Raw genomic sequence first — 54,019 nt, 5'->3', positions numbered from 1 at the left:
TTGTGTGGGAAGGCTTTAGATTTAAAAGGTCTCCTTTGCACTAGAACTCAAAGGTTCACCAAGTAGAACCAAGTGCAAGAAAGTGAAACCTAGAGTTACAGAGCAAAGTGAATCTGATCATATTCTTGATTCAATATAATATGTGGAGTTTCTACACAAATCTTCCTATTTCCCTTCCCCAAAACACTAACTGAATTGGCCTTTTGCTGATCCTGCTATAGTTAAAATTGTTCCCAACAGAAATAGGTGTTAAAGTTTGAAACCCTGGTTGATCTGTTGCAAAACGTTGAGGTCTACAAGATCCCAAGGGTTTGCTGCAGATTAAGAGAATGGCTGGTAAGAGGAACTAATAATAATAATAATAATAATAATAATAATAATAATACTTTATTTATATACCGCTCCATTTCCCCGAGGGCACTCACAGCGGTTCCCAAGAAATATCACAAAACATACAGAGTAAAAACAACATAACCATAAGATTAACAAACAAAATATAAACATAAAAATTGTCGCCATAACACACATATATTAAAAATAATCCTGCCTGTTCAAGGCAATTAAAATTTTAAAAGGCCGGGCCAAGATTTGTGCAAGCCCAAAAATTCTAGGGGCGCGGGAATTAAGCGCAATGCTATGGTCTGTGGCTGTCCATTCCAGGGCCGATTAGAGGAAAGAATCTGGGTAACTGGTAAGAAGAATAAGGCCATATTAAACAATGTGTGGGGCTGAGTTAGAACTGGTCATTTTCAAAGGCTTGTTGAAACCACCAGGTCTTCAAGCTGTTACGAAAGGAGGAGAGGGATGGGGCCCGTCTCATTTCCTTTGGACGGGCGTTCCAGAGACGGGGGGCCACCACTGAGAATGCCCTCTATCTCGTCCCCACCAACCGCACTTGAGACGGTAGTGGGACTGAGAGGAGGGCATCCCCAGAAGAACTTAGAGCTCGCGCCGGTTCATAGAAGGAGATGCGATCGCGGAGATAGGTGGGGCCCAAACCGTTTAGAGCTTTATAGGTCATGACCTGCACCTTGAATTTGGCTTGGCAACTTATCGGCAGCCAATGAACTACTCTGTTTGGACTGCCTGTATGGTCTTGTTTCTTGTTGTATTATGATTCAATTCAAATATTTGTCGGTATTTATGATTTATGAGCATTTCTTTAAAGGATAAATCAGCGTAACTTAAAAACCATTACAACATGTGGTCAAGCAAAAATAGTCTTTATTCAAATTTAATGGAAACAGGAGCCACTGTACTCTTCAATGTGGGAGAAAATTAAAAAATATATAAAACAAGGATATTGTCACAATACCAGAGTGGAACTCTACTTTCCCCCTTTCCTTCCTTATTATTTACTGCAGATACCTATGACTTACTTACTGTGCTATTCATAAACTCTACAAGTCCAAAGTATTAAAATGAAAAAGGAATATGAAATTTAAGACTTTTGCACTTCTCACTAAATGACATACATCAAAGGGGGAATTGTTGAAGTTATCATACCTACCTAGAAGTCATCACTCCTGTCTTAGAAGCCCATGAAACTGTAGTGCTCATTCTCTATGGCTATACTGGAAACCAACTGTGTGTGGTGTCCAGATGAGGTTGGTAAACCTCAAGAACCAGAAAGGGCAACAGAGAGGGAGCACCAGACCGAACAGGTACAGACACACAGGGTGCGGGAGGGGGAGGTATTAAAATGTACAGCAGTGATGTGTTCTACTCCAATCACCTCTGCTACAACTACCAAACATGTACAAAAGACTTTTCATAGAGCTCTAAGTGTGGCTGCAGCAGGTTTAAGATCTGGAACGAGACCGCGACCTAGACCGGGAATGTGATCTAGATGCAGACCTAGATCTAGACTTGGACTGGGATCTTGTTTTGGAAACTGATTTGGATCTGGAGCGGGATTCTGATTTGACATTTTGTTTAGACTTGGAATTTGATCTTGACCGGGATTTACAACTGGTGTCCATTTCCTCACCCTCGCCTTTTGATTCCTTTGCAGTGGGTTCTGCTTTTACATCCTCCTTTTCCTTGGATTGAGACCTGGACCTGGACCTAGACCTGGAACGCTCTTGATCTTCTCTCTTTTTCTTCTTACTGCTGGACTTGCTGTCCCCTTTACTTCGCCTCTTGCTTCGCTCGCTTCTGCTCTGACTCCTGCTTCTGCTCCTACTGGCATCCCTGCTTCTCTTCCTACTTTTCCTTTTATCCTTACTCTTGCTACGGCTACGGCTTCTGCTCCTGTTCCCTTCCTTGCTCCGACTCCTAACCTTGCTGGGACTCTTTTCTCTCTCTTTACTCCTACTGCGCCTTACATCCCCCCTCTTCTCCTCCTCCTCCTCTTCTCCTTTCTCTTTACTACCACTCCTACTCCTGCTTTTACTCTTACTCTTTTCCTTGCTGGGACTTCTGCTCTTTGCTTGGTCATCGTCATCATCATTGTGAACCACATCCTCTGGTTTGTCTTTACTTTTACTTCGGGATTTCTCCACACTTCGACTGCGGCTCCTGCTTTTATCATCTTTACTTGGGCTCCTGCTTTTTTCTTTTTGTCCTCTGCTATGACTTTTGCTTCGACTGCGGCTCTTGCTTCTGGAATGGGATCCAGACCTGACAAGCATAAACAAACAGAAGAATGGTCTAAATCTTCTTGCAATGCTTAGCAGTATTAAAATCCTACCTAAAATTCAACAGTCTGCCTTGTGCCACTCAAACATAATGCCAAATGTGCAACATTTTGGGGTTTGGCATATCTTCTCTACAAGAAATACAGTAACTTTCCACATTTCAAAAACTCTTTCTTAACTGCTCTAACCAAAACCTTTCTAATGTGTACAGCACCACCTGCAGAAGCCAAAACAACCAGCAGCTGGCAATTCCAATCCTTCAAGCAAGCGGTGGGCAAGTGGAAGGGACGGGACGGGGTATTTTCTAAAGGCTTTCCTCTCCTTACCCAGGGCTGTGGGAACAAATTTTACTTTTAAAAACATTAACCTTAAGTATTGTCGAAGGCTTTCATGGCCGGAATCCCTGGGTTGTTGTAGGTTTTTTTCGGGCTATATGGCCATGTTCTAGAGCAGGGGTCCCCAAACTAAGGCCTGCGGGCCGGATACGGCCCGCCAAGGGCATTTATCCGGCCCGCGTGGCCAGGGGCGGTTCAATAATTACGCAAAGTAAGCCATTTGGCCAGGGGCGCTGCGAGCGAGGGACGCGGGAAGCTAGCAGAGACCAGAGGGACCCTGCTGGTGGTGGTATCGAAGCCTGCTGCTCCTCCTCCTCCCATCCTCCTCCTCCTCCACCTCCACTACCACCACCAGCAGGGTCCCTCTTCCTCCCCGCCCCCGCCTGCAGCTCCCCAATCCTCCCTCCTCTCCAGACGTGGGAGAATATGGGGTCTGGAGGGTGCAAACGGGTGGCGGAGGGACACGGGGGTTGGTGGCTGGGAGTGGAGTGAGGAGGTCGGTGGGAGAGGTCGCCTCCGGATGCTCTCGCCCCGCCCGCATGGATGGCCCCTCCCACTGCCGACGCCCCCTGTCACTCCAGGCTTGAGAGGGAGACAGGGGCGGGGACAGCTCAGCTGGCCACCACCCCCGCCAGTCTCTCTGGTAATGGGGCCTTCCACTCCTCCTCCTCCCCATCCTCCGTCCCTTTCTCCTCCTCCTCCTCAGGCCAGGGATGCCAAGGGCGAGGGGGGAGGAAGAGGAGGAGTAGCAGGCCCCGTTATCAGGGAGACTGGCGGGGGTGGTGGGCAGCTGAGCTGTCCCCGCCCCCAGCTCCCTCTCAAGCTTGGGGTGACTGGGCGGCAGCGGCAGGAGGCCCATCCATGGGGGCGGGGCGAGAGCATCCGGAGGCGACCTCTCCCGCCGACCTCCTCACTCCACTCCCACCCGTGTCCCTCCGCCACCCGTTTGCACCCTCCAGGCCCCATATTCTCCCACGTCTGGAGAGGAGGGAGGATTGGGGAGCTGCAGAAGGCTGGAGGGCCTCAGGTGGATGGCCAACTGTTAGGAGAGCTTACATTGTTTCTTTCTGCCTGGGAAAAGTGAGTGGGGTTCCATTATTATTATTATTATTATTAACCAGAGCTGGATGGCCACCAGCTCTGGGCTTGGATTGTGTCTTCCTGCCTAGCAGGAGGGGGGGGGGGGGTCGACTGGATGGCCTTCAGGGTTCCCTTCCAAATATCTTAGTCTTACAGTAGTAGTAGTAGTAGTAATAATAATAATAATAATAATAATAATAATAATAAATTTCTATCTTCCTGTCTGGCAGAAAGAAGGGGGTTGGACTAGATGGCTTTTGGGGTTCCCTTTCAACTGCTTTAGTCTAATAATAATAATAATAATAATAATAATAATAAATCTATAATAATGATGATGATGATGATGTATAATAGAATAGCAATTCTATCTTCCTGCCTGGCAGAAAGATGGGGGCCTTTGGGGTTTCCTTCCAACTGAATTTTATAATAATAATAATAATAATAATAATAATAGTTTTCTGGAGTGACTGTAGGAGCAAAAAAAACACACCTCTTCCAGTATTTTCTGTTGGTCATGGGAGTTTTCTGTGCCAAGTTTGGTTCAATTCCATCATTGGAGTTCAGAATGCTCTGACTGTAGGTGAACTATAAATTCAAGCACTACAACTCCCAAATGTCAAGGTCTATTTGCTCCCAAACTCCACCAGTGTTCAAATTTGGGCATATTGAGTATTCTTGCCAAAGTTGGTCAAGATCCATCATTCTTTGAGTCCACAGTGCTTTCTGGATGTAAGTGAACTACAACTCCAAAAAACAAGGTTAATGCCTATCAAACCCTTCCAATATTTTCTGTTAGTCATGGGAGTTCTGTGTGCCAAGTTTGGTTCAATTTCATCACTGGTGGAATTCCGAATGCTCTGATTGTAGGTGAACTATAAATCCAAACACTACAACTCACAAATGCCAAGGTCTGTTTCTCCCAAACTCCACCACTGTTCAAATTTGGGCATACTGAGTATTTGTGCCAAGTTTAGTCCAGATCCATGGTTTGGGTTCACAGTGCTCTCCGGATGTAGGTGAACTACATCTCCCTAAATCACTGCCAATTCCTCCCAACCCCCTCCAGTATTTTCTGTTGATCATGTGGGTTCTTTGTGCCAAGTTTGGCCCAGTTGTGTAATTTGTGGGGGTCTCAGTGGTCTGTGGTAGTCAGAGCTGATTTTTTTTGCAGGTACTGCAAATCCCATAATCCGTTGTCTATACTCCCCCAAACATATTGTTTTTGTGATTAATCACTATGCTTTAATTAGATTCAATTTGTAACAATAAAAATATATCCTGCATGTCAGACATTTACATTACGATTCATAACAGTATTTATTTATTTAAGACATTTATATCCTGTCCTTCTTGCCCCTGGAGGGGAACTCAGGACAAATTATAACAATTAGATGCCAACAACAATAATAAAAAACCGATAAACATTAACTAAAACATCATCAGTAGCAAAATGTCAGTTACGAATTAACAACAAAAATAATTTTATGGTTGGGGGTCACCACCACGACATGAGGAACTGTATGTACGTGTCCTGGCATTAGAAAGGTTGAGAACCCCTGATCTAAAGGGAGGGAGTCAAGCCCTACAATAATAACTATTATTTAATACCTTATAAATGATTTATTATTATATTATACGTTATTTATTATGTTTTTTATTATTAGACCTCATTGGGAAATTATTTATATTATATTAATTATGTTATTTATATTATATTATGTATTATGATTAGGCCTCATTGGGAAGCCAGCCAGAGCAGGAAAGTGTCCAGTGGTTTTTTATTTCTGTTAATCCCACAAATGAACATTACATTTTTATTTATATAGATTTATTTCCTATATTTATACCCTGCCCTTCTCCCCCTGAAAGGGGACTCATGCTTACATATTCCAAAAAACCACTTTCAAAATGACAGAAAATATATATTTTTTCCTCATTTTCATTGGAACTATTTTATTTTCAGAAATGCTAAAGCTATCTTTTTCTATGTATTCCTATATTGCTTTCAGCAGCCTATGGTTGGGTGTGTGTAGAGTTCTCCATTTATTTATGGCGGCCCCATGAATTTAATAGGGTTTTCTTTGAGAGGAAATACTCAAAAATAGTTTTGTCAGTTTCTTCTCTGAAATAGAGCACCTGCTATTCATTTGTGGCTTCCCATCCAAATACTAACCAGAACTGGCCCTGCTTAGCATTCCAGGTCAGAGACATTTAATCTTTCATTGACTTTGCCAGGTATTATTCTTCTGTACAGTCGTCTCTGTGACCCCTGTGACCCAACCTGGACAGGCAGTCCCCAAGTTACAAACACATTATGTAGTTTTGTCCTCACTGAGGGTTGAACAGTAAACATATTCATGGATTCCCTGCTGTTATATTAAGACCTGCTGTGACATGCTTGAAATCAAAATTTCATTTATTTGTAATTAGAAATAAATATTTCACAACGTATATTACATATTGTTTTTGTGATTAATCACTATGCTTTATGTTCAGATTGTAACAATAAAAATACATCCTGCATATCAGATATTTACATTACGATTCATAACAGTAGCGAAATAAGACATGTGCAGTGTGCATAGGAATTTGGTCATTTAAAAAAAAAAAAAACTATAGTCCGGCCCTCCAACCGTCTGAGGGACAGTAATCCGGCCCCCTGTTTAAAAAGTTTGGGGACCCCTGTTCTAGAGGCATTCTCTCCTGAGGTTTCGCCTCCATCTATGGCAAGCGTCCTCAGAGGTAGTGAGGTCTGTTGGAACTAGGAAAATGGGTTTATATATCTGTGGAATGACCAGGGTGGGTCATTCCAAGATGAACTGAACCACCTAAACTGGGCTTTACAGGCCAATGGATACTCCAACCCAGACATCAAAAGAGCTGCAAGACCAAGAACAAGCCACGAGAGTCAAGACAAAGATCCACCCAGAGGAAAAGTGTTCTTGCCATACCACATAGGGAAGCATAGGGAAGCTGATAAGGATACACAACATACAAACATACAGACCCGCCAAGAAAATCCAACAAATACTACGTTCAGCAAAGGACAAGAGGGATCCTCTCACTTCTGCAGGAGTCTACCATATACCATGCAGCTGTGGACAAGTCTACATAGGGACCACCAAATGCAGCATTGCCCAAACACGAATCAAGGAACATGAAAGGCACTGCAGACTACTTCAACCAGAGAAGTCAGCCATAGCAGAGCACCTGATGAACCAACCTGGACACAGCATATTATTAGTGAACACAGAAATGCTGGACCACTCTAACAACCACCATGTCAGACTACACAGAGAAGCCACTGAATCATAGAATCAAAGAGTTAGAAGAGACCTCATGGGCCATCCAGTCCAACCCCCTGCCAAGAAGCAGGAATATTGCATTTAAATAACCCCTGACAGATGGCCATCCAGCCTCTGTTTAAAAGCTTCCAAAGAAGGAGCCTCCACCACACTCCGGGGCAGAGAGTTCCACTTCCGAACGACTCTCACAGTCAGGAAGTTCTTCCTAATGTTCAGATGGAATCTCCTTGCTTGTAGTTTGAAGCCATTGTTCCGCGTCCTAGTCTCCAGGGAAGCTGAAAAAAAAGCTTGCTCGCTCCTACCTGTGGCTTCCTCTCACATATTTATACATGGCTATCATATCTCCTCTCATCCTTCTCTTCTTCAGGCTAAACATGCCCAGCTCCTTAAGCCGCTCCTCATAGGGCTTGTTCTCCAGACCCTTAATCATTTTAGTCGCCCTCCTCTGGACACATTCCAGCTTGTCAATATCTCTCTTGGATTGTGGTGCCCAGAATTGGACATAATATTCCAGGTGTGGTCTAACCAAAGCAGAATAGAGAGGTAGCATTACTTCCCTAGATCTAGACACTATGCTCCTATTGATGCAGGCCAAAATCCAATTGGCTTTTTTTGCCGCCACATCACATTGTTGGCTCATGTTTAATTTGCTGTCCACGAGGACTCCAAGATCTTTTTTACACATACTGCTCTCGAGCCAGGCATTGTCCCCCATTCTGTATCTTTGCATTTCGTTTTGCCTGCCTAAGTGGAGTATCTTGCATTTGTCCCCGTTGAACTTCATTTTGTTAGTTTTGGCCCATCTCTCTAATCTGTCAAGATCGTTTTGAATTCTGCTCCTGTCCTCTGGAGTATTGGCTATCGCTCCCAATTTGGTGTCGTCTGCAAACTTGATGATCATGCCTTCTAGCCCTTCATCCAAGTCATTAATAAAGATGTTGAACAGGACTGGGCCCAGGACAGAACCCTGCGGCACTCCACTCCTCACTTCTTTCCAGGATGAAGAGGAAGCATTGGTGAGCACCCTCTGGGTTCGTCCAATTTAACCAATTACAGATCCACCGTAGTTTTGCCTAGCCCACATTGGACTAGTTTCCTTGCCAGAAGGTCATGAGGGACCTTGTCGAAGGCCTTACTGAAATCCAGGTACGCTACATCCACGGCATTCCCCGCATCTACCCAGCTTGTAACACTATCGAAAAAAAGAGATCAGATTAGTCTGGCATGACTTGTTTTTGATAAATCCATGTTGACTATTAGCGATGACCGCATTTGTTTCTAAGTGTTTGCAGACCACTTCCTTAACAATCTTTTCCAGAATCTTGCCTGGTATCAATGTGAGGCTGACCGGACGGTAACTCTTATAGAAAAAGGAGATCAGATTAATCTGGCATGACCAGTTAAATCCATGTTGACTATTAGCAATGACCCCATTTGTGTCTAAGTGTTTCCAGACCCTTAACAATCTTTTCCAGAATCTTGCCTGGTATCGATGTGAGGTTGACCGGACGGTAATTGTTGGGTCGTCCTTTTTTCTCTTCTTGAAGATTGGGACCACATTGGCCCTCCTCCAATCTGCTGGAACTTCTCCTGTTCTCCAAGAACTCTCAAAGATGATTGCCAATGGTTTCGAGATTACTTCTGCTAGTTCCATCAATACTCTTGGGTGTAGTTGATCTGGCCCTGGGGACTTGAACTTATTTAGAGTGGCCAGGTATTCCTGGACAACTTGTTTCCCAATTTGGGTTTGGATGTCCTCCAATCCCTCATCCACTCCATCTTGCTGAGGTTGAAAATTACTTTCTTTTTGTGAGAAGACCGAGGCAAAGAAGGCATTAAGTAGTTCTGCCTTTTCCCTATCCCCTGTCAGCATTCCACAAGCATGTGGACAATTTCAACAGAAAGGAGGAAACCATGAAAATGAACAAAATCTGGCTACCAGTATTAAAAAAAACTCTAAAATTACAACAGCAAAACAACAGAGGGAAAACAATCAGGGACATCTAATCACCTCTCAACAAAAAATTACCCCAGGCACTGCCAGGCCATCAAATGCTAATCAAGGTGGTCAGTTGAAACATTCACACCTAGCTCCAGCAGACAAGAGTTCTTTGTCCCACCCTGGTCATTCCACAGATATATAAACCCGTTTTCCTAGTGCCAACAGATCTCACTACCTCTGAGGATGCTTGCCACAGATGCAGGTGAAACGTCAGGAGAGAATGCCTCTAGAACATGGCCATATAGCCCAAATAAAACCTACAACAACCCATTACCCTTAAGCACACAAAAAGAGTCTTACACTTCCTGATTGGCATTAGGGACTTTGGGTCCTCCAAAACAGTTCTGGGCAGACTGCATTTTCCGCCATCCCTGTACTATGTTGTATGTACTTATGACTTGTAAGCCGCTCTGAGTCCCCTTCGGGGTGAGAAGGGCGACATATAAATGCCGTAAATAAATAAATAAATAAATAAATAAATACTACCAAACACAAAAGGATTGCTATGACATGATCAGATCAGGGACTAGGTCTCAAAGCTAATGATGGAATCAGAACTATCAGAAAGATTCAAAAAGTCCTTTAAAGCAGTGTTTCTCAATCTTCCAAAGGCCGCGGCGTCTTAATACAGTTCCTCATGTTGTGGTGACCCCCCCAACCATAGTATTATTTTTGTTGCTACTTAATAACTGTCATTTTGCTATTGTTATGAATTGTGATGTAAATATCTGATATGCAGGATATATTTTTATTTACCAGAATAAATTTACCACAAATACCCAATACGCCCAAATTTGAATACTAGTGGGGTTGAGGGGGTTGATTTTGTCATTTGGGAATTGTAGTTGCTGAGATTTATAGTTCATCTACAATATAAGAAGATTTCAAACTCCACCAATGATGGAATTGAATCAAACTTGGCACACAAAACTCCCAAGACCAACAGAAAATACTGGAAGGGTTTGGTGGGAGCTGACCTTAAGTTTTGAAGTGGTAGTTCACCTACATGCAGAGCACTGTGGACTCAATGATGGATCTGGACCTAACTTGGCACGAATACTCAATATGCCCAAATGTGAACACTGGAGTTTGGGAAAAACAGACCTTGACATTTGGGAGTTATAGTTGCTGGGATTTATAGTTCACCTACAATCAAAGAGCATTCTGAGCCTCACCAACAATAGAATTGGGCCAAACTTCCCACACAGAACCTCCATGCCTTGATGGGAGTTGCTGGCATGAGCCTCCCTCCAGCCTCGCATGCTCTCCCTTGCCTGCACATGCACACCATGCTGCCATGCACCGAGCACGCCTGCTCTCTCCTCCCTGCTTGGAGTCTCAGAAACAGCCCTCCCCTTGACTGAGTGTAGGAGAGCTTTTGGTGGGAGGATTCACAGCCTGTTTCCAAAAAGAGGAGGAGAAACTGAGAGATCTTCAGCCTTCTCTGCCAAAGGGGTTCCTAAGACCATCTGAAATATATGTTTTCTGATGGTCTTGGGCGACCCCTCTGGAACCCCCTCACAACCCTGTTAGGTGTCTCGACCCCCCAGGTTGAGAAATGCTGCTTTAAAGGATCAATGTAATAACCCTTGTCTAGGTCTTCTTGTAAGTGCAGGCAATTAAAATACTGGTTGCGTGACGATGTAGAACAAACACGCATAAACTATCCCATCTCCATCCCATAATGTTTCTAACTTATTAGTAGATCACTGTATAACCTGCAAATTGCTGTGAGTTGGTGGGGGGAGAGGAACATAGCAAAGTGAGGATTCCCAGTATAATACAAACCAAGAGACTGGGAACAAAACGTCAGGCTTGTTGGTGACAATTCATCAATATTGTTTGAAGTATGCTTATAATGCAATAAATGTATGTTTATTGTACCTGGATCGTGATCTGCTTTTCGAATGACTGCTTTTGCTACTGCCACTGTGGCTCCTGCTTTTACGAGAGTGCCTGCTTCGAGAGCGAGACCTAAAAGTCAAAGAAGGATTGCTACAGATATAGTGTCTTTACGGTTTTGGTAGAATCACAGAGTATAACATATCAAATGCCTATCAAACTGAATGAAACAACATACAAGCTCCCGATAGCATTTTCTAAATTCCCCATGCTAAGAAAAGCATGCTAATATTGTCCTCTCAAAAGCTAGCTTTGATACCTGAGGAAATGAGATGGAAGTCACATCAAAGGAACTATTAGAAAAGTAAATACAAGCTTGCATGCAAAAAGAAACCTAGAGAGTGACTATATAATATAGTAATGACAAAGATATTAAGGGGTCAAAAAGCTTCAATATATTTTGTGCCAACAGAGAGGAATAACAGTGTGTTGCCTGATTGGTTTTGCCCTTACTAATCTGCACACAATATGGGATATGATCTTGAAAGCTAAGCATGGTCAGCCCTGATGCTTGGATGTGGGACCAGCAACAAATATCAGGTGCAGTAGGTTATATTTTAGAAGAAGGAACTGGCAAAGAATACCTCTAAGTATTCCTTGCCATAACTTAACAGGTGACTTGAAGGCACATATGTGCACACAAGTGAAATTAAATATTCCTCTATGTTTTTGGAGGAAAACAAATGCTGTTCCACTTAATTGTTAGCACTTACAGAAAGTTGCCACTGATTTCTGTATCTATCAAGAAAAACCCTGGGATAGGACTAGCATGGAACTCAGTACTCATTCTTGTTTCTCTGAGTCTCACAAAAAAAGACTTGTATTGTAGAAGTCTACATGCATAAAGAATACAACCCAAGGAAGTTCCTACGTCAACCAAGCAATGAAACAGGAGGATGGGATTCTATACTTCATGATAGCCATGTATAAATTTGTGAGAGGAAGTCATAGGGAGGAGGGAGCAAGCTTGTTTTCTGCTGCCCTGGAGACTAGGACACAGAACAATGGCTTCAAACTACAAGAAAGGTGATTCCATCTGCACATGAGGAGAAACTTCCTGACTGTAAGAGCTGTTCAGCAGTGGAACTCTCTGCCCCGGAGTGTGGTGGAGGCTCCTTCTTTGGAGGCTTTTAAACAGAGGTTGGATGGCCATCTGTCGGGAGTGCTTTGAATGAGATTTTCCTGCTTCTTGGCAGAGGGTTGGACTGGATGGCCCATGAAGTCTCTTCCAACTCTTATCTATATTGGATTAACAGGTACTATATACACCAAGGAATCTTAATAGCTTAATACTCACTTAGTGCCTCATATGCAATGATAAACCCATGTTCAAAAGCTTAGTTAACTGGTTATTCCCATTTTAGAGACAGAAAACAATATGACTGTGCACTGATTGAACACAGGAAGGAATATGTTGACTTCAAGAAGAGGCAATCCAACTACATACCTGCTTGGGATGTTCTAGACAGATTTCCTGTCATTGCCCAAACCCATAAGAACAACTTCACAGTTTTGTAGTGTTTCTGGAATGCGGTAATGTATTTTAAGCAACAATTATCAAATGATTGGCCTACCAAGGCACATGCCTACCTTGAATGAGTTCGACTTCTGGAATAGGACCGGCGCCGCCTGGACCCAGGCCTATCTTCTACTAGCCTTATTTTTCTACCATTGACTTCTGTCCCATCCAGCTTTTCAAGAGCTCTTTTCATGTCAGAATAGGATTTGAACTCAATCACACCTTCATTTTTTCTGCCTTTATGTGCGTCAGCATATGTCACTTCACCTGCTTGACGCATGTAATCCTAGAAGATGACAAAGCATTGAGTTTGAAACGTATTTGCCTTCATTTTGATTCCTGTCCTTATACTATTAGATTCTGCAACTGAAAAGCAGGTTTAATTTATATACCTGTAGGTGTGCATATAATAAAGATTAAATTGATTGATGGCTTTTTAATTCTCTTTTCAGGTATATAAATTTTAAGCTTTCATGATCCACTGAAAGTTTTGCTTACCAAAAATGCACCTGTGTGAAGCACATCAAATCTAACCTAAGGTCTAAACAAGAAGAACTACTGCTATTATATTTTTCACTGGAAGTGGGAAAGATATGGCAGACAAATTCAGTGTAACGAAATATCTAATTATAATTTATGTTTTTAATATGTTTATGAAGGTTAATATATTGCACACACAGGCCAGCTTAGCTACAGCTGCTTGGTTGGTGTGTTGCCATGCTAGAAGAGTTTGCAGTAGAAATGTATATATTTCAACAGAGCTCAGGAGCAAAAGGGGGCGGAGCTAACTGCCAAAAGGAAGAGAGCGGACATTTTAGAAATGTTAGCCAGTTTTTGGCCAGCTGAGCCAAAGGAAGGTTGGTTCTAGCTAGGTTAGAGCTAGACCAAGGAGTTTAAGGCCTTCTGTCTGGATAATTAGAGTTTTAATTGTACCAGTTCTGAATTAAGAGATAGCTTGAGAGCTAAGGGAAAGGAATTCCCAGTAATATTTTGTGTCGTCAGTGGGACAGCTGAAGTAAATAAAAAGCAAAACTGTACCTAAGGTCAGTCAGTAGAACTGAGGATAAAAGTGTACTTTGGGGGACAAAGGCACACTTAACCTGTTGCTAAAGTGAAGAAACTAAAAGATTATATTTACCCAGTCAGAAGACTGAGAGAGAATATAATTTTAAAGTAAAGCAAGTTATTAAAGTCAGCTTGGCAAGAAGATAAGCCATTCTGGAAATTATATAGAAACTGTTTCAAGTGTTCATGATATAAAAGTCAACTGTAACTATTTATTTATTTATGATATTAATAGCCCGCCTTTCTCAGTCTTATGGAGACTCAAGGCGGGTTACAGGTTGGCACAATTTGATGCCATACATCCATAAAAATACAATTAAAAACCATCAACATAATGATATAAAAACATATATAAAAACCATTAAAACATCTAATCATCAGTGTCATCTTGTTAAAAGCATTTCCAGAAACATTGTCTAGCCACTCCATGTTCATCAATTCATAGTTCTATGTTATCTATTCCGTTGCATTCTAAAAAGCTTGCTCAAAGAGCTTGCTCAAAGCTTTTTTTTTTTTGGAAAGTCAGGAGGGAAAGGGACGATCTGATATCCCTGGGGAGGAAATACTGAGAAGAAACTACTGTGTAACCACTAAGCTTTATGTGCCTGAGAATCCTTAAATAAATATTTCTTTGTTCAATTTCTTATAACAAAGTCATGTGTCAAGTTTCTGAAGTGAAGATTTACTTCAAGGATGACGGCTGAAGATATTTTGGAACAGTTTATGGTATCGATTTACACATATTAAAGTCTCACCAGCAAGGAATTTTAAAAATCACTTTCATATAAGCCTCATAATAATCTCACTCAAGCCTCTCCCAGGCAAGCCTTCCATACAAGCCTATCTCTCTCAAGGCTCACACAAATATAATATTAAATATAATAAAGAGCTCAGCCACACACCACCACTATCTTATTCTCCTCTTCACCCTATTTTATTTGTTGGATGTTCGAACCTTTTTACACTCGACATGGTGAAATTTAATTCCAGATAAGCATGCAATGTGGTCTGTGGCCTCAAAACTAAATTCTCAATTTTCTTATTAAAATTTGACTTTCATTGGGTAGTTTTTCTAAATTCATAACCACATGTGAGGTTACGTATGGGTCTCTGTATTATCTCCGTAGCATCTTCTTGCATTTAAGAGTATAAAGCTTCTGAGGCAATGATAATGTATATGATACATAGCAAAATATGCAAGGGGCCTGAGCCTCAAACTCAAGGAATTCTTCCCTTCTTCCACACTGTCCATTCAAATAGTAGAGCAGTTTGGGACAGCATTTCTATGAAGAACAAGTATCGTAATAGTTTTCTATTGGTTAGCCCACAGGACAAGAAGTAGTCTTCATCAGAGCTCTACAATTTATAATCTAACTAGGGGTCAGCTGTTTTTTGGTACAACCACACTACCAGGATCACACAGAGAAATGCCATCTTTTTCTCTTGAGCATCTGAAAATATCTGTAGTGTGCCCTGACTGGAAACAACTGCACATTTGACTCCCACATGCCCTGGGAGTCAACAGTGCTATGGATTTTGAAGAGGCACAAATAGGTGCCAAGACAAAAGGTGTCAAGATGAAGGTGTGTCAAGCGAACCCTTGTCGTGACCACCATCCTGGAAACATACATCTTCAATGCGACAGACCATGTGGATCCAAAATAGGTCTCTACTGCTACTTTTGGACCCACCACAAAGACTCTACCCTTGGAAGACAATCATACTCAGCTATTGATAGACACTTTATATTTTCAAATCTGTATCACCACTGAGAGAAGCAAAAAGATTGCATACCTTCAAGTCCTGCCAACTGCAACGGCTTGACAGATTTTCAACGATCAATCTGTATTCAGTACGGGTTGGAGGACCGTACTTGTCTCTTCCACTTCTTCTATAACCATATCCACCTTTAGAGGTGATAACAGATGCAATACTTCAGCTAAGGTAGTGAAGTCAGGGATAAATATACACTCCACAAAAATACAAATAGAAAACTAATCTACCAAGCAGTCAGTAGTTACATTTCATTCCCTCACCCATTAGTCTAATCTAATGCTCATTTTTTTAAAAAAAGGTTACAAGTAAAACATCTAAGAAGATCTGTGTGTATCTAAAACATAAGCACATAATTATAAATTTATTTATTATTAAAACTGAACATGCAACTATGTTAAAATTACAGCAAAATAATAGTTCTGAAAACATAATAACAACCAAATCACTATATCAGTTACTAATGTTACTTACATTGATTTAAAGTTTTCTGAATATCTGACATGAATAAAGGTTTTCAGGCACCTATTTCAGTTTAATCACATCTGTCTCTAACCCTTGGGGTCCTCACCACCCAGGTCTAATGGGAAAAGGTTGCGATCGTCAGATGGCTTCCTTTTTTGGTCAGCCAAGGGCCACAATGGTCAAAGAGCCACTCATGGAAAGGTAACCCAGGGTCAGCAAATGGAACAGGCAGTCAGTCATCTTAGCCTCAAAGGACTCTTAATTAAAACATTGAGTCTTTGTTAAGTCTATGTTAAACAGTCACATCACAAATAAACCAGTCATATATTTCCAAAATAAAATAATGAATATTAAAGCTCAATTAATTATGTTTAAAAATGGAATATAAATTAACAATATTACTTTAATTAAAAATAGCAGTAGTTACATTGCATGTACATTTATATATATGTGTGTGTGTGTTTTTTCTTGAAATTACAGTTTTAAAATAATACATTTTATATAGACAAAAGTCACCGATAGAAGGGTATGTTAGTGCTTACTGCGTCCAGAACCATAACTGCTGTCACGACGAGGACCCCGGGCATGCTCAACAATTACACGCTCCCCACAAAGATCTTTGCCATTTAGCTCATAAACAGCATCATCAGCATCACGCACATCATCAAACTCAACAAAGCCATACCTAGAGGGAGACAAAAGCTGCTCGAGAATCAACAGTGTTAACAATTACCTCAGCTATTCACCCTTGGCAGTGGCATGTACCTTCACAAACTAGACAAAGCAGAACTAAGTTACGACAATTATCTATTTTCACACACCACTTCAGAAGATCCATAACAACACGACCCATACGGCAAAATGGAAGCTGACAGTTTTTCAGAAGCAATCGACATAGAATCAAGATACACTTATAAAATAGCAGCTTAAGAAATTGCAAGACAGAAGATTGCTCCAACGTACTATTCTTGTCTAGTAATGCCTTTGTAGTGTTGTAATAAATAATCTGGGACAAATTATAAGGAACAAAGATGCAACACAAAAATGTACTTTGGATTTCTCCCTTTTTTGGGATTCCCACCTTTTGTTTCTGTATTTTGCCGGACAGGGTGGCTATGGCAAAGCAAGAGGTCTACATGACTGGTTGGGATGAGCAAGGCTGAGGAAATAGCCCTGGTGCTGCAGCTGCAGGGTAGGAAAACCTAACCCTAGAACAGGTATGAGCAAACGTCAGCCCTCCAGGTGTTCTGGACTTCAACTCCCACAATTCCTAACAGCCTATTGGCTGTTAGGAATTGTGGAGAAGGCAGGAAGGGTGTGTGACATTGGCAGTCCCTTTTTAAGTGCTCCCATGCATCTAAGAACAAGGGAAGAGGATGCTCAGGTCAAGGCAGGCCCCGCGCAGACACACATAACGGCAAGCTCTGAGTTCCTACAACAAACAAGTGTAAAATATGGTTGTGGTGGGGTTTAAAAGATATTCACATTTTTCCCACTTTCAGAGAGGTGTTATGCCCCAACACTTGAGATAATGGAGGGCTTTCTCCAGTTGTTTTTTGACCAAGCCAACAGAAAAGGTAACAAAACCTCTTGCAACAAAGAAATAGATCAAGAAAGGTTTGTAGTATTTAAACCTTTTAAGATTTCCCCTCTAAAATTACACCGTAGCCATTTTAAGTTATATGTGGCTCATTCACTAGACAGAATTAAAAAGTAAAAGATATTCCACTGGTCCTGAAAAGCAAATAAAAAATTTATCTTGTTTTGGGACCAAGTGATAACCCAAATCTATGCAGGATTTAGTATCCATCTCTACAGTTAGGAAAATCTAGAACAAGACACCTCAAACCATCAAATGTTTGCCAGCGAAATAAATATACAGAACACTAGAGCAACTGTTAACTTCTGTCTTCGTGGTCTGTCTTTTAGCAAGTAAAGAGAAAATAGCTGACATGGCTGCTACTTCCCTACCAAGCCATAAGAGCTGTGATTTTAAGGTAAGAAAAACATGTGATCACAAGAAAGTGACTTACAGCTTATAGTTTTACTTACAGCAGTTTGGGGAAAATCTTAGAATTTTGGGTTTGCAATTTAGTAAAGCCCAGGACTTCTCTGGCCGAGCATTTAAAGACCCCTCTCTAAATATAAACTCCAGAATTCTACAAGAGGCAGCCATGGGATTTAATGTAGATGCACACTCCTTTCCTACTCTTAGGCTCTAGTGTGATGAGATCCATATCTGAAGAACTGCCAGCAAAAAGCAAAACAAGCTCTCCACCACACGGTAAACAAAGATGATATGGGCTGAGTCAACTATTGGGATTAAGAGAGACAACAAGAGACCATGCTTCTTGATATCAGGTAACACTAAGTGCCATTAAATATTTTAAAGGAAAGTTAAAAAATCTCTCAGTTCATAATTTTATAATGCCTTTTGGTTGGCTTTCTAAATTAAGCCAAAGGCAATTCAGCTTTCTTATTTAAGATATCTCACCACGGCACTATCTGTTGATAAAAACGAGTGCTTCTGTGAGGCAAAAAGCTCTGATGATAGTAGTATCATTACTGATAGGGTTTCCCATACCATACAGGATTTGATGAGGAGCTAGATCAAATAACCCAAACAGCATACTGGGTGGCGGCGGCAGCAGTGGGGTTGACACTGGTGGAGGTCTCCCAGAGACAACAATAGTACCACAGTTAGTGCTCACCTATACTGCGAGTATCTTTTATCATGAAAATCCCATAATACAATCCAAAATGTAGCAAAAGACAGTGCCAGAAGATGATATTCCCAGACTGGAAGGCACTGAATCTGCTACTGGGGACCAGTAGGGAGGTAGTACAAATGGTGCTGTTGCTAATGATGCCATGGACTCAAGACAAGAGAACATTCAGCTCATGACATGCTCAGAGCTAAAAGGAAAACCCAAAGCTATACACCACATAGAGCAGCATGGAATATGAAAAGCATAAATCAGAGAACCTAGGCAACAGAACATATAAACATAGCAAAACTTGGGGTTAGTGAACTAAAGTCGACAGGAATGGCACATTTTCAATGAGTATTTTAATCATTAAATGATAATCTAAAATGAAATTAACAGTGAGGAGAGGTGTAGTAAAAGGATATGATGCAAAGTCAGACATCAGGGAGAACCCATAAATATAAACATAATCCATGTTTATGCTCTAAGGCTGGATCTAAACTGCTATGTAATCAAGTCCAATGCAGTTAATCTGCATTCTGAAACTAGATTATATTTATTATTATTTATTTACAGTATGTGTATACCGCTTTTCTCACCCCTATGAGGACTCAAAAGCAGTTATATGGCAGTGTAGATCCAGCCTAAGATGTCTCCTACATCCAAGGAGCCCTGTGAACCCTATCGGTGATGGATATGGAGCAAACTTGGCATAAATAATAATGATGATGATGATGGTGATGATGATGATAATTGTGTTTTGAGGAGTATAACAAAGTCAAAAACATATGAACATAAAATATATAGAAGAAATTACATAGAAAATACCACAAACCATTTAAAAATGCACCACAGATACAGAATTGACATCTAGTAGTAATAGAATGTAAATCAAAACTCATGGCTGAAAGTTAACTGGATAGGCCAGCCGGAAAAAGATGGATCTCCAATTGCCTTTTAAATTCCGACAGCAGTTTTAGCTGTCATAGCTCTTCTGGCAGGTCATATCACAATCGTGGGGTGGCTGACAAAAAGGTCCTCTGGGTGGCAGCTGCCAGTCGGGTTCTAGCTGGTTGGAGTAAAGCATCCCCCAGAGAACCTCTGTGCCCTAAAGGGTGGATTGTGCAGGAGAAGGCAATTCTGTAGGTAACCTGGACTCAAAGCATACTCATCATGACCGACACAAAATAGTGCAGGGGTTTGGGGAGGGGGGAATAATTAACCCAGGATGATGGGAGTTGAGTTCACCCAGCATCCAGAGAGCCCCATGACTTCCACCAATGATGGATCGGGACCAAACTTGGCACACATACATAGGGATGATCTGAACTTAATATTGCTTATTTCTAAATAGACATGGCTATGATGTATTGGAAATCATGATGGTCTTCTGCATCTCTATTCAGAGATGCTTTCATAGGATTTATTATAAACTAGCCATCCCCTGCCACGCGTTGCTGTGGCCCACTTTGGTGGTCATGGGGATTCTGTGTGGGAGGTTTGGCCCAATTCTATCGTTGGTGAGATTTAGAATGCTCTGTGACTCTAAGTGAACTATAAATCCCAGGAACTGCAACCCCCAAATGTTAAGCTTCTATTTTCCCCAAACTCCACCAGTGTTCACATTTGGGCATAATGAGTATTTGTGTAGAGGTTGGTCCAGATCCATCACTGTTTGTGTCCACAGTGTTCTCTGGATGTAGGTGAACTACAACTCCCAAACACAACATAAATGCCCACCAAACCCTTCTAGTGTTTTCTGTTGGTCAGGTGAGTCCTGTGTGCCAAGTTTGATTCAATTCAATCATTGGTTGAGTTCAGAATGCTCTTTGATTGTAGGTGAACTATAAATCCCAGCAACTACAACTCCCAAATGACAAAATCATTTTTTTAGTGAAGGACATAGATTGGGTTGTTAGGTGTCTTGTGTCCAAATTTGGTGTCAATTCGTCCAGTGGTTTTTGAGTTCTGTTAATCCCACAAACGAACATTACATTTTTATTTATATAGATTACAATGATAGCTGCCCACCATTAATATACGTTATTGATTTGTAAGTTTTAAATGTCATTTTGTGTTTATTGTATTTTAATCTGCTTTTACCACACTGTGACTATTTAATTGTTTTTTAACTTTCGTATTGTGCTTTTTAAACTTGACTAAGTGTGGGGTTGTTATTGCCTTGAGTCCCCATGGGAAGAAATAAAGTTAATAACAATAATAGTAATAATTTGCGTATTTATGTTAGGATGTCATTGACACTCGTAACTGTTGGATAATCCCTGTTATGATCATTAATACTAAATCTTTTCCCCAGATCCCATTCCTACTCAAGTCTTTGCAAAGTGGCAACAGCCCATTCATCTGAAGAAGTAGGTTACAACCTGTTTCTTCCAAATAAGTATTTTAATCTTAAAAATGCCCAAGATTGTCCCTGCTTTCTATGGATGTGCCATCCAACTTGTCAATTGACTTATGGCCACCCCCCTCAGCTTTACATACAAAACCATTCAAAAATCAAACTTGAATTTGGGAAGGACCCATGGTTCAATGACAGAGCACATGATTTGCATCTCTGTGACCAAAGCGCCACTGACAAGTTGAAAGTCACAACCCTTCATTCTCTTGCTTGCACAACTGCATCCAATGGAGATGTTCGTAGACTGGGCGATCCATATTGAAATTCCTATTCATCCACACAATTCACTAGCTCAGGGGTCCTCAAATTTTTTAAACAGAGGGCCAGGTCACAGTCCTTCAAACTGTAGGGGGGGCGGATTATAATTTGAAAAAAACATGAATGAATTCCTATGCACACTGCACATATCTTATTTGTAGTGCAAAAAAAAATACAATAATGAAAATGAACAATTTCAACAAATATAAAATTATTAGTATTTCAATGGGAAGTGTGGGCCTACCTTTGGCTTATGAGACAGGATTGTTGATGTTGTTGTGTGCTTTCAAGTCGTTTCAGACTTAGGTTGACCCTGAGTGAGGGCCAGGTAAATGACCTTGGAGGGCCGCATCCGGCCCCTGGGCCATAGTTTGAGGACCCCTGCACTAGCTGATCCTGCCTCAGTCACTCAAGCTGTCCTACTTTCCAGGGTCGCATGCAGCTTAAACTCACTGGAGAAAAGGTGGGCTATAATAAAAATTAGGAAGAAAGGACATGTAGGAAGTGTCATGTCCCTGGTTTAATCACTCACACATCAACACATCAATCACTCACACATCAACACAGAGGTGGGAAAGACTGAGGCCCCTTCTACACTGTCATATACAATCCTGATTATCTGCTTGAACTGGATCATATGGCAGTGTATTTATTTATTTCCTATATTTATACCCCGCCCTTCTCCCCCCCGAAAGGGGACTCAGGGCGGCCTAACAAAAGCATCATACGATGCTAGCATCATAATAACAACCACAGTACAATCAAAATATTAAAAATTAAAACAACAATTAAAACAATTAATTAAGACACATCAATTTAAAATCGAAATCCAAAAACCCGTCCGGGTCAATTCATTGCTATAATAACTCAGGACTATGTCTGTTCTCATTTTTATTGTATTTTAAAGTTGGTTGTATTGTTTTAATCTAATGCTGTAAACCGCTCCGAGCCAAATTGGGAGTGGCGGTATACAAGTCAAATAAATAAATAAAATAAGTTGTGTGATCTTCTTCCACTTGCTGCTCACTGATCAAACGCTTGGTCCCATAACCAGGTCTTGATTTTCCTTCTAAAATACAAGAGGGAGGTGGCTAATCTGATATCTATAGAGAGGGCATTCCATAGGCGGGGGCCCACTGCTGAGAATGCCTTGTCACTCACCCCCATCAACCATGTTTGCGATAGTGGTGGGATTGAGAGCAGGGTCTCTCCTGAATATCTTAAACTTCGTGATGGTTCGTGGCAGGAGATACGTTCGGACAGCTAGTCTGGGCCAGAACAGTTTAGGGCTTTCAAGGTTAAAACCAGCACTTTGAATTGTGCTCGGAAGCTGATCGGTAGCCAGTGGAGTTGGCGTAACAAAGGAGTTATATGTTCCCTGTACGTCGCTCCGGTGAGCAACCTGGCTACCGATCGTTGGACTAGTTCAGTGTTTCTCAACCTGGGGGTCGGGACCCCTGGAGGGGTCGCAAGGGGGTGTCAGAGGGGTCACCAAAGACCACCAGAAAACACAGTATTTTCTGTTGGTCATGGAGGTTCTGGGTGGGAAGTTTGTCCCAATTCAACTGTTGGTAGGGTGCTCTTTGTTTGCAGATGAACTATAAATCCCAGCAACTACAACTCCCAAACGTCAAGGTCTATTTTCCCCAAACCCCACATTTGGCCATATTGAGAATTTGTGCCAAGTTTGGTCCAGATCCATCATTGTTTGAGTCCACAGTGCTCTCTGGATGTAGGTGAACTACAACTCCCAAAACTCAAGGTCAATGCCCACCAAACCCTTCCAGTATTTTCTGTTGGTCATGGCAGAACTGTGTGCCAAGTTTGATTCAATTCCATCGTTAGTGGAGTTCAGAATGCTCTTTGATTGTAGGTGAACTATAAATTTCAGCAATTACAACTCCCACAGGACAAAATCAATACCCTCCCCCAATCCCACCAGTATTCAAATTTGGGTGTATTGGGTCTTTGTGCCAAATTTTGTCCCGTGTATGAAAATACATCCTGTATATCAGATATTATTATTATTATTATTATTATTATTATTAATAATAATAATAATAATAATAAACTTTATTTATACCCAGCCTCCATCCCCCCAAGTGGACTCGGGGCGGCTTACATAAGGCCACACCCATCAATACAGTGAACACAATATAAACACAAAAACACAACAGATAATTTAAAAAAATAAATTACATAAAAAGCAAAACCATATGTGCATTACTATTCATAACAGCAAGAAAATGACAGTTATGAAGTAGCAATGAAAATAATTTTATGGTTGGGGGGTCACCATAACATGAGGAAGCGTATTAAGGGGTCGTGGCTTTCGGAAGGTTGAGAACCACTGGACTAGTTGAAGCTTCTGGGCAGTCTTCAAAGGCAGCCCCACGTAGAGTGCGTTGCAGTAGTCTACTCAGGATGCAACAAGAGCATGGTCCACCGTGGCCAAGTCAGACTTCTCAAGGAAAGGGCGCAGCTGGCGCACAAGTTTTAATTGTGCAAAAGCTCTCCCAGCTACCACTGAGACCTGGGGTTCCAGGCTCAGCAATGAGTCCAGGATCACTCCCAAACTGTGAACCTGTGTCTTCAGGGGGAGTGTAGACTCATAAATTCAGTTCAAAGCAGATAGTGTGCAGGAGAAGGCAATTCAGTTCAAAGCAGATAGCGTGCAGGAGAAGGCAATTCTGTAGGTATTGCAGTTTCTCAAGTCACTCCTGACACGACACAAATCTGTTTTGATAATTTGGAGTATAAAAGGGGTCTTAGTTTACAGGCCTGAGCCAACTTCAGTCCATTTTCTAGGTGCTTTGGACATGCACTCTCAAGCTGTACATTGTATATTTTAATTTGGATACCAATGCTTTTATGTCAAGCTGCTTTGAATCCCCTTTGAGGAGACAAAGTGGGATATAAATAAACACAATAATAGTATACAGTGTTCCCTCGCTACTTCGTGGTTCGCTTTTCACAAAATCGCTGTTTTGCGGTTTTTCAAAAAATATGAATTTAAAATATACAAGTAGCGAGGGAACGCTGTATACCTGTAACCCGTGAGAACAGGTCTCGCGCTGCCCCGAGGAGGGGGCAAGCCAGGAACCCCTGGTGCTTTTATGTCAAGCCACTTTGAGGAAGTAAAATGGGATATAAATAAATATAATAATAACTGAATATTTGAAGTTGAATTGCAATGCTTTAGTTGTGAGCCGCTTTGAGTCTCCATATGGAGAGCGAGAGAGCGAGATATAAACATAAACAATAATACCTCCACTGCTCCTATCTCCACTGATCTCCTATGCTATTTCATTTGTATATTTAAGTTGTATTGCAATGCTTTAGTTATGAGGCGCTTTGTGTCCCGTTTGGCAGAGAAAAAGTGGGGCATAAATAAATATAATATATTATATAATAACAACATATTTTATTGTATATTGATGCTTAAGTCAAGTTGCTCCGAGTTCCGTTTGGGGAAATAAAACGGGGCAATATATATTTGTATATTCTATGTTATACTGCAATGCTTCTGGTTGTGAGCCACTTTGAGTCTCTGTATGGAGAAAGCAGGATATAAGTAAACATTACTATAATAACTGTATATTTTAAATTGGATACCAATGCTTTTATGTTAAGCTCCTTTGCGACTCATTCGGGAGAGATAAAGCGGTATTTAAATAAACATAAACATAATAATAACAACATAGTATATAATAATAATGTGGGAGCCCCCAGTGGCGCACTGAGCTGCTGAGCTTGTTGATCGAAAGGTCACAGGTTCGATTCCGGGGAGCGGCGTGAGCTTCCGCTGTCAGCCCTAGCATCTGCCAACCTAGCAGTTCGAAAACATGCAAATGTGAGTAGATCAATAGTTACTGCTCCGGCGGGAAGGCAACGGCGCTCCATGCAGTCATGCTGGCCACATGACCTTGGAGGTGTCTACGGACCACACTGGCTCTTTGGCTTAGAAATGGAGATGAGCACCAACCCCAGAGTCAGACATGACTGGACTTAATGTCAGGGGACTACCTTTACCTACGTATATAATAATAATATATAATAGATACATAGCTGCTTTGACTCCCATTTGGGGAGATAAAGTGGAGTATAAATATAACAATATATAATAATATTTTAAATGGTGATGCTGATGCTTTTATGTCAAGCTGTTTTGATTCCTCTTTCGTGAGAAGAAGCGGGGTATAAATAAATATTATATTATAATATATTAATAACGTATTTTAAATTGGATACCAATGCTTTTACGTCAAGCCTCCCTTGAGAGAGATAAAGCGGGGGTTTAAATAAAAATTATATATAATACACACATATATATATATATAATAATCCTTTGGGGAGATAAAGTGGGGTATAATTATATATAATAATATATCAAATGGTGATGCTGATGCTTTTATGTCAAGCCGCTTTGCGCCTCCTTCGGGAGAGTAAAGCAGGGTATAAATAAACAGAATAATAATAACAATAATAATAATATTTGTATACTTTCAATGGTTATGGTAATGTTTATATGCGGGAGCGAGCGGGAGAGGGAGCGGTTGGCGCGCGGGAAAGCCGGGCGGGCGTGGGCGCATGCGCGGTGGATCGTGTGGGCCGCGCTGAGGGGAGGCCGGGCCTAGCTAGGCCTTGGTCGGGGAAGCCTTGGCCTCCTCACCCGTTCTTGAGGTCGACTTCGAGGATCTTCCCGTAGCCCTTGAAGAAGCGCTCCACGTCCCGCTCGCGGGCCTGGTAGCTGAGGCGCCCGATGTAGACGCGCGGCATCCTGGGCTCTCTCGCTCTCCTTCACGCGCCCGCGGAGGGGGGGCTCCCCTCCCTCCCTCCTACCGGCCGCCCTCGCGCAGAGCCGCGCCGGCGCACTGACGCCACGCGGCGCGTCGAAGGGGGCGGAGCCCCGGTTAGGCCAGGGGGCGGGGCTCTTCCCGGGTGCCTCCCTCTGGGAAGGCCTGTCTTCTCTGCCCTGGAGTCTAGGCCTCTAGGCGGCCATGGCTGCAAATGGAAGGACTGGTGGAAGTTTTGAAACGAGGCCTAGTCCAACCTGAGCCCTCCCTCCAGGTGTTTTGAACTCTCAACTCCCACCATTCCTAACAGCCTTCAGGCCTTTCCTTTTTCTCCTCAGCCGCTTAGGTGGAAAAGCAAAGGAAAAGGGGGCCTGAGGCTGTTAGGAATGATGGGAGTTGGAGTCCAAAACACCCGGAGGGAGGGAAGGCCCAGGCCTGGTTCAAGCAGAGGCTGGATGGCCATCTGTCAGGAGAGCTTTGATGGTGCTTTCCCAGAATAAAGACAGAACGAGGTTATTATTATTATTATTATTATTAACTTTATTTGTACCCCGCTAGCATCTCACGTAGGACTCGATGCGGTTCACACAGGCCGGAGCCTCAAACAATACAACAGAACATAATACCACAACAATACAAAAGCAAATCAAAACAGTTAGCATAAGCAAAATAAACAACACAGTAACAATACATCAGGACGCTTTTAAAACTGGGCCGGCCAGGGCAGTGGGTACAGGATTAAAAGTGCTGAAGTGGCAGGAGGAATGTAGGATTATAAAATAAGTGCGGTGTGCAGTGATCTTATTTCTACTAAAGTGCTTCTAGGACTTGGTGATGGGGATTCCTAATCTGGGAAGGCACATCGGAACAGCCAAGTTTTTAAATTCTTTCTGAAGACTGCCAACGAAGGGGCCTGTCTAAGATCTTTTGGGAGGGCGTTCCAAAGTCGGGGGGCCACCACAGAAAAGGCCCTGTCTCGTGTCCCCACCAAGCGCGCTTGCGACGCGGGTGGGATCACGAGCAGGGCCTCTCCAGATGACTGAAGTGAGCGTGTGGGTTCATAGACGGAGATGCGGTCACGCAGGTAGGGTGGTCCCAAACCGTTCAGGGCTTTGTAGGTAAGCACCTGCACCTTAAATTGGGCTCGGAAGGTTTGAGTAGATACCCCATGGGGTCTCTTCCAACTGTAATCTGAAATTCAAAACACAAGAATGGGTTGTGGCAGGCAAAATGCAACAGTACAGCTGTGCCCCCCCCCCCCCCCGAACTTCACTGGTGCAATGCCGGTTTTGATTGTGTGAGATCACAACACAGAATCAATTCTAAAGCGTGAAATTGCAGCCCTTTGCATGTCTTCACCCTGCACAAAGGCCCTCGGTATCTGCTTGGGTTGGTCTGGGAAGCCCTTCGATACTGGAATTTATGGTGCTTAAGGCCCAAATATGTACAGGGTGAGGCAGCATAACTTCCTTTTTTTTCAAAACTTAATAAAACCCATTGTATGAATCAGAAATTTTTATTTTTATAATGTAGATGCATACCTAAAGTTTTGTTTTATGTAGTTTTGAAGATCACATTAGGTAGGCGACATCCCCCATTCTCCATACACTGAGTAAACCGATTTCTGGTGTTTGTCATGACTCTTGCCAGCATAGCAAGGCGTTATGTTGGCAATTTCTTCCTGGATGTTGGTCTTCAAATCTTGTAGGGTCCTTGGACGGTTCACATAAACACAGGATTTCAAAAAAACCCCATAGAAAAAAATCACAAGGGGCCAAATCTGGAGAGCGGGCCAGCCACTCCAAATCCGCTTGAAAAGTAGGCCTCAGTGGCAAAAGCACGCTCCTCACTGTTCCAATGTGTGATGGTGACTGAACTGTGTCAGGACAAAACTTTATACTCCCGCCTCTCGAATGAGACCACTAGCGCTCCGCTATGTCTTCAACCGACTGAATGGCATGCATTTAAAAAAAAGGAAGCTATGCTGCCTCACCCTGTATAAGGGTGTAGTAAGAGCACACAATGACAAACCACTAAAACAGTTCGAGTTAGTTGAATCCATGATTGAGAACCATTGGCAAAAGAGTAACAGTTGGACCCATGGAAGTCCCAAGATATTCCCCACTTGCCTTGCAGGCAGTTCATGGTCCAAAAGGTGGAAGAGGCAACAAGATCAGCTATTCTACATCTAATCCTAACATACAAAAAGACCTCGTAATAATAATAGTAATAATAATAATATTTAATTTGTTACCCGCCTTTCCTGTATTAAAGGAGTACAACACACTCAAAACATATCAACAAAAACACAACATAATATATCAAAACACAGGGTACAAATACAGCGATAATAGACTGCAAATGCAAAACTCATGCTTCAGTTGACTGGGAAGGCTTGCTGGAAGAGATGGTCTTCAGTTGTGTCTTACTTTCTCAATTGGCTGTCAGGTCCTTGCAATTGCTAGCTTTTCATTCAAATTTTTATTTGGCGATTACTCTTTCATTTCTTGTATGCATCCCTTTTAAATCTCGGCTCAGTTGAATTTTTAAAAGATATCCATTTGGGTTTCTTTAGGCACCTCTTACTTTTCCTCCTCATTGGGATGGCTTGAAATTGTGCCTCCAATATTTAGATTTTCAGAAACTCCCATCCACCATGAACTCCTGTTTATTATTCCTGACCATGAAAACACACTCGGTTTCCCTCCCCAAGTTTACTGAAGTCAGCTTCCTAAAAGTCGAGTATGTGCCCGACTATGCCTGATTTCTCCTTTCAGCTGTATAACTAGAACATGGCCACTCCCATCTAAGGAACCCACTACACCCACCCCATTTACCAAGTCATCAGTGTTGGTTAGTATGGGATCCTACAATACCCAATCCCCCTTATACCTTCTGGAACATGAAGCCACCAGAAAAATCTCACATTCCCTGAGTTGTTCTGCACTCTGTATATTTTCTGCTTCTTCTATACAGTGAGCCCTTGACATCAGCTGGGACTTGGTTCTAGGATGCCACCCCACCTTCCCCGGATACCAAAATCTATGATACTCAACCCATTATACACAATAACTAGCTGTCCCTTGCCACGCGTTGCTGTGGCCCAGTCTGTTGATCTGGAAAATAAAGTAACGAGAAAGTGTTGGTTTCCAATATATGCCATTTCTTTATGCTTGTGGCTAAACAGTATTTCTTGCTGTTTCTTTGTCAGTGTTGATGTGGAGTGTCTAGTTCGCCCACCCTGAAACATGCAACATACCATTGTCCTTCTTTAAGGGTCCCTTTCAAATCTATGATACTATATCTGTGTGTGTGAATCATATCTATCTATCTATCTACCTATATCTATGGCTGGATGGCTCTTTGTCAGGAGGACTTTGATTATATTTATTATTTATTTATTTACAGCTTTTATATTCCGCCCTTCTCACCCCGCAGGGGACTCAGGGCGGATTACAGTGTATACATATATGGCAAACATTCAATGCCAATTTTTGACATACAAACATATACCGACTTACACAGAGGCTATTTAACTTTTTCTGGCCGCCAGGGGAGCTGTCGCTTTCATCGTCCATCTGCGACGCTGATGAATCACTTCCGCATTCCCCCCATGCTTCCTTGCTGGAATGCTTTGCTGGAGTCTTCTTTATGGCCTCATAAATCAGTTAATTTAGCCTCCCCACACTTTAAGGTGGTACCTTATTTTCCTACTTGACAGATGCAACTGTATTTCGGGTTGCATCGGGTTTCGGGTTTTCTTGCCCTGATGAAGGGAGTTTGACTGGATGGCCTTAAGTATTTTCTGTTGGTCATGGGGGTTCTGTGTGGGGTTCAGAACGCTCTTTGATTGTAGGTGAACTGTGAATCTCAGTGACTACAACTCCCAAATGTCAAGGTCTAATCCCCAAACTCCATCTGTGTTCATATTTGGGCGTATTGAGTGCTTGTGCCAAGTTTGCTCCAGATCCATCATTGTTTGAGTCCACAGTGCTCTCTGGATGTCGGTGAACTACAACTCCCAAACTCAAGGTCAATGCCCACCAAACCCTTCCAGTATTTTCTGTTGGTCATGGGAGTTGTGTGTGCCAAGTTTGGTTCAATTCCATCAGAATGCTCTTTGATTGTAGGTGAACTATAAATCCCAGTAACTACAACTCCCAAATGACAAAATCATAATTTTTGAGTGATGGTCACTCCTTGTGTTGTGAGACGTTTTGTTGCCAAATCTGGTGTGATTTCATTCATTGGTTCTTTTGTTTTTAAGGTACTCATTATGCACAGAGCATTTTTATATATACTGTATATACTCGAGTATAAGCTTAGTTTTTCAGTCCTTTTTTTAGGCTGAAAATGTCTCCTTCGGCTTATACTCGAGTCAAGGTTTTTTTTTATTATTTTACTCTATTATTATTATTACATTAATCATTTTACTCTATTATTATTACATTTATTATTTTATTCTATTATTATTCGAAGGATATGTAAACACATTTACACTGAAGAAGGTTAAAATAATGCTTTAATCAGAGGACAGTCTTATCTTAACTTACAGTTTTAATCAAAAACATTTAACCTACCGATGCCTCAATTAATGCAATTTTATTGGAATCTATTTTTATTTTGAAATTTACCAGTAGCTGCTGCATTTCCCACCCTCGGCTTATACTCGAGTCAATCCATTTTCCCTGTTTTTTGTGGTAAAATTAGGTGCCTTGGCTTATATTTGGGTCGGCTTATACCCGAGTATATACGGTATATAGAAAACATTTGTCCCTTAAACAAAATTGCAAAATCAAGATTTGCTTTTGGGGAACACTTATTTGTACAGCAGTTCTTCAATCTAGAAAATGCGATCTGTCTGCAGAACCATTTCTCTATATATAAGGTGTGCAGAACTCGGCAACTTTAAAAAACCTTTTAATGGAGGAATAATTTCAAAACAACTCCTGAGATGTTTAACACCAAAAATGAGGAAATCCAGTCATAACATTTACTTACTTTATTTACTTAGGCAATCCCTCGTAGCTCGAGGATGATGGTCTTCCAGATGTGGTGTTTTGGCGGTGGGTCCATAGGTGGCTGTGGGGCCCTATTCTTGATCTACATGTTCTCCCGCAGTGAGGACATCGATTTCCAGGCGGAAGGCGGTCCCAGTCAGGGCTGACTTGACCCACCTTCCTCTTGACACATTTCTCCCTTTCGCTCTCCGTTCGTGCCTCTTTGAATTCTGCAGCACTACTGGTCACAGCTGACCTCCAGTTAGAGCACTCAAGGGCCCAGGTTCCCCAGTTCTCTCTCGGTATCTATGCCACTTTTTAAGATTGGCTTTAAGCCCATCTCTCAATTTCCTTTCCTGTCCACCAATGTTACGTTTCCTGTTCTTGAGTTGGGAGTATAGTACCTGCTTTGGGAGACGGTGATTGGGCATTCGGACATGGCTGTTCCAGTGAAGTTGATGGTGGAGGAACATCACTTTAATTATGGTGGTCTTTGCTTCTTCCAGCACACTGATATTTGTCCACCTGTCTTCCCAAGAGATCTGCAGGAGTTTTTGGAGGCAACACTGATGGAATCATTCCAGGAGATGCATGTGCCATCTGTGCCACGTTTTGCAGGCATATGACAGGGTTGAGAGGACAATGGCTTTAAAAACAAGCACCTTGGTCTCCCTACGGATGTCCTGGTCCGCAAACACTCTGTGCATCATTCGGAAAAATGCTGCATTCGCAAAGCTCAGGCAATGTTGTATTTCAGTGTCAATGTTGACTGATGTGGAGAGGTGGCTGCCAAGGGAGCGGAAATGGTCAACATTTTCTAATTAAGCTGTATTTCTGGCATTGCAGAGGGATTGGCTGGTGCCTGCTGGAAGACCACTTTGATTTTCTCAATATTCAATGAGAGGCCGAGAGAGGCACAACATTTAGTGACACTTTGAATGTAGACACATTGCAAATCAGGGTACAGAACTCTTGAAGTTGTGTCCAAGAGTTGTGTCATCATTACCATTTTGACACAAGACTTATGACTATTCCTTGATTGTGTAGAACAGAATTTTGATCTCCAATACCATCAACTACTATTGAATAGGCACCTTAATCTGGATTAGATCAAAGAGATCTTATGATACCTTTGAGATTGAGAAAAATGTTTGCAGCATAAGCTTATGTAGGCTGGGTCTACTTTATCCATGCAACTACAATAATAGACCCAGTCAATGAAAGGTTATGCTATAAACCTCTCTCCTTCTTGGGTACAACAAGGTCCCTTTGCATACTATTAAATAGGATCATCATCATTATTGATAAGTTTATATATTCAAGGTCTACAGACGAGATCATTTTTACATCTGTAGTCCAGCTCTCCCTCTCAAGCCACAGGCCATTCGGTCTATGAAATGGTCCAGTCTTCTAGACCAAATAGCACTTAGGCCAGTAGGAATTGAATTCCATTGGGACCAGTTATGTATGGGTTTTTTTTCTGTAGCATATATTTCACATCAGGAGGATCTGCTTGGCCGATACATATGGCTTCATGGAGACTTTCAAAGCTGTCTGGTAGTCTTCCAGTGGGACCTCTTGGCAGGCTGGAGAAGCAAGTTGACCCATACGAATGAGCTTGCATAAATCTGTGATCATGCCTTCCAGTTTCTCCTTGCCTATATTGCAAGAAACCAAATAAAGAAATGACAGATGATCTCTGTTCTCATTTATGAACTATTCAGCTTAGAACAAAGAAGTTCTAGTATAACTAAGATAAGGAAACTGCGCCATAAGAAGAATATCAAGAAAATATTGGGTTTTTTCTATCTAGAAACATGCAAAAATGACACAAGATGTTTAGAGTGTGAAACTAGAGCTATGATATTCCAGTCAGTTTACATTTTGGCATAGTACAAATTAAGGACCTGCAGATACCAAGCAGGTGGAATCAGCTTTATAGTTTTTAAACAACCTTCTGTTCATGAACAATAATCAGACACAAGGTAGTGGCTGGGGAAGTCAGAGGCCAAATGTACATGGGTAGTAGAGCCCATTGCTTACTACAACCCATGAGCCTCATCATGGATAGAAAACACATTGCACAGACTCATAGTGTTCCTACGACCACTCCCCACCCCCCCAGTGATCTTCTACAACTTGTTTTGTCTTCAAATAATTGCTTTCACAAAACAGGAAGCAGACTCTGGGACACTTCCAGTTTCCAGAGTGATGTTGTGGCCTGTAGCAGGATGAACAGTGCAAAGAGTTGGTTATCTGAATTTGCCCACTGCTGAACTATTACTAGGACAACCTGATTGAAAAAGTACAATTTTACATATGCATTAATGTAGTCCAGGCTTTCTAATACAAACATCTTAAGCTAACCAGCAGAGACATACAAAGATTAGATCACAGTCAACCAATTAGTCACCAGGAAGTGATTAAGCATCTCAGACAGAGATCTTACCCATTGACTTACTATGGATATATCTGAAGGACCAAACCCAGGATCTTTCTCACACATGGTCTTCCATTGCACTTTTCCCTTTTATTTACTCCCTAACCCTTTCTTACTGCTATCACTTACTCAAGCTGTGTTCCCTTTTCCACTGGGTCATCCAAAAGCCACAAAGTTTCACGTCCTTAAAGATCAATGCACTCTGCAGAAATGCAAAGGGTTATAATTCATAAATGTTTTCAATACATTTTTAAAAGATACTACAGCACAGATTTTAAGAGACTAGGTGCATCTCCACATAGGTTGATCCAAGAACTGGCTGTTTTACTAAGGAAAGAGATGGGTGACTGTCAGGAAAGCATAATGGATACATATAATAGGAACTAGACTGTTGAGAAAAGGAAGCATTGAAAGGAAAGAATTCAAGTAGACCAGAAGTCACATGACTACTCACCACAGGAACTGTCAGGGGCTGCTTAGACATCCCACCATAGGTAACCATTGTCCCTTTATGCCTATGGGAAGAAGCCGATATAGATCAGGAGGATCAACACTCCTGCTCAAGACAAGAATTAACAATCCTTGTCCTGAGTACAACAAACTGACTGCCAGTAGGGAGAAATGTAAGGTACTAGACTTAGGCAGGAAAAATGAAATACAGAGATCTAGGATGAATGTCACATTACTTGGCAACAGTACAAGTGAGAGAGGTCGAGAAATCTTAGTAGATCACAAGCTGAATGAGTCAACACTGTCATATGACAACTGAAAAAGCCAATGTGATTCTAAGCTGCATCAATAGGTATATAGCAAGCATGGGCAAATTTTGGGCCTACAGGTGTTTTGGACTTCAGCTCCCACAATTCTTAACCAGTATATAGTAGAAAATTTGCCCATGCTTGCTATATAATAATAATAAAACTTTATTTGTACCCCGCTACCATCTCCCCAAGGGACTCGGTGCGGCTTACATGAGGCCGAGCCCACAACACAACAATAAACAATAACAACAATAATACAAAACAATAAAAAACTCATAAACAAAAATAAGCAAAACATTAACAATAACACGACACATTTAAAAAACCTATGGCTGGGCCAAATGTAATAATTATTTTTTTAAAAAAATAATGCTGGGCATGACAAGGTAATATGTAACTGGGATAGAAATTTTGGAGAGGGAAGAAATGTGCAGACAATCTTAGATCATTAATAAAGTGCGTTTAGGGACATGTTGCTGTGAGTTTCCTTCCTATATACATATTGATGCAGCTTAGAATCACATTGGCTTTTTCAGTTGTCATATGACAGTGTTGACTCATTCAGCTTGTGATCTATATAGTTTTGGCACCACAATTCAAGGAGCATATTGACAAGCTAGACCATGTCCAGAGAAGCGTGACCGAAAGGTTAAGATGGAGCATAACAGCCATGTTTAGAATGTGAAATGATGCCACACTGTGATGGGACCAGGCTTGCTTTCTTCTGCTCCAGAAACTATGATATGGAGCAATGAATCCAAACAACAGGAAAGAGATTCTACTTAAACATTAGGAAAAACATCTAGACTGTATGAGTTGCTCAAAAGCAGAATGTGCTGCTGCGGAGCGTGAGGGAGTCTTCTTCTCTGGAGGTGTTTAAACTGAGGCTGGATGTCCATCTGTCAGGAATGCTTTGATTGTGTGTTCTTGCATGGAAGGGGTTGTGCAGGACAGCCCTTGTGGACTCTATTTTAAATCTATGTTCAAATAGCTATTGCACAGAGGAGCCTTTCATAGCTATCCTGAAGGATCTCCTTTCTCTTCCTGGATTTTAAGAAAGCAGCTGGAAACATGCCCTTCAGCCTTATTAATCAATTTATTATTTATTAATCAATTTTATATACCGCCACTCCCTGAAGGCTCGGAGAGGTCCACAATATACACATGTAATACATAACATTAAATCAAGGAAAAATTCGATCAGCAAGGTTCAAATGCCAGCCTACATAAATAAGTTTTACAAGCTCTACGAAAGGCTAGTAAATCTCGAAGAGCTCATGTCCCCGCTGGCAAGGCATTCCACAGGTAAGGAGCCACCACTGTAAATGCTCTACGCCTAGTAGACATCAGGTGAAAGGTCTTAAAATTGGGAACTTCCAAGTAAATTCTGGTCATCTGAACGGAGTGATCTCTGGGGTTTGTAGGCGATGAGGCAGTCCCTCAGGTATTCCGGCCCCAAGCCATATAAGGCCTTGAAGGTAAGAATCAGCACTTTAAAGGTACTCCGATACTCAATCGGCAACCAGTGCAGTTGCTGCAGGATTGGAGTGATATGACAGCTCACTGAGACTGCTGCGAGAAGCCGAGCAGCAGCATTTTGCAGTAGTTTAAGTTTCCGGATCACTGATAAAGGCAGGGCTATGTAGAGCGCGTTACAAGAGTCCAACCTTGAGATGACCGTAGCCTGGATCACCGTGGCCAGGTCATCCTTGGACAGATAGGGAGCCAGTCGCCTAGCCTGACAGATGGAAAAATGCGGCTCTGCTCACAGCGGAGGCCTGGGACTCCATCGTCAGCATAGGGTGTTTGTTCAGGCGTTTGAGTAATTTAGTGCAATCTGGTAATGGAACATAGGAATGGAACAATGGACGACGAACCTGGACTACGCTTGGATGATGAGAAGATTGGGTACGGTTGTTTTTTGTAATAATTGTGCATTGTAATTGCTTATTGGTAATTTATGGATAATGTGTTAAGTCAATTGTTATATGTTGTATGGAACCACTGCTGTTTCTACTGTTTTTACTGTTTGTGAACCGCTGTGAGTCGCCTTCAGGCTTGAGATACAGTGGTATATAAGCAAAGTAAATAAATAAATAAATAAATAAATAAAAGGACACCCAGACTCTTTACCAAAGATGACGGGCATAATGTTACACCATCCAGGGCAGGCAACCAGATCACCCCTCCGCCTGGGCGATCCAGCCAAAGGATCTCTGTCTTCGCTGGATTTACCCTCAACCTGCTGGCACGCAACCATCCAGTAATGGCCACAAGGCATTGATGGAAATTATTGGGTATGGAGTCCGGTCGGCCTTCCATCCTCAGAATGAGTTGAATGTCATCAGCCTTGAAGTTTAGGGGCTTCTCAGTTCAGCAGGGAAGATACATCATTGCTTTTATATCCCTTATTTTTCCTTTGAGATGCTAACCAAGCTGAATAGTTGAGGGAGTGATCAATACGACCGAAATCAAGATGGAAACTTGTATCCTATGAAGGTATGTTTGACATTTGAATGAAGCTTTCCAATTTTCCAGTAAGTTGCTTCTTCAAAAACAGAGGTATTTATGTATGCACACACATCAAGATTTTGCAAAGTGGTATCAATGAGAACAGAAGGTTCCAGCAATAATCAATAGTATTCACTCACATTGATTTATGAGTCATTGATATGCCTCAGTGTTGCAAATATTTATGTTGCAAGTAAAAATAAATAAAAACATTAAGAAATCTTCAGTATTTTTTAAATATTTTGGCCCTGACTTAATCATTCTTATAGTATAGTCTTTCAAATAGTGAGCGTGAGCTATTTACTTGCCCCATCTATTTCAATGAACTTACACTATGTGTAACTAAAGCTACATTTACACTGCAGAATCAATGCAGCTTGACAGCACTTTAACTGCCATGGCTCAATGCTCTTTGATAGAGAAGGCTAAAGATTTTGTTGCTATGCCAGCATGGCCGTTCAGGTTGTGTCAAATTCCATTAATTCTGCAGTGTATATGTAGCTGTTATCTTGATTCTCAGCAAATGAAACTCTTAAAAAAACTTTGAATACTGGACAAAAGCTAAACTTACTGCAAATGACGCAGCAACTCAGTAGCGCTTTTCCCTCCTACGCCATTCAAAGCCAACACAGGCTTAGGAATTGTCTGAAAAAAACAAATTTTACCCATCTTAAATCAAATTGCATAACCTCATTCAAAAGTTTTGCTCATGCTGAAATATTTCAGTCTTCCAAAACTTAATTTATTTACTAACATTATAGACTACTTGTAACCAAAAATGTAAACACTGAATACAATGATTATAAACCATACATAAAGAAACAATATATACAGTGATAATACAGTTCCATTACCTTTAGTTTACAAACAGAAAGTAAACGAATCATGGACTGAATAAACTGCTGCCCACTGTTCTATTTACTATTTACCAATATGCCCAATAACTTCTCAATCACTGTTGATGAAAGAAAGAGCTGGCAATGGGATTTGTATTTTTGGATCAATTGATTCACCAGGACTATGATTTTTTTTTTTTGCCATTTTCAATATTGTAGTCTATTTATTAATTACCAATAAGTAGCAACTATTTACAGCTGCAACACCTTTTCGTGTCTATATATGAACTATCAGTTATGAGTGCCTTGGCAACCCCTGCTATGCTGGAAACTTTACTTATATCCTCAGAGAAAATGATCTTGGGAAGCACTGACTAAAGTATAATGTTAATGATGTTACAATTGAGTCAGACAAAGAGTTTGATTTCCTGTGAAAATTCATCAATGTAAAACTGCCCTAGCTTCTGTACCCAAAATCTTTTTACCAGAAATTGATGCTTCGAATGCACTAGGCTCCAAATACACACTCAGTCTGCTTCAATGAAATGGTGTGATGTAATACAAATAATGATTCCTAGTGGCCTATGTGTGTTTTCATTAGTTACTCATTTTTATCAGATGTGTTACCATGTATTACTATATTATAAGAAAAATCTTTGATATTTATAAATGTATGTATGATTTTAAATTATATTCCCATAATAAAGAATTCAATCGAGGAACAATATTGTTGGATCCTGTGTGCTTTTACTGTGAAAAAAGGTGATATGGATGTTTGGAAACAAAAATATCCACCAATTGTTAGAAGGTCTTCCTGTGTATTTTTGGAAATTTGGTTACCCTATAACAATATCTAGCCCTTGTTCATATCCATTGTGTCTTCAAGTCATCTCTGGCCTAAGGTGAACTAATCATGAGGTTTTCTTGGCAGAATTTCTTCAAAGGGGGAAGGTGTTTGCAGAAGTAAATGGTAAGAAAGATCCATATTCATTTTCTGATCTGAATGCAGTGCCCACTTGAAAGAAATTCCTCTCGCTCATCTTGCATCTTTCCTTGAAGTACCATCATGGCTAAAACAATTCAGCCATTTATGAACAAGACATCCTGACTCATTATAGCAAATATGGGCCCTTCCACACAGCCCTATATCCCAGAAAATCAAGCCAGAAAATCCCACAATATCTGCTTTGAACTGGGTTATCTGAGTCCATACTCAGATAATGTGGGATTTTCTGACTTGATATTCTGGGATATAAGGCTTCAAAATCTTAAACTTCCAGAAAACTTCCAGAAAATAATTGTCATCTCTACCTTAAAGAGTTCTTTCATCTCTGGTTTTCTTAGCATGTCCTCTGTGATGACATGGTCAGCTCCAAGAGACTTTAATCTGATCACTAGTTCTTGGAGATTGGGTCTAGAAAGCAAGATGGGTAAGTATGGCATAAACAAAAGGGATCAAGTCAAACCGTGCAGTTTATTATGCCATGCTGCTACAGAAGGGAGAAAGAACATTTTATTGGTGTGTCTACACTTTACAGTTCATGCACCATTTTAACTGCCATGGTTCCATGCTATGGAATCCTGGGAGTTGTAATTCTTATTTACAGACTATGTAATTCCAACAAATGGGTTATTCTGCACTTGTACAGAGCACTCAGAACCTTCTAGAGCTCTAGATACACAATTTTGGTAATAACTTCATCCACTCCGAGCCCATATAAGTAGGCACATCCTTTGTTAGACAGCCAACAAAGCCATCAAAATCACTAGAGTGTAAGATAAGTTATCTGAACCGAGAGCAAAGTTTAAAAAACAGTTGAAGATAAAAACAAATAAATGTTTGGAAAGCAAAAGGGGTGATTTTGGCTTCAAAGTAGTATGTAGACATCAGTATAAATGTGCAAAAAATGAGGAAACTCAAGTCTTGAGCACTCAAGTCTTAAGCACAAAAACTTAAGAGATTAACCTCCCAACATTTTAATCAAAAATTGATATAGGAAGGTTGAATAATTGCAGACACGAGGAAGCCTATTTAGAACATGTATTATGTATATAGAACTAGCTGTCCCCTGCCACGTGTTGCTGTGGCCCAGTCTGCTGATCTATATAATAAAGTAATGAGCAAGTGTTGCTTTCTAATATATGTAATTTATTTATGCTTGTGGATAAACAACATTTCTTGTTTCTTCGTCAGTGTTGATGTGGAGATGGTGTGGTTTGCCTACTCTGGAAAATGCAAAATATAATTGTCCTCCTTTAGGGGTCCCTTTCAAATCTAGGATACTGTGTGTGTGTGTGTGTGAATCATCTATCTATATCTATGGCTGGATGACTCTTTGTCAGGAGGGCTTTGATTAGGTTTTCTTGCCCTGGTGAAGGGAGTTGGACTGGATGGCCTTAAGTATTTTCTGTTGGTCATGAGGGTTCTGTGTGGGAAGTTTGCCCCAACTATGTCGTTTGTGGGGTTCAAAATGGTCTTTGATTGTAGGTGAACTGCAAATCCCAGTAACTACTACCCCCAAATGTCAAAGTCTATTTGGGTTTATATTTGGGAATGTTGAGTATTTGTGCCAAGTTTGGTCCAGATCCATCATTGTTTGAGTCCACAGTGCTCTCTAGATGTAGGTGAACTACAACTCCAAAACCCAAGGTCAATGCCCACCAAACCCTTCTAGTGTTTTCTGTTGGTCAGGGGAGTCCTGTGTGCCAAGTTTGGTTCAATTCCATCGTTGGTGGAGTTCAGAATGCTCTTTGATTATAGGTGAACTATAAATCCCAGTAACTACAACTCCCAAATGACAAAATCATAATTTTTTGAGTGATGGTCACTCCTTGTGTTGTGAGACGTTTTGCTGCCAAATTTGGTGTGATTTCGTTAATTGGTTCTTTTGTTTTTAAGGTACTCATTATGCACAGAGCATTTTTTATATATAGATTCTAAACGGTTCGGGCCCAAGCTACCTATCCGACCGCATCTCTGCCTATGAACCCACCAGGACTTTGAGATCTTCTGGGGAGACCCTGCTCTCGATCCCGCCTGCTTCTCAAGCTCGGCTGGCGGGGACGAGAGATAGGGCCTTCTCGGTGGTGGCTCCTCGGCTGTGGAACGCCCTTCCTACGGACATTAGACTAGCACCATCTCTAATGGTATTCCGCAAAAAAGTGAAGACCTGGCTGTTTGAGCAGGCGTTCCAATAATTAGTGCAATGATTGGTTAATGAACATTGGAATGGAACAATGGATGACGAATCTGGAACATGTTTTTGATGACGAGACGACAGTGAATGGGTATTGTAGTAACTGTTTATTAATTGTGTAATGTGTTAGGTTGTTAACTGTTTCTATACTGTAGCACTGAATTTTTGCTGTTCATATTTGTTGTGAACCGCTGTGAGTCGCCTTCGGGCTGAGAACAGCGGTATATAAGTAAGGCAAATAAATAAATAAATAAATAAATAAATAGATTCTTGTATGTTTTGTCTATCTTGCTAAACCTGATTCCATGTTTTTGTTACATTTAATTTGTTCAGAATATGTAAAGTGCCAAGTTCAACAGAGACATTTGTCTTAACAAATTGCTACTAATCAAAGCAGTTCTGGGGAATAGGCATGTGGCATCTCTTAGACATCACATTCACTTATATTTATATCAGTAAGTTATAGAACCATACAATCATTGAATAGGAAGAGACCTGATGGGCCATCCAATCCAACCCCATTCTGCCAAGAAGCAGGAAAATCGCATTCAAAGCACCCCTGACAGATGTCAAAAAGAAGTTGCACTGCAAAGTGCTCCCCATCCTCCAGACTACAGAAATACAGTGTAAACTAAGAAGTTTACACCCTATCCATAATTCAACATTCCACACGTGAAGCCTCCATAAACAGGATGTTGCCACTTAACAGCACTTTTAAACAGAGAGGCAAGGGAGGTTTCAAAATGTGTAGGAGGTATGGATCTATATATGTTGAACTGCAACTCCCATTAGTGCTGACTATCATACCCAATGAAGATGGATGCAAGAAGTTGAAGACCAATAACATTTAGAGGGCTACATATTCCCTATCCTTGCTCTAGAATACCCATCCCTACTAGACAAAGTACAATGGTAACTTAAGAGTGCCCCACTGGGCCTGAGCCAGAGATAGATAAGTTGAGATGTGACTTACAAAACCCCAGTTTTATTTGTACACTCACCTATCTCTGACCACATTTATTGTTTTGATACCTTTGGCTGCTGCGATCTGGATAACAGCCTGTCCCACTCCACTATTGGCAGCATTTTGGATGACAGAGTCTCCTGCAGGCAAACAGATGCATCTTTGGGTTTTAAAAGACTCCTCATGTGCTAATTTGTTAGAAGATTCAGGAATTCATTCCTATCTGTTACTCAATACAGGCTATTCTGGGAGATCTACAACAGAAGAGTATAAAGTGACATTTTGTTGTGAGATTATCCAGCATTTTGGCCGACAAATATTTTAATGCTCTTTCAGGAAGTCAAAAAACAGACATTCCTGATAAAGCAGTCCCATCTATAGTTTACTGGTAACCATGAAGCATCTGAATTTTAATCACCAATGACAAATATTGGGAACTGTATTGAGAGTGCTTATGCAGTGTTTCCTAATATTAAGCCAAAAACATCCTTTGTTAAAGCCAGTGTGGTTGAGCCAGTAGTGACTGAGCACTGGACTATGGTTTCAAGCAGGGCTCAAGAAACACTCTCTCAGGTTGAGAGGGAAACAAAAGAACCCACTGCTGAATAAATCTTGCTGAGGAATCTTCATGAAAGGTTTGCCTTCGGATCTCTATAAGTCAGACTTGAAGGAACCAAAACAAGCAACGTCTTTTGTTACTAATTTGCAAAGCTATGCCCAAAATTGTGAATGTAGCTCATGCGTCAGTCACTCTTTCCAAGTTTTTAAATGCTCTGTTATTTCCATCACATGAATAGTTTTTGGCAAAGTAATCACTGTTAGACTACCAGTAATTGAACGATTTGAGCAAAAGAAAAATAAAGATGCAGAAAATAAGCTGGGGCTGCTGATGAATATATAGCAGTGGAAGCAGATGAAGAAGGAAGACTTGTACATGGGCCATGAATTGACCTGGGAGTGAATGAAGTTTGTGGCCTTGTCCTGTGTAAACAAAGGCACCAGATGCTCCAGACCAGGCCTGTACAACTGGTGGCTCTCTAGTTATTTTGGACTCCTGCTCTCAGAATTTCTGACCATTGGACTAGCTGTCCAGGGCCTCTGGGAGTTGGAGCCCAACACAGTTGGAGGGCCACAAGTTGTTCAGGCCTGCTTCAGACGTTCCCCGCAGCTCTGGGGCTCACCTGTATTTTGAGCCAGCATAAACATCTGTGCTGCTTCCCAAATAAGTCTGGGACTCCGCCATCCCACTTTCCCAAGAAGTCTGTGGACAGAGAATGGCACCTACCTTTCCTCGTTGTTGTGACCTTTGTGGTGCCCACAAGGCATGAAAATGGCATTGTTTTTTGCTTGGTTCCTGTAATTATGATTGCTGGAGCAATGAGGTGATCAGAAAAAGAAGAAGGGAGGAGGGACTGATTACTCCTGTGCTGGCACAGATGTGCCAGGTGATTTTAACCTCTTTTTCTTGCACTGCTAATTTGCATGAATCTATTTAAGCCATGCATTTTGCAATAAGGTAGCTTCCCTCAGGTTGCAATCATAGGGCCAACAACTTGGCAATCATCGTTAGAATCTTTAGACCCGCTCCTTTTCCCAGGGTTTTGGAGGCAAAGGAGGACCTTTGTTCAGTCTCACTGTTTTGGAGCCTAACAGCAAGACGTGTGGGTCTCTCTCTCCCACCTGCACAAAGGCTTCACTTCTCACAGCTTTTGCTGGGGGTTAAAGAAATAGAGCCACAGCTTTTCTGGGGAGTAAAGAAATAGTTCCTACTTCCTTCGTGGAGAAACTAAAGGACACCTTTCAGCTTGGCAGATCTACAGGAACCTTGCCTGGTAAGGGATCACTCGGGCTATCCATAAAGCAGCTTGGAGCCAGGAGTAGGGGCCTCATGCCAGCAAGGTAAAGAGAGATTGCCCAGGGAGGGGCAATCTCTCTTCCTAAGGATTTCCCTTAGGAAGAAAGGAACGGTTTACCACCAGTTGCCTGCCCCTTGTTGGCAGATTGAGGAAGCTATTGGTTTTCCAAGGTTATAAAGTGTTTAATTTATTTGTTTGAAAATTTAAGCCCGAATAAAGAACTTTGTTGAACTTATCTTGAGCCTCAATAGAACTTTGTGTTGGGAAATCTAAGGAGCCCTTCAGCTGAGGCACCCCGGTATCCTGTTGGACATACAGAAGGTACGTTCTGTAAACAGACATTATTTCAGGCCCAGCGTGCAACAACACACCTCCTTTCTCTCCTCTCCGGCATCATCCTGTTGTTCAATTTGTCATCACTGAAGACACCAAGCAGAGAAAACTGCCATTTTTGTGCCCAGTGGGTACTGCAAAGGCTAAAAGAACAGAGACAAGGTAAGGGTGGCATCATGTGGATGGCCATGTGGATGGCACCTAGCCACTTGGCTGGTTCGGGGCATGCAATGCGGACAACTGCCAGCCTGACATGACTTGGTGACTAGCTATGTAGACCATGACAATGCTGACTCAGGATACCCCACTCCAGATCAGCATCACCATTTGCGGCCCAATGAGCAGCGCACCAAAAATATTTGTTGTTCCAAGCACTGCATTAGCTCTGGAGGACCCAAGGCTAAGGACCTTTGAACTAGAGGAAAGTCTTGTGGAGAATGCTGTTCTATTACTCTGGCACACTACACACCTGGTTTCAAGGCTTCAAAATCAGACAACATTCGATAAGCTGTGCAGGGGTTTACACTCAAGGTGGCTGCACACATCAGTGGGATATCAGGCGGTACTTTCAGCAATTTTTCCTCATCAAATACTGCCTCTGTTCGCCACGTTCCTAGATTGAGGGGAGGGAAAAGGTAGAATTCAGGCTAAAAGTATCTACAAATGGCAGAAATATCAACTCAAGTAACAAAAAGAAGAGGTCAGAAAATAAATTTTCTCAACTTCCAGTAGATTCCAAATTTTTCCACAGTCTTTATGGCAATTTCCTGTTTGCTAAGTTCTCAGCATCTTCCAAACTGGAGAAATAAGATTGTCAGATGAGTTCTGCCACCTGATGGAATTTTTTTTCTTTCCTATTGTTGTCATGAATTACTTTTCAATGACTTAGAAGCATAGGCTCTTTTTATTGCAATTTCCAGTGTGAGAAGCTATATCACATTACAGAAAACATTTAGACAAAGAATGACATTGGACATACAGACATACAGATTTTATGCAACTACATTGGATTTACAATTACATTGGTCAACAAACAAACAAAGGGGAATTACATTTTCACTCAATATCCACACCACATGTACATACATTCATTCACATGCATCCAAATGTTACCATATCATTTTCTCCCTTCTTGGAGAAGCACCTGTTAGGCCAGATCCTGCTTTCTTGCAGCCTACCAAACGCACAGTTCCAAAACTTCCATAATGCCAAAACTTCTTTCCCTAAGAACAATGCCAAGGACCAGATATCTGTTTTCCATACAGCAGAACCTGACTCCCTGCACAAAATCCAAGACTCCAAAAGCTCACTTCTTCCTCTTCCCTTGAGAAAGAAGCCCCAAAGTGACCAGACTGCTCCTGTGCAAATCTGCCACTCTCCGAATACACCATCTCTCTCCTTCCCATGGAGCAGAGCATGGCGGGTGGAACAGACTGCCACACTTTGAGCATTATTAGCCTGAGTCTTTTATAGGAAATATTCTGTTGATGTAGTCCCAAAGCTATTTAAGAAGGCATTTGATCAAGAAGTGCAATGACTAGTAATTTGACCATAGGAATGGAACAACGGAAATGATATCGGATTGTGGCTTGACGATGAGACGATTCGGAATGTCGTAGAAATTTTGTAGTAATGTTGTTGTTTTGATAAGATGTTTTTCTGATAATGATGAATTGTGGATTATTTTGCACTATGTTTTGTAAATTGCACCTGTTTTTTCATGTTGTACACCGCAATGAGTCGCCCCTGGGCTGAGAATTGCGGTATATAAGCGCAGTAAATAAATAAATAAAGTTGTAAATTAATGATAGACATCTTCCATCCTGGATCCACCTCAGTTTCCTGGCCAGATGTTTATCTTCTTGATTGGTGTTGATCTTATGTTGACTTCCTTCTTAACATAAGGAAGGTTGTAAACATTTCCTTTATCACTGTCCCAGTTCTTATCAGGGTTTCTCATTAGCAAGTCCAGCAAGCAGGTAGTTAGTCATTGCAGGCCTTAATATTATACTGGTGTTTCCAAAATTATTAGCTCCATCCATACAACTTCCATTCTTCCATTCATTCCCACACATCATATTAAATTCACATTTATCAAATTTGCACATTGAATTTCTTATTACATTGTTGCCTACCAATCTCTTTATGATACAGGTTTTTAAATGTTGGTATTGATAAAAAGATTCAAACTCACCAAGCCCTGCATCAGCTGGAATCACCAAGTCGCCTGTCTTCAGAGATGTCACATTATGTCCCGTACTCATCACTTCTCCAACTCCTTCATTTCCACCTATGGCAGGCAAATCAGCCAGGGTAGCATATGTTCCTGCAACATCAACAGAATGATGGCTCTCTTTCACTTCCTAAAAGTTTTGAAAACAGCAAGTGCATGGCCACTTTTCAGGACTGCTTTATCTGTAGATTTTCGGCACTAGCGAGAGGTTGGACTAGAAGGCTGTTGAGAAACCAATCCCACAATGCTATGATCTGACACCTTTAGTTATAATGGTTTCTGAGATGGCTGAGAATGGACACAAGAACTCAGCTGGTATAAGTAGTTCAGCTTTTTGTTTCTATCATGACAAGTAGTTGATTTGGCAAATCTACAAGTAGGGTGTGTTAAAATAAATAGAGAAATTAAAATGAAACCAATTAGCAGCAGCATTCATTGCCATTGGGCAAGTGTTTGATATGGACAAGGTAACTGCCAGGACATCTAGTGCAGGAAGTGAAGCTATGTGCAATCTCAGGAACGCCCCCCCCCCTCCCTCGGTTGGGTATAAAAATCCATGAATGCCCAAGTCTCATTATATACAATGGTGTCCCTGATATAAAATGGAAACAAAAGATTTATCCTCTGGAAAAAATATTAAATGCATTTTCAAGCTGTGGGTATTTTGAATCCATGGATACGGAATTTGTGGATAGAGAGGGCTGACTTTAAATCATTAAATTTGGGAAATAATTTCCTGAATGACCACTTGACAGCACGTAATGAAAAAAATGATACAAATAGTGAGAGGATTATTTAAAGAAACAGAATGATGAAATCTCAATGCAAGGCAACATTACCTTGAATCATATTGATATCTGATGGATTGATAGGAGCTGCAAGCATTTTCACATGGACTCCAAAATCTCCCACTTCTGGCAGATCAAGGTCTTTTAGCCTACAGCAAAAGGCACACAAAATATAATATTACCCCTACGATTTTCTCCCTCTCAGCCCTACTGTAATTCTCAAAGTATCTGACTGGAGTAAAGTCTGGGGTTAAAGATATTAATTTCAACACCTTTTACAAGAACAGGTGAGCGTGTTAAGCTTTCAAACACGCTCAAAGCCCTCCTGACAGAGAGCCATCAAGCCATAGATATAGATAGATATGATACACACACAGATATAGTATCATAGATTTGAAAGGGACCCCTAAAGAAGGACAATTATATATTGCATGTTCCAGAGCAGGCAAACCAGACAATCTCTACGTCAACACTGTCAAAGAAACAACAAAGAAGTACTGTTTACTCACAAGCATAAAGACATTACATATATTAGAAACCAGTACTTTCTAATTACTTTATTTTCCAGACTACCAGACTGGGCCACAGCAACGCGTGGCAGGGGACTGTTAGTACAATATAATTATGTATAATAATATTGTAACTCTAATATATTACATATAATTACTACGAATCATATACAATAGTATGTAATATGCTGTTTTGTTATTCTGTATTTGTATATTCTAAGTTGCAATATTTTCAATTGTGAGCCGCTTTAAGTCTCCGTTGGGGGAGACACTGGGTAGATGCGGGGAACAATGGCTTCAAACTACAAGAAAGGAGATTCCATCTGAACATGAGGAAGAACTTCCTGACTGTGAGAGCCGTTCAGCAGTGGAACTCTCTGCCCCGGAGTGTGGTGGAGGCTCCTTCTTTGGAGGCTTTTAAACAGAGGCTGGATGGCCATCTGTCAGAGGTGCTTTGAATGCAATATTCCTGCTTCTTGGCAGGGAGTTGGACTGGATGGCCCATGAGGTCTCTTCCAACTCTTTGATTCTATGATTCTGACACAAATAAAGCGGGATATCAATCGATCGATCAATCATGGCAACGTAGAACGGGCCTTAAAGCACGAGTCCCTCTTCCCTTGCAGTGCCCCCTCTTAACCTAACTTCACCCTGGGTGAAATACAACAACTTGGTCTTTTTTTGTCGTGTCAGGAGCAACTTGAGAAACTGGCTGTCTGCAAGGACATTGCACTATGTATTGTCGAAGGCTTTCATGGCTGGAATCACTAGGTTCTTGTGGGTTTTTTCGGGCTATAGAGCCATGTTCTAGAGGCATTTCTCCTGACGTTTCGCCTGCATCTATGGCAAGCATCCTCACCTCACTCGCCTCACTACCTCTGAGGATGCTTGGCATAGATGCAGGCGAAACGTCAGGAGAAATGCCTCTAGAACATGGCTCTATAGCCCGAAAAAACCCACAAGAACCAAACATTGCACTACTTTCTCGTGACGGATTGCCTCTATGTAAAACTGCAAAGCCCAGGAGGCTTCCCTGGTGAACCGCGAGAGGCCTAGGCCTTCTTCCACGGGAGAGAGGAGGGAGCCTTCATGCCGGCCTTTACCGCAGCACCCGGGCAGGTTCCCCGTGCTCTTCGTAGGCCAGGCCCCGGGGCCGGCCTCCCCCCGCCGCAGCCGAAGAAAAGGAAAAAGAAGAGCCAAGGCCGACGAGCCGTAGAGGCTGGGCCCAGCCCATCCGCGCCGCCATCATCGCCATGGCAACCGCTACTGAGGTCCAGCACCCCCCCTCGTCGCGGACAATACGCGTCACGCCCAAATCCCCGCCCCTCTTGTAGACAGGGGCGGGGAAAGAGCTCTGATTGGCTGGCTGGCTGGCCGGAAGGGGGCGTTCAGGGTTAAGAGTCTCTGAACCAAAATCCCATTCTGGTTGCCTGGCGGAAGGAATCTCATTGGAGCATTGCAGCACACCCACATATCTGGGAGTCACTCTGAACCCTGCTTTGTCTTATTTATTTCTTTTACTAGCTGTCCCCTGCCACGCGTTGCTGTGGCCCAGTCTGGTGATCTGGAAAATAAAGTAATGAGAAAGTGTTGGTTTCCAATCTATGTAATTCCTTTATGCTTGTGGGTAAACAGTATTTCTGGTTGTTTCTTTGTCAGTGTTGATGTGGAGAGTGTCTGGTTTGCCTACTCTGGAATATGCAACATATCATAGTCCTTCTTTAAGGGTCTCTTTCAAACCTATGATAATATATCTGTGTGTGTGAGTGAGAATCATATCTATCTATATTTATGACTGGATGGCTCTTTGTCAGGAGGGCTCTGATTACATGTTCTTGCCCTGGTGAAGATAGTTGGACTGGATGGCCTTAAGTATTTTCTGTTGGTCATGGGGGCTCTGTGTGGGAAGTTTGCCCCATTTCTGTCGTTTGTGGGTTTCAGAATGCTCTTTAATTGTAGTGAACTACAAATCCCAGTAACTACAAATCCCAAATGTCAAGGTCTATTTCCTCCAAACTCCATCTGTGTTCATATTTGGGCATATGGAATATGTGTGTCAAGTTTGGTGCAGATCCATCATTGTTTGAGTCCACAGTGCTCCCTGGATGTAGGTGAACTACAACTCCCAAACTCAAGGTCAATGCCCATCAAACCCTTCCAGTATGTTCTGTTGGTCATGGAAGTCCTGTATGCCATGTTTGGTTGAATTCCATCATTGGTGGAGTTCAGAATGCTCTTTGATTGTAGGTGAACTATAAATCCCAGTAAGTACAAATCCCAAATGTCAAGGTCTATTTCCTCCAAACTCCATCTGTGTTCATATTTGGGCATATGGAATATGTGTGTCAAGTTTGGTCCAGATCCATCATTGTTTGAGTCCACAGTGCTCTCTGGATGTTGGTGAACTACAACTCCCAAACTCAAGGTCAATGCCCATCAAACCCTTCCAGTGTGTTCTGTTGGTCATGGGAGCCCTGTGTGCTAAGTTTGGCCCAATTCCATCATTGGTGGAGTTCAAAATGCTCTTTGATTGTAGGTAAACTATAAATCCCAGCAACGACAATTCCTAAATGACAAAATCATTTTTTTTTTGAGTGGAGGACATAAATTGGACTGTTAGGTGTCTTGTGTCCAAATTTGGTATCAATTCCCCCAGTGGTTTTGAGTTCTGATGGTAGCACGAACTAACATTACATTTTTATTTATATAGATTTATTTATAGCATTTATATACCGCTTTTCTCACCCCGAGGGGGACTCAAATCGGTTTACACATAGATAATGGCAAAAATTCAATGCCTTACAACTACAACAGTAAAACCACACTTTGAACATAAATCATATTAAAAACAGTACATCATCAAATATCAAAACAGTTATTAAAACCATAAAACAATCCCATCAGTCGAGTCGCCATTCCAGTCCTTGTCCCACTAAAAGCTGCATACATCTATTGTCCAAAAGCCTGGTCCCAGAACCATGATTTTAATTTTTTTTTCTAAAGGTCAGGAGCGAGGGAGCAGAGCTTACCTCCTTTGGGAGTGTGTTCCATAGGTGAGAGACCACAGCCGAGAAGGCCCTGCTCCTCGTCCCCGCCAGCCGCATTTGCGCTGTTGATGGGAGTGAGAGCAGGGCCTTCCCGGATGATCTTAAATTGCAAGGTGGGACATAGGGGCAGATGCGTTCGGACAAGTAAGTTGGGCCCGAACCATATAGAGCTTTATAGGTCAAAACCATCACTTTGAATTGGGCTCGGAGATGGACCGGCAGCCAGTGGAGCTGGCATAACAGGGGGGTGGTATGCTCCATGTATGCCACCCCAGTTAGTAATCTGGCTGCTGCCCGTTGAACTAACTGAAGTTTCCGAACTGTCTCCAAAGGCAGCCCCACGTAGAGCGCGTTGCAGTAATCTATTCGGGATGTAACCAGAGCATGGACCACCGTGGCCAGATCAGACTTTCCAAGGTATGGGCACAGCTCGTGCACACGTTTTAACTGTGCAAAAGCTCCCCTGGCCACCGCTGAAACCTGAGGTTCCAGGCTCAGCGATGAGTCCAGGATCACTCCCAAGCTGCGAACCTGTGTCTTTAGAGGGAGTGTAACCCCATCCAACACAGGCTGTAACCCTGTCGTCGAGGGCATCCCAGACCCCTGCCTTTAAGCTGATCTGACCAGCCGCAGGGAGTTCCGCAGTTCCTGGATGCCCAGTTGGGCCAAAACCGATGAAATGTGCCCCAGCAGCAGCCTCAACCAGGAATTCTTTGCAGCCTTATGCTCTCACTTCTTTTCCCAGCCCAAACTATGTAAGAAATCCCTCAATAAAGGCTAATTGAATTGTAACCCTAACCTCTCCAGAATTATACTTTGTGTCCCTTTCCTGACTCAAACTGTCTCAATGCATGAAATAACCTTTTCCGGGCCACGGGAGACCACAGGCCTACCTGGGACGCCTTCCTGGCGTCCCAGGGAGGCCGAATATGCGTTCCTTCAAACAGTGTATACGGAAACCCCTCAGCCCCCCCCCCCCCCTGTATCCACGAGTTGACGGATTGACTCCATTTTGATGCCATTTTTTTCCTAGCTAAATTCTAAACCTATCTGCCATCTCGCTTTTTGCATTTCGGGCCCCTACGCTCGGGGAATAACCTTTGGTTTGTTAAGGATATTTTTTTAAAGGGAAACAGCTGATTGTCAAAATCCAAGCCTTGCTTCTGCCGCACTGCCTCTGCTCTCACTGTTCCTTCGTCCTTCTGAAGCCCCCTGCCCTGGAGACTTAATGCGGTTACCCCATGGGGCTTTCAGGGAGCAGTCCAGTCATTAGGCTTCAGCCCTTGGAAGTAGCTATAGTTTTCCAAGGACCAAGGACAAGCTTCGACCTCAGTGCTGCAGGACTCCATCTTTTGGCTCAGTGGAAATCACCAGAATCCTTTTTGTGACTTTTGGACTTTCTGCCACATTCTTTTTGGACTTCATTTTCCTTCATGAACCTGTTTTCACCCATGAATTTTCCCAAAATGAACTATGAATTCATATTGTGCTGTGAGCAAGACTTTTATCAATTGCTCTGTAGGGGGGAGGGAGGGAAGGGATGCCTGGATATGATTTTTCATCGTGATTCCTATATTTCTATATTTCCCTTCATGTATCTGACCTCGCCCTGACCCCTTTTGCCCTTTCCCATTTCCTTGAGGAAAAATGTATAAGAAAGTTGCCCTGCCTCTGGTAATGTGATTAGTGATTGTGAAAACCCTTATCTTGGAACATTTCTTGCATGGAAAATAACAAAGGAATATCTTTCTTGACTTCGGAGTCGGGCCATCAAGAAAATAATCATTTTGCAGACTTTTTAATCATATAACAATGGGGGGGGGGGGAGAGATGACCTTCGGAAAGCCCTTTTTCCTCCCAACCTGTTTTTGTTTCAAACCTTTCCATTGAAGACATTCACCAAAGTCTCCCCCTTTGTGCCCCAATCTGACCGCAAGAGGAAAACCTGGATTAAGTGATCAATGCTTATCTCAAATCAATAAGATTGGCTTTTCTTGCAGGGTCGTTAAGCCCCCTGGACATTTAACCCCATAATCCACTCAAGAATGCATTGTATTCCTTCATCCCGCCTCCCTCTGTTCTCATTTGCTGGAGTGCCAAGGCAGCAGGAGCCTCCTGACTGGCTCAGATGCACCGCGGAAGCCCTGTGATTGGCCTGTGATTGGCCCAGGCGCACGGGGAATGGCCAAGCCAAGCCTCCTCCCAGCTGTTTGCGTGCAAGCCAATCACCATCGACCCGGGCGAGGGGCGGGGAGCGGGAGTTTTGAACCACACAACTCTGTATTTTCTATAAAAATGGCATTTATTTCTGTACATGCATGCTCTGCTTGGCGAATGATCGCTGCTTTGCATCCTTTTCAGCTGAATTGCTAATAAACATCTTGGTGGCGCTTTCTTCAACTTTGATGAGATTCTTTTTAGGAATCTGGGGAAATAAAATTACTTAAAATTAGGCTTCTCTTTGCTCACCAACGTAGTGATCCCTCTTTGGTGGGGCCGCAGGGTCTCTCCTTCTGGGGTAGACCCTTCTAAAGTTCCTATCGATTTTAACCCTATGCCCTGTTCGGTCTTTCGACTGACCAGGAGGACCTCGGACAAGAAGCACTGCTTGACTATCAAGTAAAAACTGGGCACTAGAAATAATGTCCTATGATAGCTGACTGGCACAACCTGGGGATCAAAACCAGACACAGCAAAGACATCTGCCCTTGTGCTTTCCTACTCTGCTGCTGGGTACACATGCCCAGTGTAGAACACATCTCACCATGCTAAAACAGTGGATCTGGCACTTAATGAGACATGCCACATTATCACAGGATGTCTGCGCCCTACACCACTGAAGAAATTATACTGCTTAGGTGATATTGCACCACCTGACATCCACTGGGAAGTAGCAGCCATCAATGGGCCTGTTCCTGTTCAACATCTTTATTAATGACTTAGATGAAGGGTTAGAAGGCACGATCATCAAGTTTGCAAAGGAGCCCCCGGTGGTGCAGTGGGTTAAATCCTTGTGCCAGCAGGACTGACAGGTTGCAGGTTCAAATCCGGGGAGAGCGTGGATGAGCTCCCTCTATCAGCTCCAGCTCCCCATTGCGGGGTCATGAGAGAAGCCTCCCACAAGGATGGTAAAACATCAAAACATCCGGGCATCCCCTGGGCAACGTCCTTGCAGACGGCCAATTCTCTCACACCAGAAGTGACTTGCAGTTTCTCAAGTTACTCCTGACACGACCCCACCAAAAAAATCAAGTTTGCAGATGATACCAAATTGGGAG

General features: G+C 42.0%; 2 protein-coding genes across 3 annotated transcripts; both read right to left on the bottom strand.

Annotated features, from left to right (window-relative positions):
• Nucleotides 1-1,207: 1,207 nt before the first annotated feature.
• On the bottom strand, nt 1,208-26,355 carry SRSF4 (serine and arginine rich splicing factor 4). 2 transcript variants are annotated; one of them, XM_060784653.2, is made up of 6 exons: nt 26,143-26,354; nt 16,628-16,770; nt 15,642-15,754; nt 12,854-13,068; nt 11,246-11,335; nt 1,208-2,622 (listed from the first exon to the last, which is right to left on the bottom strand). In XM_060784653.2, exons 1-6 carry the CDS (start codon nt 26,247-26,249, stop codon nt 1,803-1,805), a joined length of 1,488 nt encoding a protein of 495 aa, XP_060640636.2. In that variant the 5' UTR covers nt 26,250-26,354; the 3' UTR covers nt 1,208-1,802. The 2 variants fall into 2 exon arrangements, with proteins under 2 accessions (XP_060640636.2, XP_060640638.2); XM_060784655.2 differs by lacking the exon at nt 11,246-11,335 and having other exon boundaries at nt 26,143-26,355.
• Nucleotides 26,356-31,253: 4,898 nt separating this feature from the next.
• On the bottom strand, nt 31,254-48,985 carry MECR (mitochondrial trans-2-enoyl-CoA reductase). Its single transcript, XM_060784656.2, has 10 exons — nt 48,798-48,985; nt 47,237-47,334; nt 46,359-46,490; nt 44,634-44,777; nt 42,013-42,115; nt 39,126-39,228; nt 37,550-37,623; nt 34,161-34,221; nt 33,836-33,908; nt 31,254-32,924 (listed from the first exon to the last, which is right to left on the bottom strand). The coding sequence occupies exons 1-10, from the start codon at nt 48,947-48,949 to the stop codon at nt 32,761-32,763; spliced, it is 1,104 nt and encodes a 367-aa protein (XP_060640639.2). The 5' UTR covers nt 48,950-48,985; the 3' UTR covers nt 31,254-32,760.
• Nucleotides 48,986-54,019: the final 5,034 nt, after the last annotated feature.

The sequence above is a fragment of the Anolis sagrei genome, chromosome X (genome assembly GCF_037176765.1).
Source record: "Anolis sagrei isolate rAnoSag1 chromosome X, rAnoSag1.mat, whole genome shotgun sequence".
Classification (NCBI taxonomy): Eukaryota; Metazoa; Chordata; class Lepidosauria; order Squamata; family Dactyloidae; genus Anolis; species Anolis sagrei.
This window is presented reverse-complemented; position numbering and strand designations above follow the sequence as displayed.

Excerpts from the sequence above, each read along its gene's own strand:
- SRSF4 (XM_060784653.2), bottom strand. The coding sequence starts at position 26,249 with ATGCCGCGCGTCTACATCGGGCGCCTCAGCTACCAGGCCCGCGAGCGG. Across the intron at positions 13,069-15,641 it reads GCAGTTGGCAGGACTTGAAG|GATTACATGCGTCAAGCAGG; the intron begins GTATGCAATCTT and ends GTCATCTTCTAG. Across the intron at positions 2,623-11,245 it reads AAAAGCAGATCACGATCCAG|GTCTGGATCCCATTCCAGAA; the intron begins GTACAATAAACA and ends TATGCTTGTCAG.
- MECR (XM_060784656.2), bottom strand. The coding sequence starts at position 48,949 with ATGGCGATGATGGCGGCGCGGATGGGCTGGGCCCAGCCTCTACGGCTC. Across the intron at positions 33,909-34,160 it reads AGCCCCTGACAGTTCCTGTG|AGTGCATTGATCTTTAAGGA; the intron begins GTGAGTAGTCAT and ends GCATTTCTGCAG. Across the intron at positions 32,925-33,835 it reads GAAAAGGGAACACAGCTTGA|GCAAGGAGAAACTGGAAGGC; the intron begins GTAAGTGATAGC and ends CTTGCAATATAG.